The sequence below is a fragment of the Rhamphochromis longiceps genome, linkage group LG8 (genome assembly GCF_057381845.1).
Source record: "Rhamphochromis longiceps isolate RC_006_pf linkage group LG8, R_longiceps_female_GT1.1, whole genome shotgun sequence".
Classification (NCBI taxonomy): Eukaryota; Metazoa; Chordata; class Actinopteri; order Cichliformes; family Cichlidae; genus Rhamphochromis; species Rhamphochromis longiceps.
In genome coordinates, this window is record NC_140564.1 from 19,831,874 (window position 1) to 19,903,962 (window position 72,089).

General features: G+C 43.5%; 2 protein-coding genes and 1 pseudogene across 2 annotated transcripts in view; 1 reads left to right on the forward strand and 2 right to left on the reverse strand.

Annotated features, from left to right (window-relative positions):
* Positions 1-9,422, forward strand: part of LOC146663569 (alpha-tectorin-like) — a 15,345-nt gene extending 5,923 nt beyond the window's left edge. Inside the window, exons 7-24 of the mRNA XM_085416413.1 lie at positions 181-581; positions 671-1,247; positions 1,340-1,923; positions 2,742-3,294; positions 3,387-3,985; positions 4,415-4,572; positions 4,800-5,200; positions 5,367-5,563; positions 5,742-6,137; positions 6,225-6,508; positions 6,766-7,043; positions 7,162-7,281; positions 7,418-7,602; positions 7,723-7,883; positions 8,168-8,419; positions 8,588-8,747; positions 8,850-8,952; positions 9,050-9,422. Coding sequence (XP_085272539.1) covers positions 181-581; positions 671-1,247; positions 1,340-1,923; positions 2,742-3,294; positions 3,387-3,985; positions 4,415-4,572; positions 4,800-5,200; positions 5,367-5,563; positions 5,742-6,137; positions 6,225-6,508; positions 6,766-7,043; positions 7,162-7,281; positions 7,418-7,602; positions 7,723-7,883; positions 8,168-8,419; positions 8,588-8,747; positions 8,850-8,952; positions 9,050-9,180 — 5,540 coding nt within the window. The 3' untranslated portion in view covers positions 9,181-9,422. The remainder of the gene's footprint in view (positions 1-180; positions 582-670; positions 1,248-1,339; positions 1,924-2,741; positions 3,295-3,386; positions 3,986-4,414; positions 4,573-4,799; positions 5,201-5,366; positions 5,564-5,741; positions 6,138-6,224; positions 6,509-6,765; positions 7,044-7,161; positions 7,282-7,417; positions 7,603-7,722; positions 7,884-8,167; positions 8,420-8,587; positions 8,748-8,849; positions 8,953-9,049) is intronic.
* Positions 9,423-42,759: 33,337 nt separating this feature from the next.
* On the reverse strand, positions 42,760-44,963 carry LOC146663570 (zinc finger MYM-type protein 1-like). The gene has a single exon (XM_085416414.1). The coding sequence runs from the start codon at positions 44,668-44,670 to the stop codon at positions 42,823-42,825; it is 1,848 nt and encodes a 615-aa protein (XP_085272540.1). The 5' UTR covers positions 44,671-44,963; the 3' UTR covers positions 42,760-42,822.
* A 69-nt stretch (positions 44,964-45,032) lies between these two features.
* LOC146663571 (uncharacterized) lies at positions 45,033-50,416 on the reverse strand (annotated as a pseudogene).
* Positions 50,417-72,089: the final 21,673 nt, after the last annotated feature.

Genomic DNA, 72,089 nt, shown 5'->3' on the forward strand with positions numbered 1-72,089 from the left:
ATGTTATTATATTAAATGACAATCCCCCTCTCTAGCCCTTCATTTTTTGATCTTCACTCTGTGAAAACAATAAACAAAAATGAATCCTAAAATTTAAAAATGAACACTGTTTGAGTAGTAAGAATCTCTTCAAGTTGAAGTAAAAAAATGTAAAGTATTCATTTTTCTATTGTTTCAAAGGTTTACCAGTGCAGCTTGGTGATTCCTTCTGGAGTGACAGGACCTGTGCACAGAAGTGCACATGCACCTCAGCAGGCCTGCAGTGCCGCAACCAGCCGTGCTCCTTTTCACAGATCTGCCAGCAAACTTCCTTCCAGTTTTCTTGCCAGACAGTGCAGAGACGCACTTGCACCATAAGTGGTGATCCCCATTACTACACCTTTGATAACCGAGTGTTCCACTTTCAGGGCACTTGCACCTATGTTCTGTCTGAGCAATGTAATAGTGGACTGCCCTACTACAGAGTAGAAGGCAAAAATGAGCACAGAGGCAGTACTCAAGTCTCTTGGACACGACTGGTAAAAGTGCATGTCTACAATGACACAATTGAGCTTGTCAAAGGACGTCGTGGTCAGGCAAAGGTATGGAATAAGAATCAAGTTTAAACTTACGGTGATATGTGTTTGTGACATGTGTGTTTTACTCTTTCTGTATGCTGGTGTTTTTACAGGTTAATGGGAACTTTGCATCCACTCCATTCTCCCTTAGCAATGGCACCGTGCAGGTTTATGAGTCAGGTTTTTCTGTGGTCGTCAGCACTGACTTTGGTTTAGTGGTGTCTTATGACACAAATCATTATGTCCAGATCAGCTTGACCTACACTTATCAGAATACAACATGCGGTCTTTGTGGAAACTTCAACAATCAACCTCAAGATGACTTTCGCACACGCCAGGGCCAGCTTGTGAGCTCTGATGTGGTTTTTGCTAACAGCTGGAGAGCATCAGGGGATGATGAGCCTGGTTGTGAGGCACAGTGTGGAGGTCTGGCCTGTGCTGGCTGCACTGCACAACAGACAGCATTGTACAGCAACACTGACCACTGTGGTATCCTCAGCAGTAGTTCTGGACCTTTTGCTGCTTGCCATCAGCAACTTCCTCCACAGTCCTTTGCGGACAGTTGTCTGTATGATCTGTGTGTAGGAGGAGGGTACCAACCTATTCTCTGTCAAGCCTTAAGTGTGTATGCAAGTCAGTGTCAACAAAATAATATTCGGCTGCAAAGCTGGAGGAGAACCGGCTTTTGTGGTATATTAACACATTTTTTAAAAATTATTTCAAAATATAATTTTATTAAAATGCCACAGATGCTAAAATCTAATTTTTCCTCTTCTTTCTAGAAATCCCATGCCCAGCCAACAGCCACTTTGAGTCTGAAGGCACAGGATGTCCAGCTACTTGTCTCAATCCCAACTCCACCCACAACTGTCCTCTCCCTGTGCAAGAAAGCTGCATCTGTGATTCAGGCTACATCCTCAGTGGTGGGGTCTGCGTCCCTCATGCCGAGTGTGGCTGCAGCTTTGAGGGCCGTTACTACCGCTCTGGACAAACTGTAATACTAGATGAAAACTGTGGGAGACGTTGTAGCTGCAGTTATGGCTCCATGACTTGCCACTCTCATGGTTGTGGGCCATTTGAATCATGCAGGGTGGAGGATGGAGAAAGAGGATGCAGACCAAATAGCTATGAAACATGCTGGATCAGAGGCCCAGGGTCATATCAGACATTTGATGGACTGACATACCAATATCCTGGGGCGTGTCAATTGACACTTGCCAAAGTTATGGGACTGTCCAGTCACCCAAACTTCACGGTGACAGCAGAAAAAGTGCCAAGAAACCAGCAAGGCTTTTCCAATGTGCTAAAGTTTGAGGCAGAGGGGACACAGGTCTCAATTGAGATGGAAATAAACGGCAAAGTTCAGGTAAATGACAGAAATACAATTGAAAGTCATTGTAGATTAATGTGTCATAATGAAAGACACAAAAAAAAGTTGACACAAGCAGATAAGCTACTAATAATAGAGAATCATTAAGTAGAGATCACTCTGTACTTATGCGGACATTATTCTACATTGTTGTTTTCATTGTAAGCAGAATATTACACCAGAAAATCTGAAATAGGAAAGGTTACCTTTAAATACTGTCACTTAGCTTTGAGTTGCTTTTTTCCCCTATAAGAATGAATTCCTTTATAGTGTACCAAAATTATTCATTTTATATTCACTTTTACTTTTTAATTTAGTATGATGTTATTTAACTAACTATCAATTTGTCCTACTGATATACTCCTTCATTTAAACAGACCATCACATCACAGGCTGCCATATGATCATTATAGTATGACACTTTTATAGTACGACAGTATAGTAAATACAACAGATGTTGATTATAGTGGTGTATATTGAAGCATTTGAAACAATTGGCACTTTAAAGCATAATAAATTAAAACAGTCAGGATGTAAGATAGACAGAAAAGGCTGTTGCAGAGTTTTGGAGCTGCATTAAGGAAGACCAGTTAGCTCTAAGAGTCAATCTGGAAATTGTTACAAATAAAAATGATCTAATATAATAGCTCCAAACTGGTTGTTTGGTAAAAAAAAAAATTATCTACTACATTCTACAATAAGTACCAAGCTTAGGACTTATTGGGAAATGACAGATGGAAACATCATTAACAAAATGGTCTTTACTTAAAAGTGTTATTATAATTATTATGACTGACTATTTTAATGCCTTTTAGGTGGCTGGTCAGGTGATCAGGCTGCCTTTCAGTGCTGGGTCCAATGGAATCCAAATTTTCTACAGCAACCTGCGCAGTGTCATCATTCGCACCTCCTTTGGTGTAACTGTGCAGACAGTCTGGCCTCACTTTGTCCGTGTCACTGCTCCTGGTGTCTACAGCGGTTCACTGGGTGGACTCTGTGGTAACTACAATGGTCGTCCGCATGATGACTTCCGCACACCCAACGGTGTCCTGGTCAACAGTTCTCAGGACTTTGGAGACAGCTGGCGAGTTGGCTCTCTGGCTGCTCACTGTGTGGAAAGCAGAGGTCATGATCCTAGGACCGATTTTAATTCTAGTCAGTACTGTGGCATTCTCAGATCACCAGATGGGCCATTTGTACCCTGTTGGTCTGTGGTTGACCCAAGGCAGCAGGTGGATGTATGTGTGGAGATCATGAGGGGCTCTAACAATCCAGCATCAACTCTGTGTGACGTTCTACGAGATTATGCACTAATGTGTCAACAGAAGGGTGTTGCCTTAGGACAATGGAGAAATGCAACTGGCTGTGGTAAGCATTCAACTGTTTTTGAATTAATTCTAGCCACGATCTCCAAATGTTTAAAAATGCTTTCATATGTTAACCTGTTTGTTCTTCTCCAGCACTAACCTGCCCATCAAACAGCCATTATGAACTCTGTGGAACCTCTTGTCCTTCTGCTTGCCCCAGCCTCTCTTTCCCCTTCACCTGTGATAGTGTGTGCCAGGAGGGCTGTCAGTGTAACAGTGGTTTTATCCTCAATGGTGACCAGTGTGTTCCACCAACATCTTGTGGATGCTATCATCAAGGACGCTATCGCGAAAGTGGTGAGCAGTTCTGGGATGGTGAACAATGTCAGAGCTTGTGTACCTGTAACGGAAATACAGGGAACGTCCACTGTACTCCCAACTCCTGTGGGCCCCAGGAGTCCTGCCGTGTGGTGGAGGGCGGGTTTGGCTGCCATCCCAACCCTTCTGGCACGTGCTCTGCCTCTGGAGACCCTCACTATTTCACCTTTGATCGTAAGGCTTATGACTTCCAAGGAACATGTCGCTATGTTCTGGTGACCCTTTGTAATGCCACTGATGAGCTGAATCAGTTTTCTGTGGAAGCTAAGAATGAGGCATTGAATGGGTTGCCAGTTTCAGTCACAGCAGAAGTTTTCGTGAATGTGTGGGGCTATCATGTGCACATGTCAAGATACAACAGGGGTATGGTAGAGGTGAGCGGAACTGTTTCTGAACAATTACTCATATTTTACATTATAAAAAGCAAAATTTAAAGCCACAGACAGTTACAGATGAACCTACCATGAGAGAGACCTCCACTTAACTGCAAAGTATTGTTAGAAAATGGACAACAAAAAATTGCTGTAAAGGAATGTTAAAGAGAAAGTAGTCTGGAAACTTCAATTTCTTCACTAGAGAGCCTCACTGAATTTATTTTTAACAATGAGCTATCACTTACACTTGTAGGGACAGTAATAAAAAATAACCAAATGTGAGAGACCCTTGGTAAATAATTGCCATGTGCTGTTGGTCATTGTGCTGCTATTACATTTGTTTAGTGCTGACATATGACTACGGATAAAGGGCATATGAATAAAATTAAATATTTTTGGCTTTCCTAAATTGTCCTTCCAATGTCCCAGGTAAATGGAATAACACAGAATGTACCAATTCTCTTGAATGGAAGTCGAGTATCTATCTTTGCCAGTGGATCTCGAACAATTGTCCGCACTGATTTTGGCTTAAGCGTCATATACGATGGATGGAGTACAGTTTCTATCACTGTGCCTCCAAATTACAGGTATCTGCCATTCATCTTCGCTCAAAATCAGCTGGTGTTGCAATTACTCACACACTCACACCTTTAAAAGTGTTCATAGTTGTGCACTACCACACTTTTATAACATAATTCGAATGTACAGGATTTTATTTGGCTCAGAATGGTCTTTTGGGGTGTCCCATAAGATTGATAATCCTCCCCACAGTAAAACCAATGAATCTGTTTTATCTTACTGTTCTCATCAAAAGGGGAAAAACATGTGGACTTTGTGGAAACTTCAATGGAAATTCAAATGATGACTTCTACACCCCATCTGGAATAACAGTCGCATCTCCAGATGAGTTTGGGAGAGCCTGGAAGGTCCCAGGAAACTACACCTGCAGTGATGGATGCGGCTCATCATGTCCGAGATGTCCCAATGAACAGCCCGCTAGAGATCAATGTGAGGTGATCCAGGCAGCTGATGGGCCCTTCAGTTTCTGCCACGAGGAGGTGGACCGTGCACCATATTTCAACGACTGTGTGTTTGACGTGTGTGTGGCAGGAAATCGAGGTCATGACCTCCTTTGCAGGGCTCTTGAAACATATGTTAGAGCCTGTCAGTCTGCTAATGTTCGAATCTACCCTTGGAGACAAAATACCACCTGCGGTGAGTGAACCTGCCATTGTGTTGCTGATATAGTATCAAGCACAAGAAAATAAAATGCTTCTTTTTTGTTGTTGTTTTTGTAAGTGTGTTGAAATATGGTGTCTAAGTTTCATGACTGTTTTTTTTAACCACCTGACATCCATCTTTTGCTTTCTTGATTTTTTAGCACTGGACTGTCCAGCCAACAGCCATTATGAGCTGTGTGGTACTGACTGTGGCCACACCTGTGCCAGCAGTAATGATACCACCTGTGAACGGGCTTGCTCTGAGGGATGTTTCTGTGACGAAGGCTACCGCAGGAGTGGAACCAGTTGTGTCCCAGTGGAACGCTGTGGCTGCCAGTATAATGGATTCTACTATAATGTAAGTTCTACAAAGAACCATAGAGCTATATAAAAGAGGGATATAGTTTAAAGGTTTTAATTGCATAAATGAGTTGAGCAGATAATTAACAATGACAGCTTGGCAACAGTAAATACATGGTAGGCTTTACTATAAACTGCGGTTATTCTTCCTCTTTTTGTTACATTCTCTCACACAGGCTGGCGAGTCCTTCTGGACAGACGGTTGCTCACAGAGATGTGAATGTCACGCTCCAAATGACCTGCGATGTTCTGCCTCGTCTTGCACTCCTGCACAACAGTGCTCCATCAGAGACGGCCAGCTGGGCTGTTACGATGCCATGTCCACCTGCACAGTGTGGGGGGATCCACACTACATCACCTTTGATGGAGCAGTGGCTCATTTCCAGGGAACTTGCTCCTACATCATCGCTGAGAGCACAAACCATGGCACCAATGAAACCCAGTTTCAGGTGATAGCCACCAACAATCACCGTGGAAACAACCGTGTGTCATTTGTGTCTGCAGTGGACATATACCTCTCAAATCATCCAGAAAGTGTGCACATCAGGATCGGACCCAATAAAAGAGTAACGGTAAATACTAAGCTTTCTATGTTTCGCTCATATGAACACCTTCACAGCAGGTACTTTGCATGTCTCTCATAACGCTTGTTCTTCTAGGTAAATAGTGGAGAAGTGTCTCTTCCCACCTCTGCAAGAACTTTAGCTCAGGTGGTAAGGGAAGGAAGCTACATAGTTGTCGATGCACTTGACCTGGCGGTCCAGTTTGATGGCCAGAGTACTTTGTTGGTAAGAATCGCCCAAAACCGTCAAAACAGAGTCACAGGTATGTGTGGAAACTTCAATGGCGACTCTGGGGATGACAAAGTCTCACCCAATGGCACACTGGCACAAAATGACAATGACTTTGGACAGAGCTGGAAGTCAACAAGAAGCCAACCAGGGTGAGCTGTTTGGAACTTCTTTAGGATATTCCAAAAATAGAGTCTTGTTGACCTTCATCAACTCATATAACATAATGTCTTGCTTTGAATGAGAAGATTTTATGGACATTTAAGGACAACAGCATATATATTACATCCCAGTAAAAATAATAAATGTACCGTTGTGTTGAGTGTGAATTGGGAGTGTAGATGTACAGGACATTTTACCAAAGTACACAAAATTTCCCAAAGTGTTAAACATATAATGTCTTTTCCAGATGTGGGTCTACTGATCAAAGAAGTGGTGATGGACTGAATGACTGCACCTTTAGAGAAGAATACTCCCAACTCTGCAGTGTCATCACCAACACCACCGGTCCATTCAGAGCCTGTCACCTGCACTCTGACCCCGAGCCATTTTTCACTTCCTGTGTCTATGACCTCTGCCTCTACACTCCAGCCAATGGCATGCTGTGTTCTGCTGTCTCAGCCTATGAGAAAACCTGCTCTGTTCTAGGGCTAGACATCCCTGACTGGCGCTCTGGTTTACTGTGTGGTAAGTTTGTGCTGGATAATTAAGTGATGTCTTTTTGATGTCTTTTGATAGAGCTTAACAGGTTTTTCTTGAAAGATTGGCTTTGTTTTATTGTACTCCTGTCACTCTTCTTCTGCAGAGGAGTCAGACCCATGTGAACAGCTGGACTGCACAGAGTACGAGTGGTGTGGTAAGAAGGACGGTGTCTATGGCTGCTTCTGTGATGAACACCATGACCGAGGCAACAGTGAAAGCTATGGTGAAGGAAGCTCCTATTTAAACCTTGTTTTATTTTTGGGTCATTGGCAATGGTACTGCAGTGCAGTTTGTACAAGAAAAATGGGATTTGTTAGTTATTTGTTTTCTTATTCTTCTTTTTAAACTTGTATTAACAGACTCAACCATCACTTGTGCCAGTAGTTCAGGCACCATGTCCGTGTCCCGTTGTCAGCTATTTGAGGCTGGCTTTCACTCTGATGCCCTCCATCTCCGAGATGAATCCTGCAATGGGACTCTTGAGTATGGTCGACTGGTTTTCCACTTTGACAATGACAACCATCTGTGTGGGACAGCACTCAGGGTACAGTTATAAAACCAAAATATTATGGATAGTCACTGTTATTATACATGTCATGTTTTGTCATTTATATTATAAATGACATCATATTCAATTTGTAATGTTTTGTTTTTTTAATTTTAGAGCAACGGAACACATTTCATGTATGAGAACATCGTCCAGGGTTTTGTGGATCCTCATGGAAGTCTTATCAGCCGCCAGAGGAGCATCAATCTGCGTTTCTGCTGCGAATACCCCCTGAATCAGGCCCTGTCTATGGCTGTGGGCATCAATCCTGTAGAAAGGTAACAATACATCTCCTATGCATTATATACAATACTTAGATTCGATTTTTATATATTCCAGTGTTTTATGTAATTAAATGTGCACTTCAGGCATCTTTTGGGAACTTATTTTGAAAGATAGTGCTTTAAGATCACAATACTGACAATGAGACAAAATAAAAACATGAAAATGAGAACGTCATTTTTGCCGCACATTAACATTACACTTTTTGATATTCATGCATGTTAATAATGTTCATCATTTAATAATGAACTCATTTGTAGTATTATTATGTTTTTTGTAGCATCATTAGGAAGAAGATTGCAACCGGTCAAGGACAGTACAGCATGAGAATGATCCCCTTCCAGGACCCTGGCTTCCGCTTCCCCTTCAGCAGTGACACAAACATACAAATGGAAATAGATCAGAGGTTATATGTGGCGGTGAGAACAGAAGGAGTGGATCAAAGCCAGATCTCCACTATTTTGGACTCCTGCTGGGCCACACCAGTCAACATGCCAAATTACCCCGTCCGCTGGGATCTTATTACTGCAGAGTAAGAGCACGTTTGCAGTGTCACCTTGTCTTAGTATACTTTATTAAAAACTTGAAAGAATCAGACCCAGACAGACCTCTCCTCGGTTTTTCTCCAATTCTTCCTCATAATGAATTCTGCTGCTTTGCTTTATAATGTGGGATATTTAAACGTCTGCCTGTCTTCCAGGTGTCCCAATGAAGCCGATGGAACGGTAGAGCTGATTCAGAACGGCATCTCTACTGAGGCCCGATTCTCCTTCAGGATGTTCACTTTTACCAACTATTCATCCATTTACCTTCACTGCAATGTCCACCTGTGTCTTTTGAGACACAACAATTGCACAGCTGTACGTACCACTGTTTTAAATTCTTATTGGTTTTCATTTTTACCTAATAAATTTAAAAACTGTTAAATCTGCAGAAGCCTATAAACATTTTTTTTCTCTCAGCGCTGTTACCCGGGTTACCACAGGCGAGTTCGGAGGGATGCATCCTTCCATGACACTTCATCCATCTCACTTGGACCGCTTGTTTCAAGGCCAGGTAGCAGAGGTACATTGAAGCTCTCCTGTCTCTTCACCTTGCACTCTTATTGATCACATAAAGTTCACGGATAAAGTAAATGTAAACTTTGGTTCTTCTCTTGCAGACCCAGTGATGCAATTAAACAGTGGCCAAAGCCAGGTGACACCTCTGCTGGCCCTGCTGGCCAGTTTGATCCTAGCCAGCATGCTGGTAACCCTGCTGGTCAAACGGTTTGCTCCCAAAATTCCAGTCTAGAAACTGCCAAAACTCTGGAGATCAAAAATGATCCATATTTTGAAAATCATTCATTATTCAGTTACTTTTAAATGGTATTTTTCATCTGAGTGTTGTCTTTGTCTTTCTTGAGGAGTGTTTCTTTAGTTGTGGTAAGGTTTGCAGTAAGTTGGCTTTAAATCTAAATGGGATAAAATATGTGTGATATTAAAGTTTTAACCTTCTTGTTGCATTCACTGTTTGTTGATAAGATTAACTTGTTCTTGGTTTCTGTGTGAGATTTTTATAATTAAATCTACATCATAATTAAAATAATGATGTATAATCAAGGGCAAATCAAGGATTAAATAAAGTATTTAGTGCACATATACTTGTCTCTCAGAAACGCAACCAACACTACTTTGGATTTACAAAATAATGTGATAGTACAAAGTGAAGTAAAATAAACTGGGTACCTACTGTTTGAGCTACAATTTAATATCATAACATGATTACTATTTTTGCTTCGTTTTATCAGTTGAAATAAAAGTTAATGAATAATCACCTAAATGTATCACAAATCATTCATAATATGTAATAAAAATCTGATTATGAACAATGTCTATTTTTTTTTATCTCCAGTAAGATCATACAGTAAAATGTGTTGCTGAATAAAGTCTCACTTAGTCATTCTGTTATTGAAGTAGAAGGCCAAGTTGATCTTTAGCACCCAGCTGCAACCCGCAATACTGTTATAGATTTTTATCCATGTTTATTTTTGGAGTAAAGGTATTTGTGCACAATATGCAATCTTTGCTGTCACAATTCCACAAATCAGTGACTCATCTGTTAAAACATTTGTGCTTATGATTCTAAATTGAGAGTAGGAATGATCACCCAAATAACATAGTTTTAATTGTTGCTCATTGATTGTTAAGCGCATCTGTGCTTGTTTGTTGCAAGCGTTACCTTTAAGACATTGTAGCTTAAACCTATTCGCTGGAACGTTCAAGACAATTTAATTACACAGCAAAGCAAGACAAGAGTAGGCAAAGTTGTTTTTGTTTCTCGTGCACGGGAGAGAACTGGACAAACGCCGTTCCTTCGCTTGACCCCAGTCGCTCTCGTCCGCTCCCCCGTAACACTGCTTTTTTATTGAGGTTACATGAATATACATAGGTTCATTAACATATGACGTCTACATACACACAAAGAGTACCTTGCCTGTGCGTTGTGTAAGTGTGTGTGTGGTCTGGAAGTCCAGCAGTTCATCTAAACAAAAGGCACTTAGAGTAAAACAGATATAGATGTGTTTGCTATACCATATATCAGCAAGAAAAGATAAAACCTTGCTCATGATCCCAAGAGGTGTGTGATCTATGCCAGAACACTCTGGAGAGGAGTGAACGCACCCCCCTCTTCATGCTACACAGAGTTGTTACAGACCTCCTAGGATGAGACATTCTTTCAATCTACAAATGATTATATACTTCTAAGCATATATGAGTAGATATTTCTAACCATAAATGACAATCGACAATATAAACCTGACAGACATAATGACCTATTTAAGGCTTGGCTTGATAGCATTTATTATAAGACATTTTTCCTCCTTCCCTGCTCAACAAAAATTGGGCTGTCACCACAAATTCAGGCCACAAATTCTTACTATGGTTAATTATTAGAATCAAGAACTCATGAAGGAAAGGAAAATACCGGGAAAATCAACTTGGATTACAGTTACAGGAGTAAAAACATTAGACCCACCTGCTTAAATGATGCTTTGCCCATGAAGAGGTTTTGATTGTGGCATTCATAATACTTTAACAGAAAAGTGGCAGTGATTTGAAGGCAAGATTCACAATGACTTATGTGAATCCACAGATCCATGTGAATATTGGGCAGTGTGTTTGCCTGACAAATTTCCTTTTACTTACTTTGTTCATTTACAACATGGTGATTATGTTTAACAGTTATCTGTCGCACTCTCTCGTGATATTTCCATGACGTGGCTAGCACATGCACTGGTGTTTGAAAAGTTGAACTTTTCTCAGGATTTCAACACAAGCACTGTAAGTGAAGCAACCAATGTCACGTTCAGTTTCTAATTGTCTTCCCCATGTGATGTTTTTGTGTAATGTATGTATGGTCGGAGGGTAAGATGGCGCCGCCATTGCGTGCAATAGGTCGGCAGCCTTAACATGAAATTTCCCACTCGTGGGACTAATAAAGGTATCTTATCTTAATTATATGAGTGCTGGAACTGTAGATGTGTAAATACTGCACTGGGTGAACTTTGACGGGAAGCCAGGAATTATTGGGTTGGGTGAAAGCCAACTTGATGGTGGAGTAATGAATAGGTTGAGCCTGCACACAGCTTTAAACCTGTTCTTACTCTAAGTAGGCTAATGCTGTGCAATAATTGCTGACCTAAATACATAAGAGAAACAATTATTATCCACATCCCATTGTCATCATTGCTGCCAGGACATTTCATGTTATTCCTATCAAAGCTATTGTTTATTCTGATAAATTGCAAAGATTATGTGATGATTATGATTACTATGTGATTGATATTAGTTTCATTTCTCAGTAAATGAAAATGAAAGAATGAAAGGAGGAATGTACCCAAAAGGAGCCGCGCAACCTGCACAAGGCCCACATTTTTGTTTTTTACTTATGGTATCTTGAATACTTGGATGAGTGACAAAACGTTTCTCCCACTGAAGACGCTACATCCAGATGAACAGAATCAACTTTTGGGCATTTACTTACCTGGATGATTGAGCATGTGTTACCGGCACCAGACCTAGGGGAATCTGGACCGGCAGCAAGCGGCACACAGGCTAGAGAGCACTGCGTAGCCAAGTATGAGCAAACTGTGGATTAATAGAGAGGACACCGAAGTTAGTGTCTTGCTCAGGCCGGAGCTCATTTATTTCTGCAATATATACACAATACAAATCACACTAGACCATGCATTCTTCCCATAAAATAACAGAGTTCATAAACAAAAATAAAGTTACAAATAGCATTCTCTCAAAAGTAAAATAAATACAAACTAAGTCAAAATAACTTTACATACTCACAACTTAAACAAAACATGGCTAAAGCATAACAACACCAAAATAACCCATCTCACATTCACACAACCTTTCCCCACACTCGCGTCATATACGCTATTACTTTTGAACATGGCGTCCCGTGAACGCAACACAACATGGCAGCAGACGACTGCAAACGTTGTTTCACCAACGAAAAGCTTTCCCCTTAACACATGTACTCAGTACTGCTTGGCTAACACTAAAACAAACACTACAACACATTTTCTGAAGTCGCAGGTTGCCATCGTCATAGCATATACTTATAGTGCTACGTAGCATTATAGCATTATGCAGATGACACAACAATACTCATTACAACATAATACCACAAAACAACATCAACACAATCATCTCAAAATATGGCCGAACAGTTGCTACTCAACTTACATGACATTAGGAACCAATTCGGTAACATAAAAGTTTGTATGTCAGTACCTACGGATTAATAGAGAGGACACCGAAGTTAGCGTACTGCTCAGGCCGGAGCTCATTTATTTCTGAGCTGCGCATGCACAGATCCTATAGCTAGAGTCAGGGTTCATACGCCTTTTTCAAGGTCCCTTTTCAAGCTTTTCCAGCAGTTTAATGTGTCGGTGCTGACGATAAACACATTTTGAATGAAAGCCGGGGAACTTTGGTATCACAGAAACATGTGGCTATTCTTTGTGACCATATGGATCGATCCCTCATATTACCATTATTTCACCAAGTTAATACTCAAAAAAGCTGCAGCAATACACACAAATATAAAAAGTACTTGGTGACAACTTTGCTTTTAGCCTTTAACCCTCTGGGGTCCAGGGTATAATTGACTGTTTTTGACTACTTTTGATTTGTCCTCTATATTTCACCTTTAAAAACTGTTTATCTTGCCAATCTGTTATTTACTCATTTTGACATAATGTGTCAGCACAATTTATCTATATTCAGACAAAATTTAAAATACGAGTAGAAAGTGATATTTTTGACTGTAAAAACCACAACCATGTTTAAGGAATCATTTTCATAACTCTAAAATGCAAATAGAAATTATACATTTTTTAAAAATATGCACAAGTTTTGCAAACAAAGTTATATGGTACTATTTACCTAAAAATGCAGCCAAGGCTCAGATGTTTTTCATATAACCATTTAAAACTATTTACAGAACAATCAGGTGCTCTGCGTCAAATAAGAAGGCACACAAATTATTTATGCAACTCCAAAAAATAGTTTGTGTCCACTATAACACAGATGAGAACAGCACAGGGATAAACCTGCAGGTCTGACAGCAGGTGTGTCACTCAGCATTTACACTGCAATCTGCCTTTGGTGGCTTTTTTGCAGCAACTGTGACATTCACTAGTAGAACTGACACACAAAACAAAACAACGACTACACTACACACTAACTACACAAGACAACACACTAACTTGACTCCAAACATGGTAAACGTCACAAATCTCTCACGTATCAAAACTCGCTTTCTCTCTCTTTCGCTCACTCGCGCTCTCTCTCTCTCTCGCCGGCCACTCCTAAAACTTCCCTCTCTTCCCAAACGACCAAATTGCACATGTTGCCATATCACTTTTTGATTGGTCGACATGGTACATTTTTCCACCAATAGGAAAGGAGTGTTTTTTCTTTTTTCACTCACAAGCAAAGCGTGTTTGCTAGCGCTCTCCTTGGAAAACGCCATTTTTACCGTTTCTTCCCGGAGTAAACGCCACTGTTTTATTCAGAAAAAAACAAAAAACATCGGTTTTACGTGGCCTATCAACACAAAACTGGTATATAGTTTGAAGTCCGCACGTTCGACCCAAGTTGAAATGGAGACTCTGGGTCCGTCAACCCCAGAGGGTTAATCAGAAAGCCTTAAGTTGGCTAGTTATGTATCGAGCTAATGTTTAAAGCTTTCACTTGAGTAAATTAACTCATATTACTGCTAAGTAATGTTAGCTAAGTTCACAGAATATTCCATGATAGCGCTGCCATACTGCATCACACTCAGTGCATTTCAATCATTTCTCCAACGAGTTTGGTAGCTAGCAAAATAATAATCATAATTTTAAAAATAGCATGTGTAACGTACACGTACTGGAAAATTATTTACTAGGACTCACCTATCACGCGACTGGAGAGCGCAAACTCCGCCATTGTCGTTTTCCATCAAACACTCATTTAAACAGCAACCTACAGGTATGTTAGCGCACTCATCCCCGACTGTCCGAGGGAGGGGCGGGGTCACATATTGAAACAGACGCAAGGCAGCTGAGATGGGGAAATTTTGCTTTTACATTTTTTGACTGATTTTATTTCTCTATCTGATAAGAAAACTATTCAATCAGATAGTTATTTATTGTGAATGAAATACAGTTACGTTTTCAAGCACTTTTAAGCACCACATCTGAAATTCAAGCACTTTTCAAACCTTGAAAAGACAACATTAAAATTCAAGCATTTTCAAGGATTTCAAGCACCCGTACGAACCCTGTAGAGCATGGCTATTCAACTACGAAGTTAGTTGGGCCAGATTTTCAAACCGAGGAATTTATCTGGGCCAGATATTTTTTTGAAGCCAGTAAGCAGCAGATCATGATCAATTTCAAACCCACACAACTGTATTGAAAAACAAGTATTTTTTTTATTCCTATTCCCCTGTAAATCTGGTGACCTCTCACAAATGCACACCAAAAGGTCCATTTAAAAAAAAAGGGAGCTATAACTAAACTATTTTTTGCACATTTGAAATAATAATAATAATAACAAAAAAACATTTTGATAATTCCCTTTCAAATTAAAATAAATATTTCGCTGACCACTCACGTTTCCTGCCATGGATGGAGCCCCATCCGTCACAAGTATACAGACACGCTTCATATCCAGACCATTTTCCTCAAAAAGAGCTGAAATCTTCTCAAACATTATTTCGCCAGCCGTGTGTCCCTCTAACGGTAGTAAGCAATCAATTTCCCATCCAAAAAACGGACATATACGCACAACTGTGCATTATCAGTTCTGTCAGTGACCTCCTGCTATAGACATTACATCAGTTTTCTTCAGGTCATCTAACAGTATTTCAAACTCGTCTGACGCCAGAACTTCAACTCTACGAATATTTGAACTGTCTGACAGGGGTACGTTTTTAATAGCAGATGTCACACTTACTTTAATTTTTCATCACTTTTCACCGCATCCACCACGGTCACAGCATGCAGTATTTCGCCTTTTCTTCTTCGCCAAGAAGCAAACACGAAGGGAAGCTGCTGCAGCTCTCTCTTGGGCTGTACAGGACCCTCACCATGGTAGTACAACTCCGGTTGTAAGATTATTAAACTCGGTAAAATGAATAAGTATTTGTCAGTCCAGGCAGGGTTAAACAGACAGTTTTCATTGTCAATATTGCGCTTTTGGAGTGAGAAAGACATGCTGTTGTCGCATCATATATTACGATGATTGTTTAATATGTTTACATCACGGTGCATTGTGGGTTAAATATTGCTAGGCTACTAGGAGTGTTGCATTCACAGTCTACACTACGCTGTAGGAATTTTTAATTTTTTTTAAATTAACTAATTTTTTGCGTTTTCTCTGTGTTTCTGCCAGGACCACAGGCAGGGCCACTCGCAGGTTGCTTCTGGGCCGCATTTGGCCCGCGGGCCGCCATTTGAATAGGCTTGCTGTAGAGTCTCTCTGGTAGTTCCACAGCAGTGCAAGAGCACCATCTACTGGCATAATGAAATATAACCATGGTCTGGCAACGCATAACAATGTCAAAATAATCACAATAATAAACCAAAAATAAGGGGGTAATTGGTTTTTTTACAAAAATAAACATGTAGCCTTTTCCAACCTGCTACACATGCATCAGGACGTTTCATGGGTTATGTTTTGAAACAGGATCAGGATTTTGTGCTATTTTACCTTAAATTGTTATCCATCTGCTTGAGTGCAGTAACTGAAGCAGATATCTTGTAACTTGTTTAGCCATCCTGGAGACCGTGAAGTTCTTTACAACAAAATAAAACAAAACAAAAGACAAGGAAAAGTTAGTATGCAGCCACTTACAAAGCTTACAAAGACACAAAAAATATCACCTTCTGTGAATAAAAAAATATTCAATCCACCATTCTTTGTACTATAAAATACTTTAAATGTAGACCTTAAAATAGCAATTTCAGTTTTCCAGGAGTTAGAGTTTGTAATTCAATGTATTTCAATTCAATTCAATTAAAATGTATTTATGTAGCAAATCAAAACAACAAGAGTGTTTTGATTTGAGTGTTTCCCATCCAATCACGGGCTTCCTGACCGGCCAAACCGCACACCTCAACAACAAAAACACTTCCTGTATACAGTCCTCATGACACTTCACTGGTCACTCAGAAGCCAGGAAATCCTATATTCGGACAAATGCAGGGAAAAAAATGAGGTAGATTCAACACATACTTATAACTGGTTTGAAAGTGCAGGTGTGAACATTCAAATGTGCAAACATGTAAATATCAAAACATGTAACCACCAAATGGGTACATAACTAACTCTATAACCCTCCTAAACACCTCTTTGTGTATTAAATGACATAGAAATTTACTTCTACACTTTACACATGCATTGATTCATAAGGAAAGCATTTTCAATTTTGGAATTTTGCACACAGTGTGCCATCTCTGCTGTCACGTTTCACAATCAGTGAACATGTCAGTGGTAAAATGTTGATTCATACTGATCATAAACAACGCCTGTGCTCTTTTGTCTGAGGATCCAGTGGCACGTATAAGACATGAAAACTTTATCTAGGAACAAAAAAAGGCTTGGCTTGATAACACTTGGAATTTGATCGAATGATGGGTGCATGCAAGAAGCACAACACAACCGCTAGCTGGCTTATCAGACACAGCGAGGCCCGGCTAACATGCAACGGGCGAACCGCCTGAGTGTTCTCCGGCCTGGCGCTGGCTGAGCATCAGACACAGCGAGGTCCAGCTGGCACGTAAACTGGCAAAGCGCGGACAATACGCCAGGGGAACACAGCCTGCAGCAGCAGCAGCTGCAGCATCAGCAGCGGCGGCGTCTTAAGCTGCAGTCAGAGCCGAGAAGCCGTCCAACTCAAGCAATGACAGGAACCATGCTGGCCTTGTAAACTGCGCACTGCGGGGAACACGCCAGACAGAACAGGCTACACTAGGCTGGAGAACACTCTGTCGCTGGCTGAGCATCAGACACAGCGAGGTCCAGCTGGTGCGTAAACCGGCGAAGCGCAGGCAATACGCCAGGGCAACACAGCCTGCAGCTGCAGCTGTAGCAGCAGCGGCGGCAGCTTAATCTGCGGTCACAGCCGAGAAGCCGCCCCACTCAAGCAACGATAAGAGTCCTGCTGGCCTTGTGAACCACGCACTGCGGGCAACACACCAGACAGAACAGGCTACACTAGGTTGGAGAATGCCACTCCGCGCAGCGAGGTGCAACTGGCGTATAAGCTGGTGAACACGGGCAAAACGCCAGGGCAACACAGCCTACCAAGCCACTCGAGCACAGCAGCTGGCTATGATATGCGAATGATGCCCCAGAAGGGAAGGCGGATTCGCCAGCTGGATAAGTCAAGTCACAACAGATCCCTGCCTGGCACTAGGCAGTGACACAGTGCCAGGGAGGGAGAGCCCGTCGCAGCAGCTCGGCCATTCAGTGGATGGCCGACGTAGGATGAGGCCCAGCGCCTGTCCCAGGAGTAGAGCACCTGCACCATCCACGACAGGGGAGGTGCTAGTGGCTCAGGCCACTGAGGGCCCAAGTGAGGAGCAACCCAAGGTTCGTCACCAGAGTATAGCAGCCACTCTGCGCCGTCTGTAGACAGGGGGCCAGCAAGAGTGGGCCCGATGAGACACTGGACAGTCGGGAAGCGTCAGCTCACTGAGCGGGCACCTGCTGGTCATGTGACCCGCGACACAGGGGCAACACACTAGACAGAGAGCCAGCGCTGCGCGCTGGAGAACACTCGCCCGCCAGCTGACGTACCAGACACAGTGAGGTCCGACTGCCGTGTGTGGCGGCGAAGCGCGGGCAGTACGCCAGGGGAACACATCCCACACCAGCAGTACAGCTGCAAGATGCAGGGCCTAGGCAGGGATGCGACCCAAAGGGTCCATCCAACCACAGAGCCGCAACGAGGACCGGCTGGCGTGTGAACCGGCGAAGCGCGGGCAATACGCCAGGGGCTGCAGCAGCTGATATGCCAGAGAGAATCCAGCTAAAAAGGCTGGAGAACGCTCACTCGCCGCAGCGAGGTCCAACTGGCGCGTAAGCTGGCAAATGCGGGCAACACGCCAGGGGAAGACAGCCTGGCACTGCAGTGCAGCCAGGGTCGTGATTCGCAGGTGGGGGTCAGCTCACTGAGCGGGCCCTGCCGGGACTGTAGACCCGCACATTTGTGCAATGTGCCAGACAGTGAGCCAGTGCCGCAGGCCAGAGAACTATCAACCCCTGGCCGAGCCGTCAGACGTAGTGAGGTCCGACTGGCGTAAGAACCGGCTAGGCGCGGGCAATAGTCCAGGAGACACAGCCTGCAGCAGTGCTGGCCACTAGGCCCACCCATATGGAAAAGATACATATAAATCTTATAAAGTTTGTATCTGTCTTGTGTGAAACTTGTAGGCGTTGAGTAGGCTAACCACGTTATTACATAAATGCATGTAAGGTGAACTAGCAAACATCATCATAGCTACATGCAGCTGTCTTCTTGTTTGATGGCAGATACTCCCTTCACCCTGGCCAAAAAGGCTAAAATGACCAAAGAAAAAGTGGAAAACAGTTAAACATGAGAGGTTTAGGACAAAGTTTGTGTTTTTTCCATTGTTTAAGCACTGCTTCCAGCCAAGAGTGATACCATATATGCCCCATAGCTGCAGAAAAGGCTAACATTGTTATCTTTTTACAAAAAACAGCTGAACATGAGAGGTTTTTGGACCAATTTTGTGTTCTCCATTCTTTAAGCACCGGTTTGAGCACCGTTTGAGCACCGGCACCGTTTCAAAAGTACCGATTTGGCACCGGTATCGGATAAAACCTAAACGATACCCATCCCTTGTCAGGAGGGCGGCTGGAAGACAGCTGAGCCTAGGCTCCGAGTCCTCCCCGCCTCAACTGAACGCCAAGCGTCATACACATCAACCTCCTGACAACACCATCGCATTAATCTAGCTAAGTGTAAGCAGCAGTAAATACTAAATATTGAATGTTGTTGTGCAGCACGCAGGACAGACAGCGCACAATGTGCTTTGAAGTAGCAGCCAAGAAAGGTGTAGTTTATGTCTATGAACAGTGAACACCCGTGTGCACACCTGTGTGAATTAGCGTGCTTGTATTCAAAAGGTTTCCCCATGTAACGCTCTGCTAGAGTGTGTAGAGAGCCATAGCCCTGTCGCCCAGGGCATGAAGCATGCATGGAGGAGATCCAGGCTCCAGACATCCAGAGGCCCCAGAGTGCGGGAGCCCAAGGAGGACCACCGGAGGGGCATCCGTGCCACCCTCCTGGGAAGAGCTGAGGAGAGCCCCAGATGAGGGGTCACCCAGTAGCCACGGAGCAGAAGCCAGAGGGGGCTGGACAGGCGTGCCCGCCGGCTGTGCCGGCAGCCAGCTGTGCCAGAATGAACCGAGCCGCAGGCCCAGAGGCCGAAGGCCCGAGGGCCCCCTACAGAAGAGGCCTGACCGAGCAACAGGTGCCAGGCCCCGCCAAGTAGCCACCGGGAGTGAGCTGGTACATACCTTAGCGCCCAGCCCTGGACACCAAGAACCACCAACGCACTGATGCCCCCTGAGGGAGTTCCCAGAGAGGTGGAGTCTAAGACCCGACCTGACATATAGACACAGACAAACAGGCACACACAGACACAAACATGCATTCCCACCTTCCCACCAAGGCAAGGGAGCCCAGGCCCATCCAGACCGGGGCCTACAGCAGCAGCACCGCCAAGCCCACAACCTCAGTGACACATCAACAAGGACCGAAGCCCCCAAGGCCCAGCCAGAGGCCTAGCACGGAGGCGAAGCACCCCCGAACCCTAAGCCCCCACGCCTGCCCCGGATCCACTCAGGGGCAGCCAGCCTCCAGGCCAGTAACCTACGTCCGCCAGCACAGACCCTCCCCCAGCCCTGCTGCATGCAGCCACAAGGAGAACACCCTCTAAGAGCAACCAGGGCCACTAACCAGGTTATGACCACAACCCCCGGATTAAGCCCTCCAGGTATAACGTCCCTAGGGATTCTCCAGACGCCCTACGTCCATCCCAACCTCCATATCAACCACAATGGCGAAGGTGGGACCAAACCACGACCCCCCACCCCCGCTAGGTGATAGAGCCGATTAAAGGAGCCCAGAGGGATTGATCTAATGTGGTGGCAGAGGCTGTATCGAGACTAATGTGATCTATTAGATGGTTTCTATATTGGCTAGAATTAAGATTATTTTTATTTTTCCAGTTCATGAGGACCGTTTTCTTGGCAATGCATAGGGCAGTAAAAACCATGTGGACTGTATTAGTTTCTGTAGTGACATCATCCAATTTGCCCAACAAGCACCCTAAAGGGGAGGTTGGAATTTTACATTTCAGACACTTTGATAAGTCTTCACATATCCCACGCCAAAACTTCTGCACTGGTGGACAGAACCAAAGAGCGTGGATGTAATAGTCTGGTGTATTGCCTTGACAGTGTGAGCAGTTGTTGGAAGATGTAAAGCCCATCTGGAACATCCGATGACCTGTATAGTGCACTCTATGTAGTATTTTGTATTGCATTAATTGCAGACTGGGATTTCTAATCAATTTAAAAGTTTTTAAGCATATCTGAGACCAGAAGTTTTGGTCTAAGCTTACTGATAAATCTGCTTCCCACTTTGCAATAGGAAGTGATATTAATTCATCTGTTTTAGAAAGTGTTCTGTATATTTTAGACAATAATTTGTGGGATTTAAGAGTAAGAAAATGTACCACACTTGGTGGTGTTTGTAGTTCAATTTGACCCGGTTTAAATTTCTTTTTTTACTATGGATTTAATTTGTTGATATTCTAAAAATCTTGTCTTGTTGATCCCATATTGTGCAACTAGTCTGTCAAATGGAATAAAGTCTGTTCCTTCTAATATATGTTCTAAGTATTTAATTCCTTTACAATTCCATTCTGGAAAATTAATCATATTATTGTTTTGTAATATGTCAGGGTTATTCCAGATAGGTGTACGTTTGCATGGGATTAATGAAGACTCCGTTATCTTTAGAAACTCCCACCATGCTGTCAGAGAAGAACTGATGTTGATGCTTTTGAAGCATTCATGTCTTTTGATGTTTGAGCTGATAAATGTTAGGTCTCTAGATTATTGCATAGTGCCTGTTAAACATCTAGCCAGGGCTCATCTAAGAAGGTATGTTTTAACCATCCTGAGATGAACTGAAGCCTGTTGGCTAAGAAGTATTGTTGAAAATTAGGCAGATCTAATCCTCCTTTATCCTTGGTTCTCTGTAGCGTTTTTAAGCTGATACGCGGGGGTTTATCTTTCCAACGGAATTTAGAAATATACGAATCCAGAGATCTGAACCAATCTTGTGATGCTTTGTTCGGGATCATCGAAAATAAGTAATTTATTTTTGGCAAGATCATCATTTTTATAGTGGCGACCCTTCCCATGAGTGATATGGGTAGGGATTTCCATCTAGTCAGATCACCTTCTACTTTCTTTAGAAGTGGGATGTGATTTAATTTAGTTAAGTCTGAAAGCTTAGGAGAGACATTAATACCTAAATATTTAATATATCCAGATTGTAGTGGGGCAGAAGAGGAATTATGGAAGGAGCAGTTAATTGGAAGAACTGTAGATTTTGACCAGTTAATTGAATAATCTGAAACTCTTGAAAACCAGTTTATTAGAGTAATTACCTCAGAAAGGTTGGTTTGTGAGTTTTGGAGAAAAAGCAACACATCATCCGCATAGAGACTGATTTTATGTTCTACGTTCTTACATTTTATGCCCTTAATTGTTGTAGCCTGTCTAAATGCTGCTGCTAGTGGTTCGATAAAAATTACAAAAAGTGAAGGGGAGAGTGGGCATCCCTGTCTGGTGCCCCTCAGGAGACAGAAGCTGGAGGATGTCTGGTCATTTGTTCAGATATGAGCTGTTGGGGAGTTATATAATATTCTTAGCCAGTTTATGAAAGAGTTTCCAAAACCAAATTTGTGTAAAGTTACAAATAAAAATTTCCAGTTAACTCTGTCAAACGCTTTTTCTGCATCTAGAGATAATATTGTGGTATCAAAAGTTTTTACTGTATGAGTAGTCTATTAAATTAAGTAATCTACATGTGTTTGCTGATGAGTGCCTGCCTTTTATGAAACCTGTTTGGTCAGGATGAATTAAAAGGGGGGTTATCTTCTCTAATCTTTTTGAGAGAGCTTTGCAGATTATTTTGAGGTCTACATTTATAAGGGCTATTGGACGATAGCTTGAGGGAAATAAAGGGTCTTTGTCTGGTTTTAGCAGGAGACTAATGTTGGCAGAATTCACATTTGGTGGTAGTCTGCCATTTTCCTTGATTTCCTGCAACACTATGTGGAATACTGGTGCCAAAATTGTCCAGAATTCTTTGTAGAATTCTGCAGGGAAGCCGTCTGGACCTGGAGCCTTATTATTTTGCATACTTATCAGCGCTTCCTGGAGTTCACCTGGTGTCAGTGGCAAATCCAGTGCCATCGCTTGACTGTCTAGTAATTTTGGAAGAGTTACATTGTCAAGAAACTGATCAATTTAATTTTTAGATGGGTTTATTTGTGGTGAATATAAAGTTTCATAGAAATCCCTAAAAATGTTGTTTATTCTTCCAGGGTCATATATTGTGTTCCCAGATAAATCTTTAACAGCACATATATTGGTGTTTTTTCTTTATTTTGAACTGGTTAGCTAGAAATCGACCGGACATGTTACATGTTAAAATTCTGCAAGCGAAGTCTTTGTACTAGGAATTGTGTTTTTTAAATTAATAATTTCATTTAATTCTAGTTTTGTTTTACGTATTTTGTTCATTATTTCTTGATCTTGGTCGGACGCGAAGGCTTGTTCTAAGGATTTGATGGTTTTTCTAGTTCCTGAATATTTTTGTTTTCTTCTTTCTTTTTGTGTGATGAGAAAGAAATTTTACCTCTCATCACAGCTTTCCCTGCTTCCCATAAAACAGAAGCTGATGTGCAGCCATCATCCTCATGTAGCCTGAGAGGCACAGGATTGGGGCGGGCTCTCCATCTTGAACATATGTTCATACAAGGCAGCTCGTTTACCATAAATTGTATGGGTTGTTGCGAAATCAGTTTTACCCCGGTTCTTTTTATTCCTCGAGCATCCAGAGATGGCACCGGACTCAGTAGTCATTTTCACAAAATCTTTATTCATCTTTATTCATCTTCATTTAAGCATGCACTTCTAGAAGGGAAGATGAGGCTGGTGCCCCTCTGCAAAATCTTCACCCCTTTGTTAGTTACAGCCAGCTTTATAGAAACGTCCCCATCATAACCCCCCCCCACACACACACACGGTGTGCTGCAAACTCTGTGTCTGTGTCTATGTGCACGAGCACATGAATGCCTACATGTGCGCGTTCCCGCGTGCCTATATGAGTGCTCGTGTGTGACTGTGTGCACATGAGTAAGTGTGCGTGTGGATGTGTGTGCGTGACCGTTAAAACACTGTGGGTGTAGGTAACCCCCTAGAGGTCATAAAACCCCTCTCACTTCCAGACCACAGGTATCCAGTTACAATGTTGAGACCCCCCCAACCATACATCCTCTGGGGAATTTCCACTCAGCATTAACTCTTCTCTGTTTTACTTTCACAGCTCAAGTGGGGGAGGGGTACCCTACTCCTAAATTCACGACAGATTATATTGAGGGCAGTGTCAGTGTCTCTACAACAGTTCTACATTCTATGATAACACATTTCTAAACTCTACATCAGCTAAATATTCTACAGGTTGTACATTTATTTCTGCATATTTAGCAAAAATGTGCCATTTCTTCACTCAGTGAAGTGATGGTTAAGCTTCAGCAGCAGTTTGCTGTCAAGGTTCTTTCTGTGAAGCTGTAACTGTTTAGCAGTGAACAGGAGTCCTGCATGACTAAGAAGTCCTTCACATGCTCCAGATGCATGAAGAGCTGTATTGATTTTGATCAACAGCTTCTTGATGTGAGGAAAGCCATGCAATAGATCCATACCTCCAGTGAATGGACATGAAAGGTACCTCTCCAGCTCCACTGCTTCTGGCTTTCCTGACCTCATGGATCCATCATCTTCGTCGGTTAGGCTGCTGTTTGTGCTGGCCTCATCCAGCTCTGCGTCTAGGTGACGTCTGATGAAGTTGAGACCTGTGGAAAGATGTATGGTTTTCAAAAGAATTAGGTCTGGTCATTATAGTGCTGTATACACTGGCAAGCTGCAGATGTTTGGCAAGAAGATTTGATCACACTGGAGATGTTTTTACTAACTCTTGTAGAAAAACAAAATCCTGTCATTCATATCCCGCACAAACGGTTTGCAATGAATTCCAGATTAAGTTTAAAATAAGAATGCGTGGAAGGCTAAGCAGTGCTAGCCAATAGATCCTCCTGTTTGGCTGTTACTCTGGGAAAAGACGAGAAAGACATTGATGGAAGCCATGACTGGAGCTGCGATGTAGCCTATATAATATTTATATTGTACGAACGTGATAATTATGTAATGACGTGATATTATATTGTTCAAACGTGAAAGGTATATTGTTAGAACAATATACTTTTCTATTTTTCTTTTGGCTGGGTGGCAGCTCTACGCTTCCGTATACGAGGCTTTTCAATGTGTCCTCACAAAATTGTGACGACTACAACAACCATGAAAAGAGTTGGATGGACATTGCTGCTCAATTGCAGCTGTCTGGTCAATGTTTTTCATTAGTAATTTAGCAAAGTTGATGGTGGTGGTGTGTGTGCGTCTGTAAGACAGAGAGAGGGAGAGCGAGAGACAGATTTTGTATGATAAGCTTCATGTTATGGATGCACAGTTTGAGCACTCAGGTCGCATCAGAGCATCAGGCCGTATAGTGTGAGACCCTGCATCGTGACCTATGAACTTTTAACCCTTGCGATTCAATTGTACAGTTTGAGCAGGAGCTGAATAACGCGACTCAAAAAAAAATCACACAGTGTTTGCCCAGCTTAATGCAGACTGTTTAAACTAAACAAGCTGCTTTTTCACATAATAAATCCTGCCAGCCCCAGTATTGACTTCTGTTTTAACAGTTAAAGCAGTAGAGACGAGCTGTTTGCATGCGTGTTGAACTCCAGCGTCATTAACCAGGCTAGCTGTTAGCTTATAGCTCACGCTAGCTAACCAGCGAGCAGTTAAAAGGACAGCCGAAGCTGCACAAAAAACCCACAAACTTGTCTCACTTTTCCACATAAAAGTTAACGTGAAGGTTCCTGATGGTTAGAGACAAATGCAGTTGCATGGTAGGATGTTGTAAACGGACCAAACTTCAGCCAGGAGAACAACTGAGATAATCCATCCACAATACGTAGTTAGTCATTAATTGTCAATGGAAAATTGTACTTAGTAGTCAGTATAATCTTTTAATAATATAAGTTTACATATGGTAGTGATAGGATGTGCGATCCTTAATAGTCTGCAAAAGCTTTGCGTGCATTCCAGAGTGCTCTGGCATTCACACCCACATCCTGGGCGCTTGGGAAAGGTCGTACCTTGTCTTATTGTTTTGCGGTAGGATTAACGTAGCTATGTCGGTTTTAGTCTAAATGCCCTTTTTTACATATAGATCAACTGTTGGATTTTCCAGACCAGCAGGTTAAGGGAAGTCGTTTATGGGGTCACACTCTGACACACACACGCACACACACATACATATACACCTCCACATTCCAATGTAAGGAAGAAACGCCCACTGAAGTATAAATAAAGACAAGGGCAGTCTCTCAGTGCGAGTCTCTGAGCCTCACTCTTGTGCGTGCGCTCTGGTGACTGCCCTTGCTAGCAAGAAAATCTGTGTGTTTCTCCTCTCTGATTCTCTGCTGAAGAAGTGTTTTAGAATATATCTCTTAACATTAATATACTGCAACAACATGGGAATAGAGCAGCTGTGATAGAATACAGCATTAATGAATGAATGGTACAGAAGTGGAGGAAGCAAGAAGAATGAGTTGAACAAAGTTTATCTGACTGCTTTGTTCCGCTTATTGTGCCTTATAATCCCGTGCACTTTATGGGCCGAAAAATACGTATTTGACTTTTTTATTTGGCACATTGCAGTTTAATGTTGCAAAGCTCCTCTTTTTAACTTAGTGGATATTATAAATAGTTATGCTCATGATATGTCAGCCCATTTCTACTGGAAATGCCTTTTGGTTACACTTTCAGCAAGAAATTTGCATTTGCATTGTTAAATGTTTATATAGCTTTAATGCACATAAAAACAGCTGCTTATTTAAGTGAAAATAAATGGATGGGGTTTTTTTGTGCTACTAAAGTTTTGGAGTTGTATTTTGTCTCGCAGAAATTATATCGTCAGTTATATTGTTATCGAAAATTTTCAAATATATATCGTGATATATATATTTTTGGCCATATCGCCCTGCTCTAGTTCAGACGCAGGGAATTGATGAGCGGCAGATCTCCACTATTCTGGACTCTTGCTGGGCAACGCCTGTTAATCATGCCAGCTACCCCGTGCGCTGGGATCTGATCACCACACAGTAAAGACATTGTCTTAACTTTTCTTTTCTTTTCTTGTCTTTTGTGATGGGTGAACTTTAATCATCTTCTTATCATAACTAAGTTGTTTGCACATTAACACTGTAACTTTCACATTATGCTGTTAACTAGGTGTCCAGCAGATGGCACAGTAGAGCTGCTTCAAAACGGCCACCCTAGCCCGTTTCTCATTCAGGATGTTCACCTTTACCAACTATACCACTTTACCAAACGCGAGACAAGTACTCTTGGACTACGAGTGTGGATACTACTGTGGATGATGATGTTAAATGACAATGATAATAAAAACAATATGACAACCTAATTTAATTGAGGAATGTCTATTTATTTACAAATTTTAGCATAAATAAAATATTAATGTTGCATCTTTTAGCAATAAAAGGAAAATTTTCATTTTTGTCAATGTCTAGCTTTAGTAATGATTAAAAAAAAACAATGTGACAACAATGAAACATTCATTTTGTCATCTTTTAGCAATAATAGAGAAACTGTTTTTAGTAGTCATAAAGTGAACAAGTTTTAATGTCATCTTTCAATGTCATCTGGAACCAGGTGTGTCCCAGTGGAAGGCTGTGGCTGCCAATATGATGAATTCTACTATAATGGCTTGGTAACAATAAATACATGGTGTACTTTGCTATTAACTTTGATCATTCTTTCTCCTTAAGTTAAATTTTCTCACACAGGCTGGCGAGTCCTTCTGGACAGACGGTTGCTCCCAGAGATGTGAATGTCACGCTCCAAATGACCTGTGATGTTCTGCTGCATCTTGCACTCCTGAACAGCAGTGCTCCATCAGAGACGGCCAGCTGGGCTGTTACGATGCCATGTCCACCTGCACAGTGTGGGGGGATCCACACTACATCACCTTTGATGGAGCAGTGGCTCATTTCCAGGGAACTTGCTCCTACATCATCACTAAGAGCACGAGCCATGGCTCTAATGAAACCCAGTTACAGGTGATAGCCACCAACAATCACCGTGGAAACAACCGTGTGTCATTTGTGTCTGCAGTGGACATATACCTGTCAAATCATCCAGAAAGTGTGTACATCAGGATTGGACCCAATAAAACAGTAACGGTAAACACTAAGCACTAACACTATTTGGTGCCTGCCACCTGCACTCTCACCCTGAGCCATTTTTCACTTCCTGTGTCTATGACCTCTGCCTCTACACTCCAGCTAATGGCATGTTGTGTTCTGCTGTCTCAGCCTATGAGAAAACCCGCTCTGTTTTTGGGCTAGACATCCCTGAATGGCGCTCTGGTTTGCTGTGAAGTAAGTTTGTGCTGAACAATTAAGTAATGTCTTCATCATAGAGCTTGTCAGTTTTCTTTGAAAGATTGGCTTTCTTTTATTTGATTCTTGTCCCTATGCCTCTGTAGAGGAGTCCGACCCCTGTTAACAGCTGGACGCAGAAGGGGCGAGACCACCAGCAAGGAGTTTACATCTACAGGGAGGGTGTGGCTCAAGTGGTAGCATGGGTTTTCCAACACTTGGAAGGTTGTTTAACTCCAGATTCCTCCACTCCACATCCCAAAGTATCCTTGGGCAAGATACTAAATCCCAAGTTACTCCTCATGCATCCACTGTTGTGTGAGCCTGTGAATGTTTGAAAGCACGTAGGCATTGATAAAATGTGCTGTATGCACAAATTAATGTGTGGGTGATTGGGTGAATGAGACAGAAACAGATTTGAGTGCTGAGTAGAAAGATGCAATATAACTACCGGTCTGTTTACTACTTGTCAAAGCTACAGTTTTTTGAGAGGGGTGGGGGTTGTCACACATCAGTGTTACATATTTTAATGTTCATGGATGTTAAATTGCAAATATCTACAGCTAGCACAGCATTCGCAGCTAAATGTAAACGCACTACATTGTAAGCTCATAGTTTACATCTGTAAACATGGAAGTGAACTGGATTCACTATTAAAATGTAAAATTTTTATTTTTGGGAAGCTCTTGAGATAAAATGATAGATAAAACATATTTACAATCATTTGGTAATCAACCCATTTTTAGCATTATTATGTGTTTTATACCATCATTAGGAAGAAGATTGCAACCGGTCAAGGACAGTACAGCATGAGAATGATCCCCTTCCAGGACCCTGGCTTCCGCTTCCCCTTCAGGAGTAACACAAACATAGAAATGGAAATAGATCAGAGGTTAAATGTGGAGGTGCAAACAGAAGGAGTGGATCAAAGCCAGATCTCCACCATTCGGGACTCCTGCTGGGCCACACCAGTCAACATGCCAAACCAACCCATCTGCCCATCTTGTTACTGCAGAGTAAGAGAAGTTCACCTTGTCTTAGTATACTTTATTAAAAACTTGAAAGAGTCAGCCCCAGACAGACCTCTCCTCGGTTTCTCCACCAATTCTTCCTCATAATGAATTCTGCTACTTTGCTTTATAATCTGGGATATTTAAATGTCTTCCAGGGGTCCCAATGAAGCTGATGGAACAGTAGAGCTGATTCAGAACGGCATCTCCACTGAGGCCTGATTCTCCTTCAGGATGTTCACTTTTACCAACTATTCATCCATTTACCTTCATTGCCGGGTCCACCTGTGTCTTTTGAGATACAATTGTACAGCTGTATGTACCAATGTTTTTAATTCGTATTGTTTTCATTTTTATTGGTTTTCATTCTTGTGTACAAATTTGAAACTGTTAAATCAGCAGAAGCCTATAAACATTTTTTTTCCCCCTCAGCGCTGTTACCTGGGCTACCACAGGCGAGTCCGGAGGGACACATCTTTTCATGACACTTCATCCATCTCACTTGGACCGCTTGTTCCAATTCCAGGGAGCAGAGGTACATTGAAGCTCTCATGTCTCCTCAACTGTACTCTTATAGATGACATAAAGTTTATGGACACATTAAATGTAACCTTTGGTTCTTCTCTTACTGACCCAGTGATCCAGTTAAGCAGTGGTCAAAGTCAGTTGACACCTCTGCTGGCCCTGCTAGCCAGTTTGATCCTAGCCAACATGTTGGTAACCCTGCTGGTCAAACAGCTTGCTCCTAAAACTCTGGTATAGAAACAAACCAAAACTCTGAAGATCAAAAATTATCCATATTTTTTTTTGTAATTATTCATTATTCAGTTACTTTTCACTGGTATTTTTCATCTAAGTGTTTTTTTTTTCTTGAGGTGTGTTTCTGTACTTGTGGTAAGGTATCCAGTAAATTGGCTTTAAATCTAAATGACAAGATTAACCTGTTCTTGGTTTCTGTGTGCAGATTTTTATAATTAAATCTGTCACAATTAACATAATGATGTGTAATCAAGGGCAAATCAAAAGGACAGTTGGTTTCAGTCGGTTTCCCCAGCCTAAAAAGAGTGCCATTCAGACAACAATGACCTGTTCTTATTCTACTTATAATTATCTCCTGCCTATTTATTCCTCTATTTCTTGTAACTTCTACTGTGTTTTGCACTCTATATGAATGTCTCCCTTTTACTGCATTTTCCATAAATTCTTACTTTCTTTCCAAACTATACTTGTCCCTTCAGATTTCGACAACGGAATCTGAATATCAACATCTACTTTTTTAATAGCTTCTTTAGTCAACCTATCTGATCATTCATTACCCACAATACCTATATGAGCCAGAGTCCACATTATTAATATTTTTTTTTTTCACACAATCTATGATGAGCAAAAAGAACTTCATACAGAATTTGCTGGTGGCTACTTGTGTTTCCATTTTTAATGCTTAACAATGCTGACGATGAATCACTACAAATTATTATTTTTGAAATTCTACTGTCTTCCACCCATTCTAAAGCCAAATAATATTGTGCATAACTCTACTGCATATATATTCCAGAATGATAACTGCCACACTAGTTGCTTCAGTTTTTGGATCTTTCAATCCATCTGTAAATAGTCACTGTACTTGTTCTGCACTTGATTATAAAATTCTTGACAAATATCTGTTGTCATTTTTCTCTTCTTAATATCCGATAATGATCTATCTATTTTAATGTATTTCCATGTAGGCCTTAAACCCACCCAACCCACCCAAAACTATTTTTAAAATCTTTTCCTCTTTCCCAACACTTTCCTAACAGGATGATTTTTATTATGACCTTTCAAATTTATCCAATCGTTAACCATTAACTGTTGCCTTCTAATATATAGTGGTATTTCTCCTGATTCGACTTCAGGGCAATTTTTTCCTTCTTCTTCTTCTTCTTCTTCTGACTTTTATTGGCGGTTGGCAAATGTAACGCAATCTGTACTTACGCCAAACCTTTAATGCGTGGAAATCAGGACTGTTGACCTTGGGCAGTTCACTAGGTGTCAGTGTCATCAATTTCACCCCGATGTTTAACCCAGAATCACAGTTTCTCTAAAAATAGGTTACAAGAAATCAAATGTATCCCAAATATCTATATCCTGTCAGAAGCTAGTTTCGTAAAGGAGATTGGTAGTAGCTGCTCCACCACAGGAACAATAAGGCTTCCAGCACACAATGGACACCACACTTACTTAACATAAACACATTTATTAGACACAATTTTAAATAATAAACCCCCTTTTTTTTGTAGTGTCTTTCCACTCAGTGTCATAAGAAAAATAAAATAAATAAATAAATAAAATCAAATATGTATCCTTTAAGGTCCTTTGGCCAAAAAAAAAAAAATCACCTGAGCTCAGGGAAAAATAAAGCGCATCGTTGGGGCCCTTTGAATTGTTCCTACCGCTCTGTTGGAACGGTGTAGCATCCAATAATAGCATCCAGCAAGCAGCAACGACCATCTATTTGCCAGGACGGTTCGGCAGAGTCATCAGATGAGGACTTCCACAAGGCAGTTCATCCAGTAGGATCCAGGGCACCAAAAGGGCAAACAAACCAGCCAGAGGAGTTCGTGTAATGGCGAATGCTGTCGGACTCAGCTCCGCTTCACGTTTGTAACCGCTACAAGACTTTTTCCCGAATTTCCAGCTCGTAGAGGGCACGAGAGCAGCATGCGCCTCATCGGATGAACGGAAGGAAAAACTCCGTAGCTGGACTAGAGAGTGGCTATGCGCACGGCACAGTGGTGCGTTCAGTGACCACAAATAATCAGAAATCCCATACTCAACCAATGATCTGGGTTACACTCTCCCCCTCTAAAGTGCATGAGTCTCTGCATGCACACTTGACTTAACAGGTGTGTGAAGGAAAGTGCTCTGAGAGAATACAATTGCGAAACTCTGACAAAAAGGAACTGAGAGCCAAAATTAAAGGCTCACCTAACTCATCATAAGTTAGTTTACGAGGTTGGCGTCTCTCTCTCCCAGAACGCCGCAACTCTACTGTCTCTGGCTCTAAACTCCGCTCAGCAGTGTCGCTGCTTCCTTGATTCATTTCAACAGATTCTGTTTGTTCAGGAATGTCAATAACAACCCAACCTGGACCTTCATCAGATGGAATGGGAGATGTGGTCACCTCATTGCTTTCTGAGTGTAACAAAGGCTCAGGTTCAGAAACATGACTGGGTGTTTCTCGTGCGTGTGACTCGTCTTGTGGCTCTGCACGGGGCAACCTAGAATGCACATCCCCAGTGGACAGCTGAGGTGTGATAACCTGCCTTTCAGTCTGGATAAAAGGACCTCTGGTTATTATTTCTGGAACCACAAAAGCTGGATACACTTCGTCCTCATCACTGTATACCTCATCTTCCTGACCATCAGGGTTATCAGAAGATTGTACTTCTCTTTCGGCTTTGTTTCTCAGTTTCTTCCCTTTAGAGGACCCATGAGATCTGCTCCCTGCTATTTCTTCCACAGGTAAGAACCCACACGGTAGAAGGAGATCCCTGTGTAAGGTGCGTTTTGGTCCGTCTCCCAACTCGGGTTCCACAACATAGACAGGGCCATCATTGATTCGTTTAACCACAACATGTACTTTCTGTTCCCACCTGTCTGAGATTTTGTGTTTACCTCTGATACTCATGTTCCTAACCAAAACCCTGTCACCTGCACAGAGCTCGGCCACTCTAATCCTCTTGTCAAACCTAACTTTATTCCTTTCTCCGATCTTCTGGGAGTTTTTTGCAGCTAGGGTGTAGCTCTCCTCCAGACGTTGACGAAGGTTGTTCACATACTCTGAATGAGACTTATGGTTGGCATTTTCAGGTTGGATACCTAAGACTAAATCAATGGGTAGTCGGGGTTGTCTGCCAAACATCAGTTCATAAGGAGAGAAACCAGTTGTGTCGTTCCTCGTGCAGTTATACGCATGAACTAAGGGTTTAACAAAGTCCCTCCAGTGAGATTTGTCTTCCTCTTCCAACGTACCCAACATATCAAGAAGCGTCCGGTTAAACCTTTCCACCGGGTTTCCGCGAGGATGATAAGGTGTAGTGCGGATTTTGTCTGCTCCTATCAACGCACATAGCTCTTTGATTGTGTGAGATTCAAAGTCTCTACCCTGATCACTGAGTAGACGACTGGGAAACCCATAATGAACTATGAAGTTCTCCCACAGAGCTTTTGCAATGGTCCTGGACTTCTGATCTTTAGTTGGCACTGCCACAGCAAACTTCGTAAAATGGTCAGTGATAACTAATATGTTCCGGGTGTCTCTGTTGTCTGGCTCAACTGACAAATAGTCCATACAGACGAGTTCAAGCGGGTAAGTTGCTATAATATTTTCAAGAGGCGCTGCCTTCTGAGGCACTGCTTTCCTCCTGACACAGCGTGGACACTGTCTGCACTTCTCTTCTACAGACTTTGTCATCATTGGCCAATAGAATCTGGAACGGGCAAGATGCAGTGCTCGTTCAAAACCAAGATGACCAACTTCATCATGCACTCCACGCAACGCTTTCCCTCTGAACTGTTCAGGTAGGACTAACTGCCATACAGTGTTGTCTCTATTTGTCCATTTCCTGTACAATACTCCATCTCTCATTTCGAGTCTTCTCCACTCCTTGAGAAGGAGCCTAACATCAGGAACTTCAAGGTTTGTTTCTCTGAAGCTGGGCTTTTGAGCTCTTTCAACGAAGGTGATGACACGTGAGACAACCGGGTCATCCCTCTGAGCTTTATACCAGTCAGAGCTTGTCATAGATGGTAATGTGTCTTCTCCAAATACATCCGCAACTGTTGAGGGATCAACAGCAAGAGACTCTACAGCCAAGGGTTGTTCTAGATTTGAACAGTGCTCGATCTTTGACACCACAAGATGGCGTTGACATAAGGCAGATACCACCTCGTGACTCATCTCGTTGCTCACCTCTAGAAGACGGTTTTTCATGTCATCAACTCTCTCCCTTTCTTTGATGAAATCCTCATCTTCAAAAGGAGGAGCTTGTGGTCGTCGGGACAGCCCGTCTGCATCGCGATTGGCATGACCGGCCCTGTACTTAACGGTGAACTGATAAGTAGACAGCGCAGCTAACCAGCGATGACCAGCAGCATCTAACTTTGCAGATGTCAGTACATACGTGAGAGGATTGTTATCCGTCACAATGGTGAAGTTAGCACCATAAAGGTAGCTGTTAAACTTCTCACAAACTGCCCACTTCAAAGCTAGAAATTCAAGCTTGTGAGTGGGATAGTTTCTCTCACTTTTGGAAAGTCCTCTGCTTGCATAAGCCACAGCTCTCAGCTTCCCGTCCTGCTCTTGGTAGAGCGCTGCACCCAAGCCTTAACGACTGGCATCAGTGTGCACGACATATGGTAGCTCTGGGTTGGCAAAAGCAAGGACAGGTGCCGATGTCAGTCTCTCAATCAAAGTCTTAAACGCATTTTCACATTCAGGTGTCCACTCCTCTCCAAAAGGTAAGTTAATGTTTGATGGTTGTTTGAAATGTTCTCCAAGATACACTTTACCCCTCTTTTTGGGTGAGTAGTAACCAGCCGTGAGACTATTTAAAGGCTTTGCGATCTTTGAGTATCCATCAATGAATCTCCGGTAATAACCGGCAAAGCCTAGGAAACATTTTAACTCTCTCTTGTTTGTAGGACGAGGCCATGTTTTCAAAGCTGAGATCTTATCAGGATCTGTGTGAACTCCTTGGGCATCAACCACATGGCCAAGGTACTTCACCGAGGGCCTAAAGAAATGACATTTTTCTGGGGACAGCTTCAACCCAAAGTCCCTCAACCGGTTCAGCACCCTCATGAGTCTCACCTCATTTTCCTCCAGGGTGTCTGAAAACACAATCAGATCATCCAAAAACACAAGTACCTCACTCAAGTTCAAATCCCCAACACACTTCTCCATCAGTCGTTGAAACGTACTTGGGGCATTTGTAACGCCCTGAGGCAGGCGATTAAACTCATAAAACCCAAGAGGACAGACAAAAGCAGTTTTAGCTTTATCTTCCTCGGCCATCTCAACCTGATAATAGCCTGATTTGAGGTCCATGACCGAGAACCACTTGGCACCACTAAGGGCCGTGAAGGTCTCCTCAATGTTTGGGAGGGCATAAGCATCCCTAATGGTCCGTGCGTTCAACTTGCGGTAATCAACGCACAACCTGATTGAACCATCCTTTTTACGCACAACTACTATTGGAGATGCGTAGGGGCTCTCTGACTCCCTAATAACCCCTGCATTAAGCAGTTCTTTGAGGTGTTGCTTGACAGCTTCTCTGTCACTTGGATGGATGGGCCTCGACCGTTCCTTAAACGGCGTGTCATCGTTCAGCCGAATGTGGTGTTTTACCACAGTGGTGTGACCATAAGACAGATCATCAACCGCAAACACTTCTGAAATAGACTTGAGCTTGGTGTTGATGCGCTCTTTCCATTCTTCAGAGATGGGTGACTCATCAAGATTAAACTTAAGCTTCTCTCCATCAAACTTGTCATGAGAAGAAGCATTTGAAACAGGCACCAGGGGTGAAATGTGCTGGGCTACACATACCTGGGCAACTGTACTTCCTGGTTGCAATACAATACTATGCCCACTCAAGTTCTGCAAGACGACTGGAACCTTACTCTTAGCTTTGTAAGGGATGTCTATCAAAGCAGTTTCAAGAAATAAACCACCAGGTAACTTGTCGTGTTCATTTGGTTCAAGGACGAAACTTACGTTAGGAGTGTTCTTTCTCAGCCTAACATCGCCCATTAAACAGCACTTGTGGTTGGCAGGGATGGTGACTGGTACTTTCCCGTGCAACCTCACTGGGTGTATGTGGCAATCATCCATTTGTTTAGCCAAGTGCTGGAGAACCAGTGCTACATCTCTGGAACACAGTCTGTGAAGGAAATCTGGACCGTCACGTTCAGATAACTTATCATGGAGTCTTAACAGTGCATTGGTACCAATCAAAACTGGTATTCTGCTGTTAAAATGGCACTCAGGCACAACAAGAGCCAAAACAACCAACTCTTCCTCTTTGCCTGTAATGTTGTGAGGAAAAGTGATGTGGGTCTCAACATAACCAAGGTAGGGAACGTGCTGTCCACCTGCACCCTCAATCTCAAGCAATGCTTGAATGGGCTGAATGGGGAGATGTGCCAGCTTATCCTTGTGAAATGATTCGGAGATTGTAGTGACTTGTGAACCACTATCCATGATAGAGTTGCATTGCACACCCTCAACCAAAACAGAAGCTGAACAACGAGGACCTATCAGACCGGGTGGCAAGCGGGATTGGGAACTGAAATCTTGAACCGTTGTCTGGGTCTTTATTTTGCTCTGAACACCAATTCTTTGGTCACTTGAGGCGGGACTAATGCTGGTCTCAGCTCCTGGACGTCCCACAGCAGGAGCCGCTACAAGTTTAAAGCAAAAGGCTCAGTAACCTGTTGGGCTTGGAACCTTCCTTGCTTTTCCTTTAACTCAGCATTCTTCTGGCGGACTAGTGCCTGGTTGGGTTCATTTGGGCATCGAGCGGCAATGTGGTTATCTTCACCACATCTAAAGCAGAACCATGCTTTTGGCATAGAGGGAACCTTAACTGGTCTCCTGGCACTGCTATTTCTTGCCGCAAGGAAGTCTTTGCCACTATTATTCTCTTTAGGACATTTTTGGTTCTGAGTGAGCTCTCTGAGTTGTTTAGACAACTCATCTATTTTGCTTTCAAGTTTAACAGTTTCTTCTTGTCTCTGTTTTAACGCTGCACTAAGCTCACTGTCAAAAGGAGAATTCTTGGACCTTTGACTCAGTTTCTCTACCTGCTTTGAAAGCTCATCCATTCTCCTCTCAAGCTTAGATGCTTCGCTCTGCTTTGCAGTCTGTGTTGGAACGGGCTCATCATCATAGGAGGGTACATCAAAAATGGAGTGGGCATGTACAGCTGCTTTTGTAGCACCCAGATGTTTTTTCATCCTGTCTAGCTTTGCAGATCTACGACCTTCCTCGGTCCTCAACATAAGGAGTAGATCTGGGAATGTTGGTGGACTGTTCTTTTTGTTTTCTAGTTGGAGAGCTATAATGAGACTCTGGTCCCAGCAGCCTCTAATAAACTGTCTGAGTAGGTGTTCGCTCAAAGTTTCGACAGAGACTCCCCCTCTAGAAATAGCTCGAGTAAGGAGGCTATGGAGTCTGTTCAAATATGCTGAGGGCTTTTCTCCGCTATTCTGGTTGGAGCTGAGAAAGGTTGCAAATAACTCTTCTCCGTCCTCTACAACACTGAAAGCGGAATCGAGCTGCCTAACATAAGCCCTGGGTGGTGAACTCACACCAAGCAACTTAACAACATCGGCTGCTGGACTTAGCAAACTTTCAAGTATTTTCCTAACCTTTTGCACATCACTAAGAGAGCAATCACTGACAAGAAGGTCCACTTGTGTGCGCCATGTTTCATAGTCTACCTCACCATTGGGCCTAGGAGCACGGCCAGAAAAGGTGCGCAGTCTGGTTTGTGTAGACCACGGGGCTGTTGAGTCATTTCTGATAACGTGCTCAACGACAACTTTTTGAATCTGAGGTGGGTTAAGGAGACTGCGGTCGATATTAACAGGGTTCACCACAGCACTATCAGGTGCATTGTGGGTCTGTGTGTAGTGATTAGGTTCATCATGATCACTAGCTACAATGTCATGGAGGGATGTGTCACCATCCTGAGCTGTGTGTGGCTGTGTGTCAGGAATCTCAGAGTTATGTCGAACTTCTTTGACCTCACTCTGAATAACACTCAAGAAACCTGCTTTACCACTATCTCCAACAGCCTTCAGTTCTTCTAAATATCTACGAGCTAACTCCTTGCCTACCTCTTCCTGAGCAACATCTCGAATGGTTTTGACAGACCAACCGATAGCAGGATCCTTGGGGCTCGGCAAGTCGCCTAAGATCTGGGGGTTGATCTTGGAAATGGCTTGATCGGACAAATATTGTATCAGGACTCTACCCTCTGGCTGGTTTGATTCATCTGGAATTCGAACTATCCGAGAAACTTTACCATTTACTGAAAAAACACTAGCAATGTCATCATCTGTGTAAATCCCTTCAACGCCAGTCACAAAAAGTGAGCACTGGCCATCTACATCAAAACGTCTGCAAAGATCCATGTCCAACACAATAGGGTCAAGGAAAAGAGGTAGGTGTTGTGAGCTGGAAAGTCAAGGTGCTACTTTTCACCAATCTCCTGGCTGGCTCGCCACTTGTAACGCAATCTGTACTTACGCCAAACCTTTAATGCGTGGAAATCAGGACTGTTGACCTTGGGCAGTTCACTAGGTGTCAGTGTCATCAATTTCACCCCGATGTTTAACCCAGAATCACAGTTTCTCTAAAAATAGGTTACAAGAAATCAAATGTATCCCAAATATCTATATCCTGTCAGAAGCTAGTTTCGTAAAGGAGATTGGTAGTAGCTGCTCCACCACAGGAACAATAAGGCTTCCAGCACACAATGGACACCACACTTACTTAACATAAACACATTTATTAGACACAATTTTAAATAATAAACCCCTTTTTTTTTGTAGTGCCTTTCCACTCAGTGTCATAAGAAAAATAAAATAAATAAATAAATAAAATCAAATATGTATCCTTTAAGGTCCTTTGGCCAAAAAAAAAAAAATCACCTGAGCTCAGGGAAAAATAAAGCGCATCGTTGGGGCCCTTTGAATTGTTCCTACCGCTCTGTTGGAACGGTGTAGCATCCAATAATAGCATCCAGCAAGCAGCAACGACCATCTATTTGCCAGGACGGTTCGGCAGAGTCATCAGATGAGGACTTCCACAAGGCAGTTCATCCAGTAGGATCCAGGGCACCAAAAGGGCAAACAAACCAGCCAGAGGAGTTCGTGTAATGGCGAATGCTGTCGGACTCAGCTCCGCTTCACGTTTGTAACCGCTACAAGACTTTTTCCCGAATTTCCAGCTCGTAGAGGGCACGAGAGCAGCATGCGCCTCATCGGATGAACGGAAGGAAAAACTCCGTAGCTGGACTAGAGAGTGGCTATGCGCACGGCACAGTGGTGCGTTCAGTGACCACAAATAATCAGAAATCCCATACTCAACCAATGATCTGGGTTACACAAACAACAAAATGGTACATTACCACCACCAACTGGTATGGAGCGTGGACTGGAACGTCGATAAAAAAAAACTAAAAAAAAACCCCTCAAATCCTCCCAAACAATTTAGTGTCTTTTGCAAACTGTAATAAGGCCTGTTAACTTTCACTTCTTGACTACTTTTGCAGTAATTCAATAAGATCCAGTTTCATTTTTATGCTGCTGAGGTTTTGGGTCAGTTGTCTTCTCTCCACCTGATACTTCTGACAGTGTAATATAACATGTTCTATAGTTTCCTCTTCTCCACAGTAGCCACATTTCCCTGTATAATGTTTCCCTATCATGAATACTGTAGTGTTCAAACCAGTATGTCCAAATCCTATTCTATTTGTTTTTTTGTTGTTGTTTTTTTTGTTTTGTTTTTGCCTGTCCCGTTAGGCTCTTTTGCCATCAGAATTATTGCCTAAAGGCGAAGAAAGATGCCCAACGGATTTACTTTACCAAATGGACCATCCCAGCCTTGCCGTAATGGTCTATTTGATTCACCTTTTATTGTTTATTTTATTTTATTTTCACTTGCTAAATACGGGACAGACTTGACTGGGGAAAAGAAAGGGGAGAAAAAAAGAGGGAAAGAAAAACAGCGGGGAAGAGGGACGGGGGAGAGGGGCAAAAAACAAAAACCAACAAAATAAGCAGACAAAAAATACATATATCAATCACCTGGATCACCTGTTGAGAAAGAAAAAAGAGAAAACAAGCAGAAGGAAAAAAAAAGAGCAACATAATAAACAACATCACGATGATCTATGGGAATATAACAGTAAATACTAAATATTGTCCAGCACGTAAGATCGACAGCGCACAGTGTGCTTTGAGATAGGAGCCAAAAAGGGTGTCGTTTGTGTGTGTGAGCACCCGTGTGTACACCTGTGAGCATGAGCGCGCTTGTATTTAAATGATCTGCTAGAGGGTGTGGGGGAGCCACAGCCCCGTCCTCCAGGGCATGAAGCAGGTATGGAGGAGATCAAAACTCCAGACATCCAGAGGCCCTCAGAACACAAGAGACCAAGGAAGACCAACAGAGGGGCAGCTGCGCCACTGTCCCGGAAAGAGCTGAGGAGAGCCCCAGATGAGAGGTCACTCAGCAGCTGCGGAGCAGAAGCCAGGGGGAGTTGCAGTGACGTGCCCGTGAGCTCGGCCGGCAGCCAGCTGTGCCTGAGTGACCGAGCCCCAGGCCGAGAGGCTGAGGGCACCCCACCCCCGAAGTGGCCCGAGCGAGCCCCAGGCTCCAGGCCCCGACAAGCAGCCACCAAGGAGTGAGCCGGTGTGTACCTGGACGCCCACCCCCGGACACAAAGAACCACCAACACACCGATGTCTGAGGGCGTCTGCCACTGGCAGGGGAAGTGGTGGGGGAGATAGTCCTCCATACATTGGAGGGCCTGAGATGTCCCCAGAGAGGTGGCGTCTGATACCCAACCTGACATATAGACACAGACATACAGGCACACACAGATACAGACATCCATTCCCACCCTCATGCTCTCATATGCAATTACTCAACACTCACCCAACGTGGAGACAGACATGAAGAGACGCTGTACACACAATCACACTCCCCAAGCTTACTCTATACCCCAGGTCTAGGTACCCTTGTCCCTGGAGGGGGAAACTGCACCCAGACCCAGGTAGTGTTACCCTTTTCCCTGCGGTGGGGAGAAGCAGACCGCCCCGACTCGGCAGCAGCAGGGAGGCCCCACATTCCAGACCCCAATCGGACGGCCAACTCCTCCTCCCAGACCCCCCGCTCCAACAGTTCGCAGAGAACGGGGGTGTGTGAAGACTCCAAACCTCCCTCCGCCCGCTCATATGTAGTGTTGATGCATGTGTGTTCTAAGGTGCATTTAAAACCCAGGAGGGCATGGAGCTACCTGCCAGAGAGCAGCAGGTAAGCGCATAGCCCCTCCTGATGGCCCTCAATGTCTACATGTATTTAAAATTGAGAGGTGGGCAACGACGCCAGGGGTGAGGTTGTACACCCTGATGGTCTTTTGGATTCCGTGTAGCGTGCCCACCCCCAAGGTCCTATGTGTATGTGTTATGAGAGTGTGAGTAATGTCTAAGTTGTGGGATAAAATTGAGGCACAGGCAGCCAGAAGGGGACAGAGGGGGGGGATGCCTCCCCTGCACCCTGGTGACACACCTTTACCCCAAGGCCCTGCATGTGTGGGTGATTGTGGTGGAGCGGGAAGAGGGAGGCAGCTGGGGATGGGGAGGGAAGGAAGGGAGGGGCAAGTGACCCCTCCCTGGGGCCAGCTCCCCCGCTGACCCCAATAGGCACCCCCATACTCTGCAACCCACGAGGGAAAGGGGGCCCAGGCCCATCCAGACCGGGGCCCAGTTCAGCAGCGCCGCCTGGCCCCACAGAGCCCGGGACAGCCCACCCAACCCCACCACAGAGAAAACTGCACCCACCCCGTCATACACTCATCTTCCAGACTACACAAGACGATAGACGGCCAGGCTGAGATCTTCCGCCACCTCTCCTTTATCTCCCCCTCCTGCAGAGTGAGTTCCTGAAGAGAGAAGACCACCTGCAAGATGTAACAGCCTCCCCCACCAGTTGAAGAGCCCCCCAGGTGGCTCGATGCACTGGCGGCACCCGATGCCAGGGCTGGGCCCCCATACACCCACCCGCCCACAACCCCGGCAACACACCAACCAGGACCCAAGCCCCCAAGGCCCAGCCAGGGCCCCAGCCCAGAGACGGAGCACCCCCAGAACCTCACGCCTGTCCCAGACCCACCCAGGGGCAGCCAGGCTACCAGGTCAGTAACCCACATCCGTCAGCACAGACCCTCCCCTAGCCCCGCTGCACGCAGCCACGAGGAAACTGTCACCTAAGAGCCAACAGAGCCCTTAATAGGCCATGACCGCAACCCCGGGTTGAGCCCTCCAAGGAAGATGGTCCTGGGGAATCCCCCGACGCCCCAAGCCTGTCCCTACCCCCACACCAATCACAACAGTGAAGGTGGGACCAAACTATGACCCCCCCACCCCCACTAGGTGATGGAGCTGATCAGGGGTGTCACTAGGTTTTAAGGACAGGGGGGGCTTAGCCCCCAAGAGATGCACACGACATGAACGAACGTAGTGAATGAGCACAAAATTTCACAAACAGAAAACAAAGACTGAGAAATTGTTTTCCTACTTTTTTGGACAGATTAAACATCCTAGGCCACCAATAGATCTATTGTTTTATTTCAGTCTGCTTTATAATACAGTACAACAAAAAAACAGAGGAAATGTGTTTGCTGCATCAATAACAAGAAAAAAACTGAAAATAAAAAAGTACATTTTTCTGGCTGCAATCACCAGTTACTTGGTGGGTGGAAGCATCAAAGAATGACGTCTGTTTTTAAGAGTGGCAAATCGGTCAATCACTCTGTTGTGACTCAGATGCTGAAGCGTGTCTTTTTCAATAGACATGACTGCAAGACTGTGAAGTCTTTTCTGACCCATTGTTTGACGCAGCCAGGAGTGCAGCCGACGCAGTGCACTAAAGGACCGTTCGCACGAGCAGCTGCTGACAGGCACTGTTAGGGCAACTTGGATGGTTGCCTTCAGAGAGGGAAACATGTCTGAATCAAGGAGGTTGTACACAGACAACATATTTTTGGGTGGACATCCAGCCTCTGTTTTCCGGGTAAGAAAGTTTCTGGCCACCAGAACCTCCTCTTTTTTCAGGTCAAGTCTGTAGTGCTTTGCAAGTTCATTCAAGTGTGGTTCACTCAAGAAGTTCTCAGATTTAGGACTGCATGCCTGGACGCCTTTTAGCAGCCCTGCATCTACACTGCAAAATCTTTGATCAAGCTCGCCAACCATCCGATCCACACAAGGGAAAAGTAACTCTCTTTTCAATGTGTCTGAGTTGTTCAATTCAGTGCGTGAACCCACAGTTGCCTCCAGGACAAAATCCTCCATTTCCCTCTGTTTGTGCCTTGTCTTGGCACCTGGTTCAGGGATACTGTGGGTGTTACACAGGGCCTTGGTTTTCTCATACAGCTCTGTAGCAAATGCATCTGAGTGTTTGCCCTTAAGTGTGTCACACACAGCTTGTTTGCAGATAAAAGCTTCTGCCAGGTCTAAAGTCTCTTTCTGCAGGAATTTGTGGAGTCCTTCGGTTACAGACAGAATCGACTGAAACATCAGTAGTGCATAGACTGCTGAGAACTTGTAGAGCTTTGCTCTGAGACCAACAGCTATGGGGGATCCAATTGCAGATAGGCACTCCAAAATGGCAGGCAATGTCTCAAGAACTGCACTGATTGATCGCAACTGACATGCCCAGCGAGTGTTTGAAAGTTGCACAAGCTCAGTTTTTGTCAATCCAAGCTTTGCCTGAGTCTCCATGAACTTATGATGATTGACTAGGGAGGTGCTGAAGAAAGAATACACACACTCCAACAAGCTGAAAAGCTCCACAGCCTCTGGGACAGCCTTGCAAGTATTGCACAAAACCAGGTTGAGTTGATGAGCATAACAATGCACATAGATAGCCTCAGGATGGAGCCTTCTAAAATGTGCTTGTACACCTCCAGTGGAGCCACTCATAACGGCTGCACCATCATATGTTTGTGCTACACACTTAAGCTCTGCAAGACCATAGTTTTGGATCTGCTGCTGAATCTCATTTGCAATGGACTGGGCATCAAATGATTTTATCTCTGCAAGTGCAAGGAAACGCTCCTTCACTGCCCCCTCTGACACGTACCTGACACAAACAGCTAACTGTTCTGCCTTTTTATCCCTTGCCTCATCCACCATGATGGAATAGACTTTAGACTTTGTCATTTCAGATACAATGACACTAGTAACTTCCTGGGCACAACAGTCAATCATGTCATTCTGGGATGTTGGTGAGATATACTGTGCATTTGATGGGGGATTATGTTTTTGAAGAAAAGCATCAAACTCCTTCAAAAGCTCCATGCACGCAAGAAAATTCCCTCTGTTTGGGCTGTCTTCACCTTCATCATGGCCACGAAAAGGGAGTCCCTGTCTCCCTAACATAGAGGAGACTGCAACAATTCGTCTGAGATACTCTCTTCTTTCGACTATCTCACTCACATTTGCAGTTGCTATCATCTGTGCAACGTTTCCCTGTTTGCTAGTTCCCTGGTAGCTTTTCCATGTAACAACACTGTCCTTATGTGTTTGTGCCATCTCATGCTTGCCAAAGATGACTAAAGCTTTCTTCCAGTTTTTGCAACCGTTACTGACCAAACTATCATGTTTGATGTTTTTGCCAAACACTCTACATGGGAAGCAGAAAGCTGCATTCTGGTTGACTGAATATTCTAACCAGTTGTGCTTTTCAAACCAGCTGTGGTTAAATGCTCGCTTCTGTGTACCAAAAGTATCATGTGGATAGCTCTTCAGCTTCACCTGTCTGGGCCCTGTGTCTTTGTCACCTAAATCAAACCCTGTAGTAGAATGAGTTGCTGCAGCTGCTTCATCATTTTCCCTCTCTTGGCCTGTTTGCTCTCCTCTCTCTGTAATAACTTGATCTTCCTCTGCCTCTCGATCTATTTGCTGCAGCTCCTCTGTCTCTCCTTGCTCTCTCTGACTTGAACTTGCCTGTTGACCTTTTTCTCCCTCAGCCACTCCTTCTGCCTCACCCTTCAAGATACATTAAAACATACTGAATTGTAATGTAAATTGCTAATATCATGACTTCTGCTCCCGCTCCACAGTAATTTGTTGCTCCCAAATATTTTGAAGTTACAAACATTATATTTTGAGCACGCATGTGACTAAAATGGTTGTAATTTAAAGCCCTGAAAAATATTACTAAATTACTTGAATTGAAGTAATATTAAAATAGAACCCTCAAAAATATGTGAGTCAGGCTAATTTGACTTATATACATATCTCTCTCTTTGCTCTCTCCACTTTTTAACCTTGACTCTCCTAAATAAAAGCTCAAGTTAAACAGGTCTTATATGTTGTACCGTGACTGAAATGTTTCATATTTCATATCCATATTGAGTCCCATAAAATTCTAATCAGACTGTCTCCATCACAAATGACTCCATCCTTTGACTCACCTCTCCAGCAAACGTCTCTCCCCTCTGCCTCTCTGTGCTCCTCTGCCCTGACTCCTACAGGTTAATGGGGATGGAGTGATTATTATTATTTCCACTGATGATAACCATACCTGAATGAGCTCAGCTGGATTTTTCAGAGCTAAAACGAGTGACAGAAATTAACATTATGCTAACAATTTAACTTAGTGCGCTAGCCAGGTTTTTATTTACAAAATGGGGAGCACCTGGTTCATTATTTACATGGGACTCTCTGCTGTTAGCTGGAGCTAACTAATTGTTACTACCAGCCAGTGATGAAAACTTACTTTCTTGAAAAACTTGCGTATATCCATGATTTCTTGCCGTTTGCCACATGCACGCTAGTGTTTCTGCAGGTGTATACGAGCGGAGTGTAAAGTAGCAGTGAAAACGAGGACTGGATTTTCAGTCATGTGGATGTCCCCTGTGAACAACTGGAAGGGATTGGATAACGAAGCACTGACGCTACCTTAACAATGTAAAGCGAAAGGGACCAACCGAGTTATGATCATATTTGTGTGAATAGCGACAGGTTTACATTATTATTTCTTTAAACTCATATTCCTGCATCTTTATATTGAATTTGTCTGCAAGTTCTGTAAAAAAAAATCGAATAAGTTAAAAAAAAAAAAAAAAAAAAAACCCCACCAAATTATTTAGGGGGGCTTAAGAATATTTTAGGGAGGCTTCAGCACCCCTAAAATAGGCCTAACGACGCCACTGGAGCTGATCAAAGGAGCCCAGAGCAATTGATCTGATGTGGTGGCAGAGGCTGTATCAAGACTAATGTAATCTAATAGATAATTTCTATATTGGTTAAAATTAAGATTATTTTTATTTTTCCAGTTCATGAGGACTGTTTTCTTGGCTATGCATAGGGCAGTGAAAACCATATGGGCTATATTCTTTTCTGTAGTGACATTATCTAAGCTGCCCAACAAACACACTAAAGGGGAAGTTGGAATGTTACATTTCAGACACTTTGATAAGTCTTCACATATCTCGCGCCAAAACTTTTGAACTGGTGGACAGAACCAAAGAGCGTGGATATAATTGTCCGGTGAATTGGTTTGGCAGTGTGAGCAGTTGTTGGTAGACGTAAAGCCCATCTTGAACATCCGATGACCTGTATAGTGCACTCTATGTAGTATTTTGTATTGAATTAATTGAAGACTGGGATTTCTAATTAGATGAAAGGTTTTTAAGCAAATCTGAGACCAGAAGTTTTGGTCTAAGTTAACTGATAAATCCGCTTCCCATTTTGCAATAGGAAGTGATATTGATTCATCTCTTTTAGAAAGCATTCTGTATATTTTGGAAAGTGATTTTGGGGTTTTAAGAGTAAGAAATTGAACCACACTTGGTGGTGTTTGTAGTTCAACTTGACCCGGTTTAAATTTCTTTTTTACTATGGATTTAATTTGTTGATATTCTAAAAATCTTTTCTTGTTGATCCCATATTGTGTAACTAGTCTGTCAAATGGAATAAATTCTGTTCCTTCTAATATATGTTTTAAGTATTTGATTCCTTTACCACTCCAATCTGGAAAGTTTATCATATTATTGTTTTGTAATATGCAGTGTTGGGTAAGTTACTTTAAATTAGTAACTTAGTTACATTACTAGTTACTCCTATCAAAAGTAACTCAGTTACTTCAAGTTACTAGTTACTTTTAAAGTAACTAGTTACTAGGGAAAGTAACTTTGGTTTTACCCAGAATTTTCTTATTAATGTGTTGCTTCCCTAACTGGATACCCAGCAAGGATGCCAGTCTTCTAGCTTGCTTACATGTTAGCACTATCCTTCCACAAGTACACTGTGCCACCTAATGGCCTGAACCTAAAATGGTTAAAATGGCAGTGTAGTAGTGCGAGTGCAAGTTAATGATGAAATGAATGAAACTAAATTAGAAATTAACAAAGTTTGTTTTATGTGTCACTTTTTTATCTGTCTGTTTTAATTAATTTCTATTGTTTCAACCCTCTACAAATGCAATCACATCATTTTGGGTTTGTTACAGCAGTGTTATAAATCTAATCATTGTATGTAGTATCACTAGGAAGAAGCAGTGGATCACAAAACACAACATACAGTGTGTTGAAACTTTTGAAAGATATTTATTTTTGCCATTTAAATGGACAGAAAGTATGCTTTTAGCAGTGCCAACATTAAACTGTACCTCAGACCATTTAGGAGCTGTAGGTATCAAAGTAGGTATCAAAGTGCAAAAAATGTAGTGCAAAAATGATTTAACATAAACACGGTGAGGTTTGTCCATTCTTTGTAAAGTTAACTGAACTCAACTTTGTAAACTTAACTGCTGAATTGCACCAACTGGAGACCTCATGTTCAGTAATAAAAGTATTTTCAGAGAAAGAGAAGAGAAATAAAATTAATTATAAGTATTTTCAGCCCCACAAACAGAAATAAAATAAATAATAAGTATTTTCAGCTTCATAAACAGTCAAACCAAAATAATATTTCCTCCATACAGGCCATGTAGATAAATAAAATATAGTGGTATTTTAAGTGCTTCAGAAGCCCAAGTTTCACTTGGAAATATTAACCTACTTTACCTTGTAGAGCACAACTGAAGGCAACACATCATCATCATATGAGCACTACTCAACTTTGGTTCCATCAAACCAACAATTGTACCTCAAGAGGAGAAGCTTCCCAAACTTATGATCAGACAACTTGTTCCTCTTTGGAGTGAGAATCAGGTTTCCCAGGCTGAAAAGCCTTTCAACTGGGGCACTTGAAGGAGTGGCTGCATTAAGTTTAAGAGAGAGTTTCTTTATCATCGGGAAATGATTCAGAGAGTCTAACCCTGTTGCTCCTGATTTGAGGTACTCGGCTACCTCACCTTCAGCAGTGGCATATATGTCCTCATTCTCTTCAAAGGAGAAGAACTCATCCTCTTTGCTATAACCCGGGTGCTGTGTTGTGTTGGTGACGCTGGTACCTGGTTGTAGCTGATCTTGCTCAGGGAGAAGTTTTCGACACTCTACCAGCAGACATGCCTTTGCGAGGTCCTTCCGCGCCTGGTCATGTAACCAACGAAGCTTAAATTTTAGTAGTGTCACAGCAGCCAGCAAAGCATCTTCCCTTCCAAGGACATGTGCAAACCTTGTTTTGACTGCCTGTAATAATGACACAGTAAAAGTGCAAAAAACATTTTGCATGAGAAAGTATGCATTGTTTCAACATTAAATTAATTAAACATTAAAAACATGCTGTAGTTTTATATAGAATGTATTTTAATTTGTAAATAGTGTGTATTTTACTATGTTGTATTTATTTTATTTATTTATTGGGGTTAAGTATCTGTAACTGTAACAGCATTCACTTGCATGTGACACAACAGCACAGCACAATATAAAAAGCAATTGAGTAATACATTTCATTAAAGATAAACACAAATGAAAATATCATCTCTTACCTGGACAACTGTATCTGGTAGCCCAACAATAATTTGCAGACCATTTTTTATAGCCAGAGTCTTGGTCATCAGCGATTCCAGTGTGGGTATGAGTGTGTCATAAAAACAATGGTCTTCTCCTTGAAGAATGTCCAGTGCCACAGTAAGTGGTTTCATGACTGCACAGTACTCTCTGATACACTGATGCTCCCTCTCATTGAATCATTTCAACTGTAATGTGGATGAGATTGTGTTCAGCTCCACCAAAGGTATCTTTGAAATTCTCTCCAGAGTATAATAGAACGAGTTCCACCTTGTTGTGCAAGGTACTAGTAGCTTCTTTGTAATAATGTCTTCCACAATCTCAGCAGCCACTGTGGAACGACTGGCCTTGTTCCACAGCCCTGCACATTTTGTGGTGGCACTTCTGTAGATGGTTTTTGTTGCAGCTTCAGACAATAGCCACTTCTCCACATCAGTGCAAGAGATAAGATTCATTGTGTACGATGCACATCTCTGATGTGGCGGTAAAGAAATTGCATCATCAACATTATCAGCACCATTCTGCAGCACATCCCCAATCGAAACAAAAGTCACCTCATCCTCCTCATATTCAGAGTCATCTGACTCAGGTGGTGGCTGGTACACTTTAAAAGCCTTGACAAAATTGGAGCCATTATCCGTTACAGTTGATGTGATTTTAAACGATAGGCCATGAGATGAGTTAATGTTGTCCAGCTCAGATGCAATACTGTCATACGTATGTCGACCCATAAATCGCCTGCATGCCAGCGCTGCTTTCTCACGTTTCATGTTTTGTGCATTTATCTAATGCGCGGTCACACCAAGAAAACTTTTATTATGCACAGTCCAAATGTCTGCTGTTGTGGAGATGTATTCTACCATGTCAAGTGTATTTTTGAGCTCTGACTCCATGTTGGCATATTCTTGGTCTAGGAAACTGGAAAATGTCTTTCTGGATAGTGCCTTCCCAGCTCTCCCTCGCACAGGTATATGACTAATCAGTTGTCTGAAAGCATGGGACTCAACCGTTGAGATGGGTTTCATGTCTTCAACAACATACCTGGCAATCAGCCTGTGTAGCTGGGGCTGGGTGATGGACTGTGCAGCAGGCTGTCCGAAATCAAGCTTTCGTTGTTTTGCTGGAATAGCGTCAACGGAGCTAAAGTCACCGACGTTGCCTTCGGGTTCTTTTTCAACTAACTTGGTAGATGCATGCTGTTTCTGAAGATGTTTCATCAGATTAGAATTGCTAGTCTTTGATGTCGAAAGAGTTTTAGAACCTCCACAGAGAGTACAGTTCACGACAATATTCCTGTCTTTTACCATCAGAAAGGAGAAATAATGTGAATATTTCCAGGAGAGAAAACCCATGCCTGGACCATCTTTGACTGCCGCCATGATTGTAGCTTTCGTCACAGTGTGATGTGCGCTTTTTATGTCCAACATGGAAACTGCAGTCGTGGTGCTTTCCTTTGTACTCGGGCCTCGGAAATTCTGCCTTCCCAGTAGGAAGTCAGACTGCAGATGAGCTGCATATGTGTTTAGTAGTAATTTGTTTTTGTAGAGGGCTAGCAAAACAACTGTTTTCGAGGGCGTCGCCATATTGGAATCCAGACTTCTCCGACGAGGCTAACCAGAATGCCGTTTACTCAAGTGTGACATTATTCCCAGGTTCGTGTTCCGATTTCCGAGGTAAGTCGAACGCAACACACGAAGTAACGAATAACGACCCTATCTAAATCCCAGTAACGAGTAACGTGTTCCTGATTTTGGCATAATAACTAGTTACCGTGCTCGTTACCGCAATAATAACGTAGTTACTGTAACGCGTTACTGTCATGGTCTCCGTGCCTGCCCGGTCGGCCCCACAAGGCTACAATTGCTGTTGCTGTTTTCTCCCTCTCTGCCTGGGCGGAGCTCACTGTGGGCTCCCGCCCTTGGCCCACACACACACCTGACAACACTCACCCATCATCACTGGGAGCACTATTTGAGGCTGGAACACAGATCCTCTCGTCGCTGGATGATTGTACCCCTAACGTTAGTGTTCTCACAGCTCTTGTGCTTCATATCCGTGACTTGTGATTAGTTGGTGACCTGCCTTCTCGTCTGCTTCAGATCCCCCCCCCCGGACCTGCGACCTCCCTGCTGCGGGAAAGTGTGTGAGTGTGAGAGAAGAAGACGTGAGCGAGTTACCCTGTGATTTCCCCCCCGGAGTTTTGGATCCCTTCACTGTACATATATTGCACTGCACTGTAAATAAACCACACCTTGGAGATACCTTACCGCTCTGCGCTTGAATCCCTGTACCAGATCGTGACAGAATCATCCAGCCACGGAAATGGATTCAGCAGACCCAGCGGTCTCGACTCCCACCCTCGCCACTTTGGCCGCGATGCTGGCACGCCACGAGCAGATGTTCATTCACCTTCGAGCAGAGCTCGCGAACCTCACACAGGCCGTGGCTCGGCTAACACCGCTACCGGCCGCTCCTCTGGTCGCCGCTCCTCCGTTGGAGGCGCCAGTTCCAGCTGTAAGTGTCGCGCCACCTGTTCACGTTGACAGATTCCTCCCTACTCCCAGGGCTTTCATGGGAGAGATTGATAAATGTGCTGGTTTTCTCACTCAGTGTGCCCTTCAGTTTCGCCAGCAACCGCAAACCTTTTCTACTGATGGTGCGAAAATCGCTTATATCGTCCAGTTACTCCAGGACCATGCTCTAACCTGGGCTCAAGCTGCGCTTCAGGCGGAGCCGGACATCACCTTTTCTGACTTTCTTACTAAGTTTAAAGGTGTGTTTGACAGGAAAGCCACAACTGCCACCGCCGGCCAGCGCTTGCTTGCGCTTAAACAAGGTAAACGCAGCATGGCTGATTTTTCTATTGACTTTTCTACCTTGGCTGAACAGGCGAAATGGGGGGAAGAGGCCCTTAAAAGTGCATTGCTCACTAATATTAATGAGGAAATAAAGAATGAACTAATGCTCCGTGAACTGCCTTCCTCCCTGGATGCGCTTCTGGTTTTGTGTATGCGGGTGGACGATCAGGTGCGCGCACATCGGAGCGCACGCGCGCGTTCGGGGCATGCCCCGCTGGACTTTTGTGGGACCCCTACTGCAGCCCATGGGTCGTGTGACGCCGACACCGGGGATGGGGAAGAGCCCGTGCAGCTTGGGCGCTCACGGCTGTCGCCCGCGGAGCGCCAGCGCCGTCTTGCCTCCGGTGAGTGCGTTTATTGCAGCCGTAAAGGCCACTCTGTCTCCTCCTGCCCAACGCTGGCAAAAGGGCGCGCTCACCAGTGATCGTGAGGGTGCTGGTGGGCGATCTGTCGAGTGAAAGCCCTCTCCCCAGGCTTCTTTTGCCGGCTACTCTGCGTGTTCGGACTGTTTCTCATTCTCTCTCCGTTCTCATTGACTCTGGGGCTGAGCAGAACTTTATTGACACCTCACTCGCCGCCAAACTGAACATCGCCTTGGAGCCTCTGTCACGCCCCCTCCGCGTTCACGCACTGTCGGGCCAGCGCCTGCCTGACATCACTCATGTTTCTGAATTCCTTTCATTATCTCTCTCTGGCAATCACGCAGAAAGGATTTGTTTTTTTTCGTTTAAGGCTCCTCTCACTCTGCTGGTTCTGGGTCACCCCTGGCTTGTCCTCCACAACCCGCATATCGACTGGGAGAAGGGTGCCGTACTAGGTTGGAGTGTGGCCTGCCATATGAACTGCCTCCGGGCTGCGGCTTCCCCCGTTTCGCTCCCACCCACGGCCTCGCCGTCGGACGCCCCGGACCTCTCGATGGTTCCGCGGGTTTATCATGATCTGCGGGATGTTTTTTGTAAGGATCGGGCGCGGTCCCTTCCCCCGCACCGCCCGTACGATTGTGCCGTCGATCTTCTTCCTGGAGCTCCGCTGCCGTCTAGCCGCCTGTACAGCCTCTCCCGGCCTGAGAGGGATGCTATGGAGTGTTACATCTCGGAGTCGCTGGCGGCAGGGTTGATTCGCCCCTCCTCTTCCCCTGTCGCGGCTGGGTTTTTTTTCGTGGATAAGAAGGATGGTTCGCTGCGGCCGTGTATTGACTTTCGGGGCCTTAATCAGATCACTGTTAAGAACAAATACCCTTTGCCGTTGCTTTCCTCCGCCTTTGAACTGCTTCAAGGCATGACCGTCTTTACCAAGCTGGATCTGCGCAACGCTTACCACCTGGTGCGCATCAGGGAGGGGGATGAGTGGAAGACCGCGTTCAATACGCATCGGGGCCACTTTGAGTATCTCGTGATGCCGTTTGGGCTGACTAACGCCCCCGCAGTGTTTCAGGCGATGGTTAATGATGTCCTTCGTGATTTTGTTAACCGTTGTGTATTTGTGTACTTGGATGACATCTTGATCTTTTCTAAGACACTCGAGGAGCACAAGGTCCATGTCCGGCAGGTCCTGCTACGCCTTCTGGAGAACCGGCTCTTTGTGAAGGAGGAGAAGTGCGATTTCCACGTGGCGTCAGTGAGTTTTCTGGGCCACATTATCGAGAAGGGGGACTTGCGGACTGATCCGGAGAAAGTGCGGGCTGTGGTGGAATGGCCTACTCCTCCTGATCGCCGCCAAGTGCAACGTTTTTTGGGATTCGCCAACTTTTACAGACGGTTCATTCGTGATTTCAGCAGAATCGCTCTCCCTCTCACTAAACTCACCTCTCCCAAGGTTCCCTTCCAGTGGGATTCTGCCGCTCAGCGAGCCTTCGCCCTGCTCAAGGACAGGTTCACCACCGCTCCCATACTCCGGCAACCGGACCTTACACGGCAGTTCGTTGTGGAAGTGGACGCGTCGGACTCCGGGGTTGGGGCAGTTCTGTCTCAACAGATGGACGGTAAGCTGCACCCGTGTGCCTTTTATTCTCGCCGTCTCTCCCCAGCAGAGTGTAACTATGACATCGGGGACCGGGAGCTTCTGGCCGTCAAGCTGGCCCTGGAGGAGTGGAGACATTGGTTGGAGGGAGCAGCACAACCATTCATCGTCTGGACGGATCACAAGAATCTGGAGTACCTGCGCTCGGCTAGACGTCTCAATTCCCGGCAAGCCAGGTGGGCACTGTTTTTCGCTCGTTTTGACTTCACTATCACCTACAGGCCAGGAACACGGAACGTAAAGCCAGACGCCCTGTCCAGGCAATTCTCCATCACTGGGGAGGACTCGGACCCTGAGCCTGTCCTCCCGGCCGCCTGCGTAATTGGAGCCATCTCCTGGGAGATCGAGGGGCTCATCCAAGAGGCGCAGGAGACCGAACCGGATCCTGGCACTGGTCCACCTGGTCGCCTCTTCGTTCCTTCAGCCGTCCGCTCTCAGGTTCTCCAGTGGGCTCACACCGCCCGCTTTTCATGCCATCCTGGGGTCCTCCGCACCTGCTCGTTCCTCCGACGTTACTTCTGGTGGCCTGCTATGACTAGGGATGCCAAGGAGTATGTAGCCGCCTGTTCGACCTGCGCCCGGAATAAGCTTTCGAACCGCCCTCCACCGGGTCTTCTGCAGCCTCTCCCTACACCAGCTCGACCATGGTCCCATGTTTCTTTGGACTTTGTCACGGGCCTGCCGCCCTCCGCTGGTAACACCGCCATACTTACCATTATCGATCGTTTCTCCAAAGCTGCACACTTCGTCGCCCTCCCGAAGCTCCCCTCGGCCTTGGAGACGGCCCGGCTCCTCACCTCCCATGTGTTCCGTCTTCACGGGATCCCCGAGGACATCGTCTCGGATAGGGGGCCGCAATTCACGTCCCGTGTTTGGAGGGAGTTCTGCTCCGCACTGGGGGCCAAGGTCAGTCTGTCTTCCGGTTTCCATCCACAGAGTAACGGGCAATCGGAGCGGGCCAACCAGGAGCTGGAAGCTGCCCTCCGCTGTGTCACTTCGCACAACCAATCGACCTGGAGTGAACAGCTTCCATGGATCGAATACGCCCACAACAGCCACACATCCTCCGCCACGGGCAAGTCTCCCTTCGAAGCGTCCCTGGGCTATCAACCACCTTTGCTCCCGGCCATCGAAGGTGAGCACTCCGTTCCTTCTGTACAGGCTCACCTCCGCGGGTGCCGTCGTGCCTGGCGGGCGACTCAGGCTGCCCTGCTCCGTACTAAGGAGCGGAACAAGACCCTCGCTGACCGTCACCGGACACCGGCCCCCGTGTACACCATCGGTCAACGAGTATGGCTGGCTACCCGTTTTGTGCCGCTACGGACTGAGTCGAAGAAGCTGTCTCCTCAGTTTATTGGCCCTTTTCCCGTTGAGGCCATTGTGAACCCTGTGTCTGTCCGCCTCAAGCTGCCGCGCAACATGCGCATTCACAATGTCTTTCATGTGTCTCAGGTCAAGCCGGTGCTCTCCAGCCCGTTGTGCCCTCCCTCCAGGGCCCCGCCGCCCCCCCGGCTCGTGGATGGTCAGCTGGTCTACAATATCACCCGCATCATGGACTCCCGGCGCCGGGGTCGGGGTTTTCAGTACCTGGTTGACTGGGAGGGCTACGGGATAGAGGAACGCTCCTGGGTGCCTCGAGCTGCTGTCCTGGATGGTGCCATGCTCCGGGACTTCCACCGCAGGCATCCAGGTAAGCCTGGTGGGTCACCGGGAGGCTCCCGTTGAGGGGGGGGGGTACTGTCATGGTCTCCGTGCCTGCCCGGTCGGCCCCACAAGGCTACAATTGCTGTTGCTGTTTTCTCCCTCTCTGCCTGGGCGGAGCTCACTGTGGGCTCCCGCCCTTGGCCCACACACACACCTGACAACACTCACCCATCATCACCGGGAGCACTATTTGAGGCTGGAACACAGATCCTCTCGTCGCTGGATTATTGTACCCCTAACGTTAGTGTTCTCACAGCTCTTGTGCTTCATATCCGTGACTTGTGATTAGTTGGTGACCTGCCTTCTCGTCTGCTTCAGATCCCCCCCCCCGGACCTGCGACCTCCCTGCTGCGGGAAAGTGTGTGAGTGTGAGAGAAGAAGACGTGAACGAGTTACCCTGTGATTTCCCCCCCGGAGTTTTGGATCCCTTCACTGTACATATATTGTACTGCACTGTAAATAAACCACACCTTGGAGATACCTTACCGCTCTGCGCTTGAATCCCTGTACCAGATCGTGACAGTTACTTAATAACGCGTTAGTCCCAACACTGGTAATATGTCAGGGTTGTTCCAGATAGGTGTACGTTTGCATGGGATTAATGAAGACTCCGTCAATTTTAGAAACTCCCACCATGCTGTCAGAGAAGAGCTGATGCTGACGCTTTTGAAGCATTCATGTCGTTGGATGTTTGAGCTGATAAATGGTAGGTCTGAAATCTCTAGATTATTGCAAAGTGCTTGTTCTACATCTAGCCAAGGTTCATCTAAGAGGGTATGTTTTAGCCATCCTGAGATAAATTGAAGCCTGTTGGCTAAGAAGTAGTGCTGAAAGTTAGGTAGTTCTAATCCTCCTTTATCCTTGGTCTTTTGTAGTGTTTTTAAGCTTATACGTGGGGGTTTATTTTTCCAAAGGAATTTGGACATATATGAATCCAGAGATCTGAACCAATCTTGTGGCGGTTTATTGGGATCTTTGAGAATAAATAATTTATTTTGGTAAGACCATCATTTTTATAGTGGCAACCCTTCCCATGAGTGATATGGGTAAACATTTCCATCTAGCCAGATCGCCTTCTACTTTCTTTAAAAGTGGGATATGGTTTAATTTAGTTAGATCTGTATGCTTGGGAGAAACATTAATACCTAAATATTTTATATTTCCCGATTGCAGTGGTGTAGAAGAAGAATTATGGAAGGAGCAATTAATCGGGAGGACTGTAGATTTTGACCAGTTAATTGAGTAATCTGATATTCTTGCAAAAGAGTTTCTCAATTCAATCACCCCAGAGATATTGGTTTGTGAGTTTTGGGGAAAAAGTAACACATCATCCGCATAAAGGCTGATTTTATGTTCCACTTTCTTGCATTTTATGCCCTTAATTACTGAATTCTGTCTAATTGCTGCTGCTAGTGGTTCAATAAAAATTGCAAAAAGTGAAGGGGAGAGTGGGCATCCCTGCCTGCCCCTCAGGAGACAGAAGCTGGAGGATGTTTGGTCATTTGTTTTGACACAAGCTGTTGGGGAATTGTATAATATTTTTAACCAGTTAATGAAAGAGGTTCCAAAACCAAATTTGTGTGACGTTGCAAACAGAAATTTCCAGTTAACTCTGTCAAATGCTTTTTCTGCATCTAAAGAAAATATTGTAGTTTCGATGTTTTTACTGTATGAATAGTCTATCAAATTAAGTAATCTACGTGTATTTGTTGATGAGTGCCTACCTTTTATGAAACCAGTTTGGTCAGGATGAATTAAGAGGGGGGTTATTTTGTCTAATCTCTTTGAGAGAGCTTTGCAGATTATTTTAAGGTCTACATTTATAAGGGATATTGGACGATAGCTTGAGGGATCTTTGCCTGCTTTTAGCAGGAGATTAATGTTTGCAGAATTCATATTTGATGGAAGTCTGCCCTTTTCTTTGATTTCCAACAACGTTCTGTAAAAAACTGGTGCTAGAATCGTCCAGAATTCTTTGTGGAATTCTGCAGGAAAGCCGTCTGGACCTGGAGCCTTATTATTGGGCATACTTATCAGGGCTTCCTGGAGTTCACCTGGTGTCAGTGGTGAATCCAGTGCCATTGCTTATCTAATAATTTTGGAAGAGTTATGTTGTCCGAAAAATGATCAATTTCCGGGTTTATTTGTGGTGAATACAACGTTTTATAGAAATCCCTGAAAATGTTGTTTATTTGTATCGGTTCATATATTGTGTTCCCAGATGAATCTTGAACAGCACATATAGTTGTTTTTTCTTTATTTATTTTTAGCTGGTTTGCTAGAAATTGATCGGATTTATTACCATGTTCATAATTTTGTAAGCGTAGTCTTTGTACTAAGAATTTGTTTTTTTTTTTTTTTTTTTTATCAATTATCTCATTTAATTCTAGTTTTGTTTTGCATATTTTGTTCAATGTTTCCTGATCTTGGTGGGACACGTAGGCTTCTTCTAGTGATTTGATGGTTTTTTCTAATTCCTGAATATTTTTGTTTTCTTTTTTCTTTTTATGTGATGAGAAATAAATTATTTTACCTCTCATCACAGCTTTCCCTGCTTCCCATAGAACAGAAGCTGATGTTCTGGGAGTGTCATTATAGTCTAAATATGAAGTCCACTCTTTTTTAAAATATTTAATAAAGTCTTCATCTTTAAGTAGTGATATATTAAATCTCCAGTTTTTACTTGGCGTAGTATTATTCTTGTGCATTAGTGTTAAAGATACAAGAGCATGATCGCTGACAGCTATAGGGTGAATCTCAGTGTCTGAAATGTCACTCAGCAGTGAGCTGCTGACCAAAAAATAATCCAGACGAGAGTAGGAGTGATGGACATGTGAGAAAAAAGTATATTCCTTACTGGTGGGGTGAAGGGAGCGCCATGCATCGCGAAGGCCAAAGTCGCTCATATACTGTTTGATTATATTTGTGGACTGCCAATTACGCTGAGTTCCTGCTGTATTGAGCCTATCCATTTCTTCATTTAGTCCAAGGTCCATTTTAAGACCTGTTAAGGACCAGGTCTTTTTAAAATTATTGTTACTTTGAGGCAGCACGGTGGCACGGTGGTTAGCACTGTTGCCGTACAGCAAGAAGGTCCTGAGTTCAATTCCACCATCAGGCTGGGGTCTTTCTGTGTGGAGTTTGCATGTTCTCCCCGTGTTTGTGTGGGTTCCCTCCGGGTACTCCGGCTTCCTCCCACCATCCAAAGACATGCAGCTTGTGGGGATAAGTTAATTAGATAATCCAAATTGCCACTAGGTGTGAATGTGCGAGTGAATGTGAGTGTGAATGGTTGTCTGTCCTTGTGTGTTAGCCCTGCGACAGACTGGCGACCTGTCCAGGATGTACCCTGCCTCTCGCCCTATGACAGCTGGGATTGGCTCCAGTGCCCCCCGCGACCCTGAAAAGGATAAGTGGTAGCGAATGGATGGATATTACTTTGAGATCATGCATCATGATCACAATTGAAAGATGTTGTATTTTCTTTTTACTTGGGCCCCCACACACCCACCCGCCCACAACCCCAGCAACACACCAACCAGGACACAAGCCCCCGAGGCCCAGCCAGGCCCCCAGCCCAGAGACTGAGCGCCCCCAGAACCTCACGCCCGTGAGGGACAGACCCACCCAGGGGCATGGTTGTATGGTAAACTACAACACATGACCTGCCTGTGTGTTTTATTACGAAGACTGGGTTTTGATAGAAGATCAAAATAATAGTTTAAAATGGACATTTTGAATGACTTTATGTTGACCTTTAGATTTCCTGTAACATCACTGAAATTAATGTTTGTTTTTTTTGTCCACTCGCAAAAGTGTTGACTGGAAACCCAGCAACAACTCCCTACACAGGTTTGACTTCTCTCTTTGCAGTAAATGAATGAAAATGCCCACATGCTGACACCATGGGTTGCATTTTGTTTTGAACTTCTCTCATATGTCATCTTACTTTCATTATTGGTTGTCTTTACTGAGATTATCCTTTTAAGCAATGCATTCTGTGCAGATCCTTGTCCTTGCATTTATAAAACAAAATCTATTCTTTCAATCTTCAGTGTTTAATTTTAGCAACTCAATTACAAAGCCAAATCTACAAAGTCATAAATGGAAGGTGGAGCAATACTTTTCAGTTAAACATTTCATTTTATTAATGAATTATCATTCAGAAATACATTAGCATTGCTTACTTCACATGTTACTTATAATTTTTCAGTTACAAATAATATGACATAAGGACTGCTTACATGTATACAGCGACTGTTTTTGGACTACACAAAATATCTTTATTGAATCATTGACACTGACATTTCAATTCAACTCAGTTTTATTCATATAGTGCCAATTCACAAAAACCATCACCTCAATGAGCTTTCATTATAAGATAAAGACCCTACAATAATTCAACGAAAACAGAGAAAACAATCAGATGGCCCCCTACAAGCAAGCACTTTAGCAACAGTGTGAAGGAAAAACTCCCTTAAATATCCCATGAACCACAAAATAAATGAAAATAATCTAGACAAATGTAATATTCAAACTGAAAACTACAACAATGTCAAACAGAATTCTGGGAACAAAACCCAGGATATATATTTTATATACATATATATATATTAGGGGTGCAACAATACTCATATCGATATTGAACCGTTCGATACAGTGCTTTCGGTTCGGTATGCATATGTATCGAACAATACAAAATTTTTTATTTATTTTATCAACTTTTCTTCTGACGATGCTGTCTGTGTTGAGCGCTCAGTGGATCTGCGCTCGACAGTGCAGCCTAGGCGTAGTCAAACGCAGATTCACTGAGTGCAGGGCAAGCTAGCGAGACAGAAGTTAAGCTCTCCTTGCAACATGGCAAATTGAACCTCCCCCACCCTAATTCAGATGTGCGTTTGGAACTATTTTGGTTTTCATGTGACGCATGACCCTGAAGGTAAGCGCGTCATGGACAAAAGTAAAAGAGTATGTTGGATGTGCCACGCAATGCTCAATTACATTGGTGGGAACTAGTGCGTTAGCGCAGTTAGCGCAGTTAGCTCGTTAACGTGTTGGCCGTCCAGCCACACGCACGGAGCGATCCGCGGTAGCTCGTTAACGGAGATTTGCCGTGTTGTGGCGTTAACGTAATTTTAACGAGATTAACGCTGACAGCACTAGTGGGAACACAACGAATATGACTGCACATTTACTCCGACATCATCCTAGTGCAAAGACAAGTGGAAGCAGACAAAAACAACAAGTAGGCATGCTACAAACTTTATCCGAGTCATTTAGACAGCCGTTAGCACATGATTCTCCTTATGGGGACCTGATATGTTTAATATGCTGCTGAGAGTATAGCCCAGAAGAAGCGTATAGAATAGCTTTTATTTTGGAAAGAGCCATTTCTCTGTAATAAACTCTCTTTTCCAAAGATGAGTGATTTGTCGATCAGATAGATTAATTGTTTTATTACTGTCATGGTCCTGAGTCTGAGGACTCAGTGTTTTGTGTTTCCTTATGCTTTTGTTCATTCCGAGTGTGTATTCTGTTGTGATTTTGCCATTTGTTAGGTTTCTGTTCTTTGCCTGCCTGCTCCCACTTCTCTGTGTTCCCTCTGTCTGTCCATGGTGTTATTGTGTCTGCTCATGAGTCTGCCTGTCATGTTCAGTGTCCTGTCTGATTCTCTGTGTCAGTTTCCTGTTTTATTCTGAAAGTTCATGTCTCATGTCAGTGTGTTCAGTTTTACCTCTCCCCTGTCTCGTTAGCCTTATTGCTCCCAGCTGTGTCTCCCTCCTGTGGCCCATTCCCTGATTACTCCCCGTGTACTTAAGCCCTGTGTTTTCCTGTGCTCTCTGTCGCGTCGTACCCTCAACTAGCTGTGTGTTCTGCTTCTATGTTCCCAGTGTTTGGTCTCCTGCTCCAGTTTAGTGTTTCTTTCCAGTGTTTCAGTCCTTGGTTCCTCTGTTCTGACTTTTGGTTTTCTTTTGGTGAGTTTAGTTTGTACGAGGTTTTTTCCAGCAATAAAGCTGCGCCTTAAGTTTCACTTCCGTGTCTGAGTTCTGCATTTTGGGTCCACCACTCCTGCTTGCCTGCCACACAGCGATTCATGACAATTACTTTGTTGTTTCAGCAACTTTAAATTTAAAAACTGTACTTTTGAGTTAAAATATATATTTATAATTTTAATAAATGACAAATTAAAAAGGCATGAACATTTTTTTTGTATCGAAAAAATATCGAACCGTGACACCAAAGTATCGAACCGAACCGAACCGTGAATTTTGTGTATCGTTGCACCCCTAATATATATATATATATTGTTACGGCCCTAGCAGGGCCTCTCTCCTCCTGAAGGTGCCTGTGTGGGCGTGTCACACTACCTCTTCTGCCTGAGGTGCCACCTTTCCCTTTTACACAGCTGACTCACGTCAGTAATTAAGGAGATTTAAGCCCAGGGAAAGGTGCGCTCTGGGCCAGAGTGCCATTGGTGTGGTTGCAGCTAGTGAGCTATGTTATTGTGGTTTGCAGCTAGTGAGCTGCTCTCTTTCTTTTTTGGCTTACGTTTTACTTTATTGACCAACGCCTAGTGATGGGCAGATGAAGCCTCATGAAGCACTGAAGCTTTTCATCCAATTGGTTCACCCCAACGCGAAGCTTCTTGAAGCTTCATTTGCTCTAGCAGGACACCTACTGGACGTAAAAATATTAGTTGGCATGAATTTGAAGAGTGTGGCATTTTGCACACAGCCTGTAAATGTCAACAACAAAAGGAGTGTGTAAAACATCTATATTGTAGTGATGGCAGTATACTGTGTATAGTTATGCTGGCAGTATGGAAAATGATTATTTGCGGCAAAGTTCGAACCGCTTCCTGAACCAGTCACGTGGTACAGCCGGGCAGCGAGGCTTCGGACGTCATCATTTTCAGCTCCTCCCATAAATGAAGCAAGCCTCGATACGCGCTTCGCGGAAACGCCCTCTCCATTACTCGACACACGCTTCGAAGCCTCGATACAGAACGTCACATCACTACCAACGCCTGAGTTTTGTTTGTTTTTCTTAAATGGTGATAGCGGCTTGTCCGTCTCTTTTAGTTGAGCTACTTTAATAAAACTCTTTAATTTAACCCTTTTGACTCCTTTTTCTGACCTGGACACTTTTTGTTACTTCCCCCTCACCGCCTAGACCCCTCAGGGGAACGTAACAAAATATATATATATTTTTATTTATATATGTATATGTATATGTATATGTATATGTATATATATGTATATATATATATGTATATGTATGTATGTGTGTGTGTGTGTGTGTGTGTGTGTATATATATATATATACACACACACACACACACACACACACACACACACACACACACACACACACACACACACACACACAAAGATGAAACATTGCTGTACCACTCCTTAATCTGTCTCACGACTTGATGCGGCCAGGTCACATTTTCTTTTAAGACATGTTATTTACTTAAGCACTGTTAAGCTCATTTCATTTATGCTGCTTTGTTTTTCCAGTAAACCACAGTTCAAGTCTGAAATTCCAGTGTGTAGTTAAAATATTTTAGCATGACAACTGACTAAGAAAAAAATCAACATGAGATTTTTGTGGAGTGAAGTCGAGTACAAGGAAGCAAGGTTAATTGACACTGCAGTCATGTATAATTAACTGTATGCAACAACAAACTCTGAAAGCACTTTAATAGTGTCTTTAATAGTGACTAATAATCGCTAACAATATGGTAACCTACTGTGATTCATAAAGTAAGCTTTTGGTTGAAAAGAATGACACCCTGAATTAACTTGCTACCTCATATGTGGATGTGCAGAGGTGGCCCAGAAAACAAAGATTGGCAAAGCAGAAATACCAAACAGTGTTTGGTATCCACACATGGCAAAAGCTGAAAATTGTTAAAAGAGTGACCTGATGCACACATAGGTGTATATATACACATTACAGTTTTTTCTGATGGCTTAAGCACATTTTTTGTAACTATTGGAAATAAGAAAAATAAGAAGACTCTTCACCAAATCACCAAAACATTGTAGTTTTCTTGCAAAAGCTAATAAACCTTGCTTAACTCTCCAAACCTTTGTAAAAAAAAAATTGTATTTTCATATCAAACAGTTAACACAAGCCATCACATTAATAACCACACAATGCACCAACTACACACTGATGGTATGAATAGAAAACACATCTGGCTTTTGTTTTCTCTGTGCACAAGGTAGGCTATGTCAGTTTGAGGTCATACTTTTGTCATAGGCCCGTAAACGTAGAGGGATCCAAACTTCAAGTACTGGTGTTTATTCGAACAAAAACAAACACAAGTGTTTATTTCCAAGTCCAAACAAAATAGTAATTTCACTGAGGAAAAAAAAAGAAATCAGTCTACATCGTGTTGTCTCTCTGGGTCTGGCCACAAAATTTTGTCTATATCACATGCAATGTCCTCTAGTTCAAGGCACCGGGGGAAATATCTTCTGGAATGGCGTATCCAGGCCTGACATGATGCCTGGTCAATATCCCCACATTCCTCCTCCATTGCCTGTAAAAGGGCTATGCGTTGATGGGGATGGCGGTCATAGACCTTCCAGCGCCAGGCAGAAAAGAACTCTTCAATTGGATTCAAGAATGGAGAGTATGGGGGGAGGTTGAGTACACTGAAGAGTGGGTGATCTGTAAACCAGTTGCGGACCAAAGCAGCCCTATGGAAACTAACATTGTCCCATATGATGACGTATCTGGTCTGCTTTGGTCTCTGAACATTAGTGAGCATGTCATGTAAGGCATCCAGGAATGTAATAATGTGTGCAGTGTTATATATTGTCCCAGCGTTGCCTGATGGTGAACAACACCATTTTGACTTATAGCTGCACACATTGTTATGTTACCACCATGTTGTCCTGGGACATTGATTATGGCACGGTGTCCAATAATGTTCCTGCCACGTCTCCTTGTCTTAGTGAGGTGAAAAACAGCCTCCTCCACAAAAACCTGCTCATGACCCATGGCATCTGCCTCTAGCTCCATTACTCTCTAGACAAGGCAAAACAAATTCAGCACAGCAGGCACATGCACAAAGTATCAGTACAAATACTATGTCAGATTTGACAGCTCCGACCCCCCTTTAAATTTCACCTCTGTCTTTCTTTTACGTTGACCCCAATATAAGTTATATCTTTAAAGAAAAGATTGTCAAGAGAAAGCGAATGAGCTGCAGTTAGTTAGAAATATACTGCAGTGTAATATTATATAATGAGCTTAAGTTATTCATGTCCAGTTTGTTACACATCAATAGTATTTATCCACTCCCAATCCTCCGTGTGTGTGTAATCAAGGTAAATTACTTTCATGTTACTCTTATCTGATTTTTACTGCACTAAAACACTAAGAACAACAAATAAGAAAATGAATATATATAAAAATACAATGTTACTCCCTTAAAAGTAAATACTGCCCACAGAGTGAGTTGCTTTGGAGGTTTCTCTTTCAAGTGATTTTGTATCTATTAGATACATGAATACACTAACCCTCATTGCACATTGCTACATGGGTTCTTACAAAATGAAAATGAAAATATGAAAGTGGGAATGGGGCCAAAACAAGTTGGGTAAGTATGCATGTTTGTTTTACATTTCTGCCAGTCACCTGCTGAGCAGCCTTTGTAATGTTTGCGTGGGTATGTGGGTAAAAATCTTTACATTGTTGTGTTGCAGTGAGCCAACAGACAGGTGTGATGTATGTCAGCACAATCATCAGAATGCAACACAGATTCCATCTGTTGCTTTTGAAATTTGCATTTCGACTGTGAGAAAAATCTGTGTTTCCAAACCTAGTTGCCTTAGCGTGGATGCCAGGTAATTGAAATAAACTGAATGTCAAACTGCTCATCAGAACGGTACCAGTGCTGCTTTCGAGTCCAGTGTCTTCCAGTTAATGAAAACGTCTTAGGGAACATTTGTCCCAACAGCATGACTGTTAACATAAGGACATGTTCGACATCAGGAGAAACAGACTGCTCCCTCTACCAGATATTTTTTCTAAAAGACAAGCTATGAAAAGGACTCTGAGTTCTCTGCTCAGTGTCAGGAAATGAAGGAGGTGGTGGAGAGTCATTGAGTCTTTATAGCTATGTAGAGGGCCAGAAGAAGGCTGCAGAAGATATTCAGGCACAACGTGAAGCTGACAAAAGGTGATATTACAGCAGAGCCCTGCTTCTACAAGGCAGACACAGCACTGCCCTCAGTAAACTATAATTAATATTCATCTTATAATGCAGGGTTTCCCCTTTCTGTACTTCAAGGAGATAAAAGGAGAGCTTCAGAGTTACACCCTGCTACTACCAGGTTGGACCCCCTTTTGCCTTCAGAACTACCTTAATTCTTCAAGATGCTGGAAACATTACCCAGAGATTATGTGACAGCATCGCACAGTTGCTGCAGATTTGTTGGCATACCTCAAAATATGAAGTAAGAGAAAGATAGCTGAAGCCATACCAGCCATACCAGCTTGGATGTCGACCAGATTAACAAGGTCTGCGTCAAGTGTTGAGGATTGGGACACACGGATGAGAAGTGGGCTCCTGGAACAATTCAATTCAGTTTTATTTATATAGCAACAAATCACAACAACAGTCGCCTCAAGGCGCTCTATATTGTAAGGTAAAGACCCTACGATAATACAAAGAAAACAGAAAACCCCAACAATCATAAGGACTCCCTATGAGTGGGAAGGAAAAACTCGCTTTTAGCAGAACCAGGCTCAGGGAGGGACGGCTATCTGCTGCGACCGGTTGGGGTGAGAGAAGGAAAACAGGAGTAAAGACATGCTGTAGAAGACAGCCAGAAATGAAAAATAACAAATAATTAAATACAGAGAGGTGTATAAACACATTAGTGAGTGAAAAAGATGACTGAAGAAAAAACACTCACGAGAATCCCCCAGCAACCTACATCTATTGCAGTGTAGCTAAAGGAGCTCTTGCTCTTGACGAAGGCGGTCACACTTTTCACCTCTCCTCCTCCTCCTCTCCCTTAGCTTCCCTGCTTAGCCTCTTGTGTCCTTGTCTAGTCTTGTATTTTTTGTATTACTTTTCCCTGGAACACTCTCTCACAGTCTGTTCTCTAAAACCTAAAGGAGGAATTATGGATTTGATCAACTGGTCCCTGAATGCAATTGACACCCGACGAGAAGTTTGGGCTCGGGTGAGCCTGAGTGCTGAATATATCTACCTATTCGGAACCTTGATAACAGGGTTCTTGCTGATCGGAGCTGGCTTGGCCCTGACTTATCGAAGAATTAAGAAAGCAGAACCGGCTGTTCAAACCCCCACAAGGCTGCCCGCTGGGATTGAAACGATGGGACGAGGCGTGAGTTTCTCCAAATGGGCTCAGTGAGTGCAGCATGGATAAGATCTTGGAGAAGCTTACGGCTGCCGTGAATACTCAGAATAAGATCTCTGAGTGCAAACTGGATTACATCTTGGAGGGGCTCGCTCGGAATAACACCTCTGAGCGCAAATTAGATCACATCATGGAGAAGCTCACGGCTCTCCAACAGGAGATTGAGAGACCAGTGTTGGACTGTTAGAACAGCTTTGAAATTCATATGAGTTGTTCGCACTAAAGTAAAAACCACCATCACTTCATGCGGATACCCCTTCGGCGCCAGCTGCGGTCTCAAGGCTGGAGCTGAACAAAAACACCCTCGACTGTGTTTAGACTGTTCTTCCCATTCTATGCAAGGCCACCTGGGTTGGCTGGAAGACTGTTTACTTAGCCTGGCAGGGCGAAGGACATTGTCTCAGCTGAACTCTGGACACTGTCATGATTCGAGTTTTGAGGAGAAGACAAACGACTGCATGGTCTCAGTAGATGTCAGAATAGTGATCTTTATTACACACTTCTAAGACAGAAGCATGGGAAGACAAGCGTACAGCCACAGATCTCCAAAGAGTGGACCGTTCCCCATCCTTATATAACCCATGATGACATCACACAGTTAGACCTTACTGGAAATGATAACAGTCTCCCCATAGTCCAAAGTTCTCTTTATACAAACATCAGATGATACTTTAGAGAAAAACAAGTGTGTGACATGTCATGTTGTGCAGTTCTGTGAGCCTGTGTGTCCAACTAGAGAATGTCCTGACATGACCTCCCTGTGTAAATAAGGGTGAACGTGCGTGTTTACATAACTCTCTATGTGCATGTTCTGATGTAGGCCTGCAAATGAATTAGAACAAGGTCCTGCTGGACCCTCCAGTTATGGACGGTGAATACAATGCTGTGGATACCATTTGAGACTTGATTACAATGATGATAACCTGCATACATTAATCTTTACTCAGATTACCATAGATATAAAACAAAGATTATACTGTCATCAGATTCCACAATGGTAAATGATTAATGATTGATACTTCTAATTATAACTGTGATCATAAAAATACAAAATAAAATATCTCCTGGTCACATTCCTCCTCTTTGGGCTGGCTTGCCAGCCCAACTCACACCAGGATTTGTCTCCAAACCAAACAAACACGTTATGACACTTATCAACCCCAACACCTCCGTTGTTTTCCAATTTTCCCACAACCCAGCTGTTCTTTTAGCTTCAGACTCGAGTTTCAGCCTGTCACGCTTCAGGCCTCTTCGCCACCTCCTCTTGGAGTGAAGAAACACCCTCGGATTCTTCTTTCTTCAGCTCCCCAGGTAGACTACTGAGTGAGCTAGCCACGTTGCAGAGGATTATTCTGCCTCTGTTTTACCACCCGTGTTGTGACTTGGAATGAGCTTTTCCCTGAGCTCCCCTCGGCTCATTCACCTTGAGACCACCGGAAACAGAACTATTACTTCCGGAGCTTGGCACGCTCCCTCCTTCTCCTGGAAGCTCAGTAGCACAGCTCTCTGTGCCATTTCCGCTGTTCTGCTCAAGATGATCCCTGACGCCTCTCCGCTCACGTCTCATCCAAGCATTCCCCGAGACCTCATTGTGCTGGTGTCTATTCCTTTCTCTGCAAGAGACAGAAAGCCAACACATCTCCCTCGCTGGCTCTCCTAACCTAATGTTGTTGACTTTGTTCATTCCAATCCTATGCTATGCTATGCCTATGTGACTGATTTATCTGATTCTGATTCTGATTCCGATTCTATGTGTGTAAGCGTGCATGCATTTAACCCTCTTCACTTGAAGTCAATACCTCCAATATATCAATCCGATCCTTCGTCAACTGGACCATCCCGTCTCCTTATAAGCACATTTGCAATGTGTGTATAAATGTGAACAACAGACCTCAAACAAATTGGGCATTCTTAATTCTAACTTAAGTTTAAGTCTAGTACTCAGTTTCTGATCATCTAATTATGCTTCTCACTGGTTCCCTAAATTGACTAGAAACCTTTAATTTTGCCATACCTAAATCATTAAAACACAAACGAAATCATAGACCCCTGCTATAGCTTTTTGCCTTATGAAGCTGAGCACAAATTCTATAATGAGCAACAACCTGCAATATGTACCAAAAATCTTCATGGTTACACCTGCAATTAAAGATCAGATGCATTTTATATCTGTTTTAATTCTTCCTTATATAGAACCTCCTCAGTGTCAGGTTAATTTTAATTAGTCTCAACTAATAGTTCTAGTTGTATTTTGCAATTCAGCTAAAAAGCAAACCTGTTAAAGCAAACAGCTTATTTACAACCACCTGCAAATCATAAGAGTAATAAAAGATTCAGCACAACAGACAAGTATCATGTTCAGGATTTCTCTGATCATTAAATCACTATTATTGCCACAATTTGTTTTATTCACCCTTTGGGCAATGTTACTCCACTTGTGTATCCCTACCAAGAGCTCCCTAGTGGCCAGTTAGTGAGCTCTGTCAAACTGTCCCCAAATTAGTTATTTGTTATTATTACTTGTTTTCATGTCACTTGTCTGTTTTCTACTGCACCCTCCTCACACATTCTTAACACAGCAAAGCAAACATTAGCAGCACATCCACATTCCAGAGGTGCTATAAAAAGATTTCCTGTAAAAAGAATCACACATAAATTCATCCACCCTCTTGTTCTATCTCGGTGGAGGTTAACCTTAAGTCGTAGTCAAGTCTTGTCAGCTTTTACCAGTCAGTCCGTTTGTTTTATTTCCAGTCTTTCATCCATTCATTCATTCATCCATTTTTTCTTTCTTTGCTGATAGCGGAAACCATCGCCGCATTTAGATTTCCGCCCTCAGCAAAATGAGCTCATTTCAAAAAGAAAAGAAGAACTTGAGATCGGATTACCTCGCTGAATCCTTTTTTGGGCAGGGACTCTCATTTTCTAATTGTCCCCATAAGTGGTTTCCTCCAGAGCCAATTTTAATGCGGAGAAACTCACTTACAACAATTTTCTCGCCGACGTATAATGCTTGTAATTTCCGATGTGCAGATCTGCTTAAAGAAAAGATTCACAAACAAAAATCAGTGCACTGTTCAAAATATAAAACAAAATAAAATAAAAGATAACAAAAACAAAAATACCAACGCCCGGGTCTTAGGACTTGTCACTGAATATTCCTCCCATCAATAAAAATACCCACCTAAACCTACACAGAGTCAAATCAACACCACCTCAACCTTTTCCTATTCCTAAACCTATATGTTTTGCGTTCGTGAAACAAAATAGAACCGTTTCCATATTAAGTAATTTGAGCTCTTGAAATGTTTTAATTCTCTTAATTCTGCCTGTTTATTTCAACACTTATTCAATGACTTTTATTCAACTGCTACTTGGTCACTCAAATCTTAGCTGTTCAAATTGCCTAGAGTTCAACACAGTCTAGATCCCCGTTATCATGAAACTTGAACGGGTGTACGATGATTTACTTACAGTAATTTAGAATCATCACTCAACCTAGCTCTACTACTGGCACTGCGTGACTTTTCTCACACTGGAAACCAGAATTTAGTACAGAACTTTAATACCTCAGGCAATCGTGTTCAAGGGCTGCCCCCCCCTTTTCTCTTCTTCTTTGTCCGTGTGTTCCTCCTTTTATTAAATCTCCATCACAATGATGTGGCGCTCTGAAATAAGACTCACACTGTTAATTCATCGTTTTCACTCTGCACCACTGCTCAGGCTGTTTTCTTTTCTTTTTAGTGTACAGTAAACAATTGAGTCGAGGCCTTAAGCCCCAGATATCTCGCACGGGCATCGTTTTCATAACCAAACTGCTCCGGACTCTGCTCCCCAGACCACACAAATGCCCTCTGGGCTTATTATTGTAACAGATTCTGTATTTGAATTTGTTGTGTGCAGCATTGAGCCTTTGTCAGTAAAGCATTCTTCATTGCAGCAGCTTGGAGCATTGTGTGTCACTTCTTAGTGAATTAAATCAACATTTTGATTTTGGTGCATGGGTATGTATCAGTTTTCACTCCCTCAACGAGTGCATAAGTGTTCATGTGTGTGTTTCTCTTTTTGTGTGTTGGGGTGTGTTTGTGTTCATCACCTTCCTGCTCTGTTGTTTGGGTAAACCAGTGGTCTGAAGCATGCCCTGAGGTCCTGCCCTCCTCTTTGGGTCTGTTTGCATCCGTTGTTGCAGCTGCCTGCATCTTCTCCTTGTAACTTGACCCTTTTGCTTCTGTAGCTCCTTCAGGGCTTGCTTCTGCTGTTGGAGCTTTGCATCAGGTCTGGCGACCTCCTGCTCCAGTAAGCTTCCGCCTGATTTCAAGTCCTGTATGTGGGCCTCCAAGTCTGACTGATGGGTTCAATTAGCAGCCAGCTCCTCCGGAGCCATGCTCAGTTTCTGCTCTGATGCCTTAAGCTCTTACTGAGGGCAAAAACCTCAGAGTCTTTTCCTTCCACGTCAGATCGGAGTCTATTTATGTTGTCTTTACTTTGCTCCACGGCCTTCTGCAGCTCTGCTGTTCGGCTCTTCTCAGAGGTCAGCATTCTTTTGCTCATCCTCCCTTTTCCTCCGGGCTTAATGCGCGTCTCGTCACAGCTCTGTCAGCTGACGCAGTCTGGGAATTTCCCCCGTGTAGTGAAACGGGCTTTAGGTTTAGTGCTCTCCGTCTCTGCTGCATGAGATCGCTTTTTTGCAGCACTGTTGACATCCTCAAGTTGTTGTTGTGAGTCCAGCTGCTGTGGCCTTCAGGGGTCAAAGGGTCAAAGATGGTAGCGGAGAGGGCAACGATGATAGCGGGGAGGGTAGGAGTCCAGGTCAGCTTCGGCTTTCAGAAAAAACAAAAACAAAACAAAACAGGCGAACAGGAAAATGATGTTGTGCTGACTGTGTTGTGTTGGCTGTGTTATCCAGAGAGGGGAAAAACAACTGGGCCTCCTCCCCCCCCTTTTTGTTTTTTCTTACCATATAATCAACTCATAACCCCCCAAGTTGGCAGGACAACACAGGTACGTGTTAAAATTCTTAAGATCCTGTTTAGAAACCTAAAAAGGAATTTTCTACCATT

Bases quoted from the DNA above. Each gene is read 5' to 3' on its own strand.
- LOC146663570 (XM_085416414.1), bottom strand. From the start codon at position 44,670: ATGGCACAAACACATAAGGACAGTGTTGTTACATGGAAAAGCTACCAG.